This window comes from Gossypium raimondii, chromosome 13 (assembly GCF_025698545.1).
Source record: "Gossypium raimondii isolate GPD5lz chromosome 13, ASM2569854v1, whole genome shotgun sequence".
In the NCBI taxonomy this organism is placed as follows: Eukaryota; Viridiplantae; Streptophyta; class Magnoliopsida; order Malvales; family Malvaceae; genus Gossypium; species Gossypium raimondii.
The window spans coordinates 42067974-42140062 of record NC_068577.1 but is presented as its reverse complement, the minus strand read 5'-3'; the positions used below and the strand labels follow the sequence as shown (position 1 = coordinate 42140062).

The window sequence follows — 72089 nt, the reverse complement described above, 5'->3', positions numbered from 1 at the left end:
CTAAAATTTGTTATTTTACTCATTAATCTCATGTTTTCATGTTTTATTATAAAACCTTAAACGTTTATGCTCTTAATGAAAGATTTGTTGAATGTCTTTATTATCCTTAAACCAACTTAAAACCTTTAATATCAAATCAGTTTACATTTTAAATACCCTTTGACTTTCTTTTCACTTTTATTGAAATTCAACATATTTTAACAATCTTGCTTTTTAAGTGTTGCAATATTTTACAAGGAATGTGGATGTTTTGAAATGTTTAAATGCCTTTAAACATGTTTTTAAAATATAAAATTCTCTTAAATTATTGATGTATCAAGCTTTTGTAAGATAAATTTTTCATATTTATTTCTAAATCATTTTGTAGGAATCTTGTTGAAAATCTCACAAAATATTCTCAAGATTCTAAATACTCAATTACACTTTAATAAATTGAATTTTTTGAGTTAGTCCTAAATGAGTTCAATGTATTTTTAAGCATTTTTCAAGCTTTTAAGTGATAAAGGATCAATCCTTTCACAAGTCAATATCTATTGATCTCCTCTCGAAAAGATCAACCATTTTTTATGTCTAACGTCTAGTTTTCTTAAGGGATCACTACCCCCTCAATGTGTTGTAGCATTTTTAATGCTTCCAATGACGGTAAGAGTTTAGGAATACACCAAAAACAGATATTATATATACACCAAACTCTCTAAATATTATCTTTTACATGATTGTATGGGTTAAACTAAAATATTACTTACTATAGATTTTATTATAAATAAGTTACAAATAGTCAAAGGAGGACAATATACTCTAAAATCTAAAGTAGGGAAACATCCATACCGCATGCTGAATAGCTCTTAACCACCAAACCAATCAAAAAACTATCATACACTTGACATTTAACTTTTCTATTTTAAGAAAATTAGTTCTAATTTTTAAATTAAAAGCCAAAAAAACAATAAGCATGACACCTAAATCTAACTTCACTGAAAAATTTAATAAAAGAATTTTAACAATATTAATTATTAAATCTGAATTTTAAATTAGCAATACTTATAATCATGTCATGATTATATGTAATTATGTTATGTGCCTTGCGCAGGTATAAAACTAGTAATATATTATAAAACAAACCTTAAAACATTTGAAATATTCATAAATGATTCTTTCAAATTTCTATTAGATGCACATTAGAATAAGTAACAAATATAAATGAGGTTAAAAGGAAAAGAAAATGAATAGATGTATCGACCACCTATGAAGATGTTCCAATTCTAACACCCCTCCTGATTTGCCATGGAGGGGAGGGGAGGGGAGGGGGTCATAAATTTGCTAATACGATACCATCCTACCCGATTGCCGAAACCAAAAATCCAGACAACAAAAACCATCTCAAATTCAGATGAAAATAAAAGCCATGAGATCTTTCTTTCAGCAAGTCTTTTAACCAAATCAAGAAAAAATACAACATTCTAATATGCATCTAAGAGATATCATACGTTCCAGCACACATCATCGCATATTCTAGGAAAGGTAAAGCATCGTCAAATCCACTAGAAATTCACAATATTAGAAAACAGTAAGTTCTTTTACTTGATTCGCTAACTGCTAGGGTATCCAAGCGAATTACTTCATGTATTTCAGCAGGAATTTCCTGTGGAAGTCATTCCTTATGGTATCATTAATGAAGCGCTTTTGAGGCTTGGTTTCACCGCGAGCCTGGTTCTTGAACACCACATCATCATCCCACCTATACAAATTAGGAAACAACTTAGCTCATTTACAATGTCAGGCTTTAGTTAAACGATGCAAGGGGGGACGTTTTGATCTTTCATGCAACTTTTACCTTCTTTTTACACCAAAAGATGTTGGATTATTGAGTAGTGGATTTCCTCGAAGAAGCTCAGCTTCTTTGGCTTTTAGCTGTTCCTCTTGCTCTAGTTTTTCCTGCATCGCCATAAGTCATATATCTTTTGTTATTAATGAGAAATTTCAAACCATACACTCTATAGCTGTAAAATCAAGAAGATATCTAACAACACTGAAGCTCTAGAGTAATTAGCAACGAAACTATGGTGTAGACATTACCTGGCGGAGCTTCTCCTCAGCCTTCTCTTTCTTTATCCGTTCGAGCTCAGCCAAGAGAGCTTCTTCATCATCCTCATCATCGTCGTCGTCGTCGTCGTCATCACTAGGACAAAAATAAAATTCTTTAACAAAAAGAGAGTGTGGAACACAGCAATATCCAGAAGTTATCAACAATAACAGGAATTATTCTTTTATTGATTTTGCAAACCGTGAAATTATAAGTTTTTGCAATTTACTGCTTCATTGACTTCACAGACTATGAATTTATGTGCCATATATTAAGACCATGCATTCTAATAAACCATCCAAAAAAACCTAAAAAGACTTCAACCATCACAGAGATGAATTATGCTAGCATAAACAACAGAGATAAAGGCAACAAGTAGAACCTTTCATTGTCACTGTTGACTTCCACGTCAGAATCATCAGCATCAACACTGCGCGGAACAATTCGGTCTTCAGCCTCCCTTTTCGCCCCTATAAGTGACTTATGCAGTTAGTAAGCTGCTTTGAGAGCACATTAAGTTGAAAAAAAGATACTCAAGGTGGTAATTTACCTTCCAAAAGAAGATGGTTTCCCTTCCTATGATCTCTGTCATCTACAAAAAAAATATACTCACATATTAAGAACAAAAACATAGAAAATTTAAGATGAAGAGAATTAATGCAACATACAAAGAACAGTTGCTAAAATGTTTTTCTCTTTACCATTATAGGACTTGTCCCTCGACGAGAAATGCCTCCTTTCACGCTCTTCAAGCTCATCACGGAGGTTTCTCTTCTGCAACTCATCCTGGGTGTCCTGCCCATCCTTTCTGCATTTCACATGTGCAAAACAAACCCATAAATAAGCTCATGTATAATACAAGTAGCGCTACAATTCATCTCTAAATGCCTAGAAGTATGGTTTTGGTTAAGGAAACTCTCTAAAATAAACCCTTGTGAACTCAATACTTCAACAACATAAAGGAGAACGAGAAGCAAACCAGAGTACCAAAACATATTCAATGAACAAACACAATTTATTTTCAGTCCATATAAATATGTATCTCAGTAGCAAAGCTCACAATATTACTGTCACATGTTTTGATACCTTTTCTTTTTCCCTCTTTTTGGCCGTTGATACCCTAATACTTAGGCATATGAAAACAAATATATGCATTATAAAGATGTTACAAACGACTCACCTAGGCTTTAGAGTAGTATGAGCAGCAAGGTCTCTCGACGAATACTTCTGAGATGGGCCGAAAATGCGAGTACCACCTTGTTCATTCCCACCTTTGGCAGGTTGCCATGTCGGTCTAGCAGCAGTTGTCATGTTTTCTTCAAAATATTATCAGCAAATAACCTAAACCTGCCTAATTCAACATATATTCTTATAACAATCAAAACAAAATAATCGGAAAAAACATGATCTTCTGGGTATCAAAGAAAGAGGCTAAAAGTTCCAAAATTTACAATTAGGAATACGAAAAGAGAGTCAAATACTTGAAGAATTGGTTGCATTTAAAAATCAAAACTTAATCGTATGAAAAACGAAAAAGCGCAAAATCCCTAACTCATTGGACAATCGATGCATACCCAAAAACGAGAAAACAAACTTTTAAATTCAAAGAACCGACTTCCTTTTGTTTTCAACTCTGGTTTTCTCAGCAAACAAACAGAAAAAATAACGAGAAAAAAAATCCAACAATCAAATCAAACCCTAAAACACAAAATTAATTAAAATCAAAGGAAAACTCAGAGTTTTTACCTTTTTCTGATTCCTCAACAAATTGGATTGGACGAGAAAAATCGAGACACCCAAATACAGGATGAAAAGGAAAACCTGACCTTCGGAATAGTAATATAAATAATGCAATGGTATTCGGTTTTCTGATCTGGGTCAGAAAGTTATCGTTTCCTAAACCGGTTGTTTGCCCCGGGTCTAAAATCTGAAGCCCAGCCCAATCGAACTTCTTTAATTCATGGACTAAAGCCTTGTTCGGGCCTTCAACATATATTTAAGCCCAATTATTTTTAACATCTATACTAATTATAATATTTTTATGGGTTAAATATAAAATTGGTATCCAAACTTGTCCATTTCTTCCAAATTGGTACCCGAACTTTTTCTCCGTCAACTAATTTAGTATTTTCTTAAAACTGTTAAGTTTGGGATAGGTTACATAATAGAATTATGACACATGGCATAATGATAATCTGAAAATATATTAAAAATCAATAAAAATATTTTTAAAAATTATTTCCATTTTCTTTCTATTTTTTTTCTTATTTCCTTCATTTTCCGTTAAGTTCGACCAGTCTTGGTCTCAATTTTGGGCTCTCGGGCCCAATTTATGATATTAGGCCCAATTTTCAAATTCAATTACCCATTGGGCCAATTGTCTAACTTAAAAATTAACTTCTAAAAATATCATATTAATTTTAATTAATTTGATTAATTTAATTTTACTTGATCAAAATAATTTTTCCAAAAATCACTTAGATTTTCCAAATTAATTTTTTAAGAAAATTCTTTAATCAAATTATCTAGTTAAACAATTCTTATTACCACCTAATTTAATTCCATATCGAATAAATTGACTCAATTAAACTATTCCCAAAGTCGTAGAATTTTTTTCTGATTCAAATGCAGTTCAATCAAGCTTTTGTTGAGCTAGCGGAGGTACTAATTGGACATATACAATTAGGCTCTAGTGATTGCAATTATGTCCAGAAGCATTGTTTCGATAATTCGTAATTACTTAATCATTGAGTTAGTCCACAAGAAGTACCATGATTGAAAACTCATTATTTTATACTCTTTACGAAAGTAATTCATCCAACTACTTTGTCCAATGACCTCGTCATGTGTGTGTTACCCTCATATGATATCCTTGATTCCTTTGAGTTAAATCTATTCACTCAATACAATTTTATTTTATCTCATCGTCACCATTGTGTATTATTAATGATTAATATGATCACTGTCAACAAATGATTGTGATAAATTGCTCGTTCAAGAATAAGCAACCTGTGGCTACGTTCCATATTTATCAATCCACATAATGTCAATGAGAGGATATCATTAACTCTTTAATTGAGCTATGAATTCCACTGTTGCTAGTAAAGCCATCCCATACACAAGTCATGTACCCAACATATCAGCTATGGGCTCGATCATCTTTAGAGCATAAGCCTCCACTTATATCAAAGCACATAAGTTGCATACACATGACCAGTGACTAACTCTAGATTTAGGTAAATCATACCATAAACGTCACAGTGAATTAGTTCACAAACGGATTCAGAATTAATTAATCTCGGGTCCAGTCCAATGTATCATTCTACCAATGAATACATCTATGTCTCTACTTGTGGAGTCAACTATTCTGATAGCCAAGACTAGTCATCTCCCCAATTGGAATTGTAAACGACATAATAATCTTTCTCAGTATTTGAATCAAATGCTCATTTTGATTCTTTTACGGGATTATGAACTCATTTAGATTATCTACTGAAGTAAGTTATCTTTCTCACAATGTAAACATTCTTTACAATGCCACTTATTTTTAATATAAACTTTAGACAATCAATGAACTAATATTTGCTTGTCACAATTTCACTATGCATGCAAAATATGAAAGACATAAATACAAAAGACATAATAGTGAAATGTGAAATTAACTTTATTTATTTATTCATCGTTCAAATAAATAGAAAATAGTTACATGTTTACTACAATATAGGTACATTTCCCAATAGTTTCATGGAAAGATAAGTTATTAGGAAGGGAAAGTATTGAATCCTTAGCTCCCCCCACGATCTCGACTGATACTCCTGATGTAGATCTAGAGTTTGAAGATGGGGACATTTTTAGATCCACCGTGAATGGAATCCCCACCATCAACTTCTCGAAATGAATCAAAATATTACTGGTCAAAGATATGGAGACTACTATTGTCGTCAAACTATTGGGGCATAGTATAGGATATAGCGTCCTTTGTAATCAAATCTCCAGTCTCTGGAAAACCCTTCCAATCTTTTCGGGTAATGGACATGGAAAATGACTATTACTTAGTCGGTTTCCAAAACAAGGTCGACTACGAGATGGCTCTGACTCAAGGTCCGTAAATAGTGTTTGGACACTATCTTATAGTCCTACCGTGAATGGTGGATTTTAACACGTTGAAACCTTTTCCAAGCATGATTCTGGCCTGGATCCGTTTCTCGGGTTTACCGAGATTTCTATACAAGAATTGGGTTCTAGAGGAGATCGGGAGTTTGGTCAGAAAAGTGGCAAAGTTAGATATCAAAACAAATAGTGGAGCAAGGGATCAGTTTGCCATGATGGCAGTGTTTGTCGATCTGAAAAAACCACTTACCTCGCAAGTTTTGATCAATGAGAGGGTACAAAGGGTGAAGTTTGAGGCTTTACCCGTGGTATGCTTTACCTGTGGCAAATATGGGCATCTAAAAAATCTTTGATCTTTTTCTTTGGAAGGTTGGAGCAATGATGATGGCAAAGGAGATGATTCAAACCCGGTGGTCAAGGAAGTAACTCCAGCGACGATGGGGGAAGCTTTCGGCCCATGGATGGCCATTGAGTGCAAATCTAGGCGTAACCAGGAAAACAACTGAAATCAAAAAGTAAAAAACACGAAAAAATTTTTGGTCAATTCTATATTTACAGCATTAAATCCGTTGGGTAAAGATCTTATGAGATTGGAGGAAGAAAAAGTTGATATTATGGGGGTTAGGTTTCAAAAGGGAGATTTTTTTGAAACTTTTAAAGGATAAAAAGATACAGTCAAAATCTAGGCCAACGAGTGAAGAAATATTGGATAAGAGGACACTGGGCTAGGACAGTGGATCTGGGTTTAGAAAACATAACCCAATAATGTTTAAAAAAACTAGGCGGGGTTCTATTGCTAACAAAAAGACTTATTAAAGCCTGGAAAACACATAGGGGTGACCATTAGGTCAAAACAAATAGAGGCCCAAACCAAAAATGTTGAAGTTGGTAAACGGGCTTTAAGAAATTTGGTGACTTTGGACCTGACCGAAATTGCTATAGAGGATGCTAATTCGTTTGTCAAGCCTTCATCTCTTCATTTCAATCATACATTTGAAGGGCCCATTGAAACATTAGTGAATTTAAATTCAAATTTTCTCAATCCTAAAATTAGTGAATTTAAATTCAAACATTTAAGAAAATTTAGGCCCAAATTCCACTTCAAATTCGATATCAAAAAGAACAGTAAATAGTGAAAATTCTTTTGGTTCTTTTAAAGGGCATGACTTCGATAGTTAAAAAGGGACTGGTCATTCTGAAAGGGTTCTAAATAAAATAATTCATAGATGTAGGGGATGCTTCAAATTAACTGGCAACTCACGTGTCTCACTTCTAGAAGCTATGAATTTTATGGCTAAGCTCATTAGTGCACAAGGAGAGAATTCTACAATTAAGGCAGACGACCAAGATGGTGTTGTTTAAGCATCTGCTACTTTTTAGCGGTTGGTCCTTCTATCCCCTTTTTTATTTTATTTATGAATTTTACTATTTTGTCTTGGAATTTTAAGGGTTGTGCTAGTTCAAAGTTTCTCCGATTTTTTCGGGAATATAATCAGGAACATAAATCAGATTTGATTGGACTTTTAGAAACAATAGTCAATGGGGAGAAAACAGATTCGATTATCGCGAAGCTTGGTTTTCAATGCTTGCATCGTGTGGAGGTTGTCGGGTTTTTGGCTGGTAAATAGGTTGGATGGAGGGAGTCAGTTTATGTGGAGATTCTTAAAAGTCATCATCAATTTGTTTTAGTTAAAGTCTCTGGTAATAATTTCAGACAACCCTTTTTGGTCACTTTTGTCTATGGAAGCCCTGATAGTCATAAACAAAGGCAACTCTAGGGGGCCTTGCAAAGAACTATTCCATTAGATGGGTCTCCGTGGATGCGATTAGTGATTTCAACGCTATTCTTTCCCCATCGAAAAGAGAGGAGGGCAGACATTAGGAAAAAGATACCTACTCTTTGGAGACTTTATGAATTCAACCCAGTTACATAATTTGGGTTTCCAAGGTTCGCAGTTTACATGTTAGAGAGAAGGGATTGTTGAGCGATTGGATAAGGCTATTTGTAATAATGTTTGGAACTTTATTTTTTCAAATTCCATAGTAACGCATTTGCCGTAACTTAAATCCGACCACAAACCATTAAGCTTGTCTCTTATGCCCAAATATCACTCCTTAAGAGGGAGTCCGTTCAGATTCTTTGCTAGTTGGATTGAACATCCAACCTTCTCAGATTTCGTCAAATAAAATTGGAGAGTTTCTAACAACATGTCGACAATCCACTTTGATTTTACTGGGTAGGTTAAACGGTGGAACCAAGAGGTGTATGGTCATATTAACACCCGTAAGAAACATTTGACTCAAAAATTAAAAAAATATTGAGATTGCATGGGATAGAGAGAACTCTAACTACCTTAATCAGGTTGAAATAGAGATGAAAGAGGAATTAGAAAATGTTCTACACCATGAGGAGGTGTTATGGCGTCAAAAGGCAAGTTGCGAATGGTTGTTGCTAAGGGATCAGAACACCAAATTTTTTCATATACGCACTTTGAGGAGAAGGAAACAAAACATAATTATCGCCTTGAAGAATTATTTAGGTGAGTGGATTTTGGACGAGGATCTGTTAAAGCTTGAAGTGATTAACTTTTATACGACATTGTATGATGAAAACCTCGACCCAATGAGAGAATTACCTCCTAATTCCTTCTTATGTCTCAATAATGAAGACACTACCTTCTTAAATACATCAATCTCTGATGAAGAAATCAAAGTTGCCCTTTTTGATATGGCCCCTTTGAAGGCTCTAAGAAGTGATAGTTTCTATGCCTTATTTTATCATAGTCAGTAGGAACATGCAGGTGCTTCCATTTGTAGTTGGGTCAAAGGTGTTTTTGATGGAGAAAGTATTGACTCAGATTTGAATAATTCACTTATTGTGCTCCATAAAGTTCAAAATCTGAAAGGTTTCTCTCAGTTTCGACCAATTAGTTTTTATTCTATTCTCTACAAGCAAGTTATGAAGGTCATCACCAATCGGTTTAAAGTGGTCTTCCCGAGACTCATTGGCCCTAAATAGACTGGTAGCAGGACGGAACATCATTGATAACATTACCATTGCTCAAGAAGTTATACACTCTATGTGAAATAAGCAGAAAAATAGGAGATGGATGGTAATCACAATCAATTTAGAGAAAACATATGATCGCGTGCATTAGGACTTCATCGGTACTTTGCTTCAGGTTGCAGGTATTCCTAATTTTTTACGAAATGTTATTATGTATGCAATTTCTAGTTCTACCATGTAAGTTTTATGAAACGGGGTTCCAACTTAAAAATTTCAGCTTGTTAGAAGTGTTCGTTAAAGTTGTCCTTATCCCTTTATCTGTTTATTCTCTGTATGGAATGGTTGGGGCAAAGTATCCATACGACCACAAACTCCGGTAATTGGTCCCCCATATATCTGGCTCGTACCGGGCCACCGTTATAACATATTTTTTTTGCGAATGATTTGATCTTATTTGGGCATGCTGAAGAACATCAAGCTTGGGTTATCAAAGACATTCTTGATAAGTTTTGTGATTATTCGGGACATCGAATTAACACGAGAAAAATAAATATTTTCTTGTATAAAGGTGTAGATGGCAGTTTAGGGAGATGCATAAGCATCTATTTTGGTTTTCAAGAAGTGAATAACTTAGGACCTTATTTTGGGTTGCCACTCTTTCATGAGAAGGTCACTAATAACACACTACGTTTCCTGGTCGATAAGGTGCGTAGCAAACTCTCTAGCTGGGACGCTCGACAACTCTCTTTAGCTGATAGGGTGACCTTGGCTAAATCGGTTCTACTTTCGATTCCAAGTTACTTCATGTAGACAATGATGATTCCCAAAAGCCTGTATGACAAAATTGAGCGCATAGTTAGAAAGTTCGTGTGGAGGTCCTATAATGGTAGTACCAAGATAACATTAGTAAGTTGAGATACTGTGTGTCAAACTAAATCACACGGAGGGTTTGGTTTGAGGTTCTTAAAATGCCATAACACTTCGTTCATGATGAAGGTTGAATTTAGCATGGTCTCAAATACCAATGCTCTTTGGGTTCAGGTTCTCCGGTCAAAGTACAGGGTTACAATTGGTTTGCTCAAAAATTTATCACGAGGACGCTATTTTTTTCTATGGAGATCCATTTCTAAGGTTGGCCTCTAATTCGTGAAAACTTATTATGGTCTATCGGGGATGGGAACTATATAAATTGTTAGTGTGACCTCTGGATTCCGAACTGTGAACCCTTGTTCCAACTAATTCTTTCTACTCCCAATCTTAATATGGATTGTCCTCTTAACAATATGGTTACAGATGATGGATCGTAGAATTTGGGTCTTTTTAGGTTTTGGGTTTCAGATAAGGTCATCAATAAGATTGTAGGTGTTCCATCGCCCCATCCATCTTCCAATCTAGATAGAATTATATGGGGGCTACTCCGACTGGCTCTTTGTCTCTGGAAAATGCTTATAGGAGGGTTCGAGAAGGTACTTGAAATTCAAAAAGGACGATTTGGGAGCTAACTTAGAAGTTTCAAGATCCTCAACAAATCCTCTTTTTTATCTGGCTTGCTCTCAAACAACGGTTTCTTATGAATGCTGAAAGGGTAAGGCATGAAATTAGGAATAACAATGCTTGTGGTTTTTGTGGGCATGAATATGATGAGGTTTTGCATGTTTACAGAGATTTTCCTGTAGCTAGGAGTATATGAGGCAAGCTCATTCCAAAAGAAAGGCTTTGTAGATTCTACTCCGGATACCTCATTGACTGGATATTTGTAAATCTCCAAAAGCATCAAATTACCTCATTTGGAGAAGTGGATTGGCCGTGTCTGTTTGGGATCGTCTCTTGGCACATTTGGAAGAATCGCAACTTGCTTATCTTTCAAGGCATTTCCTGGAGTATTGATGAAGTCCTCAAAATCGCATATAGTTGGGCAAGATAATATTCTTCAGTTTTGAAGCCATCTCCCTGTAAGATAAGATGTTCTTTCAATGGCTCCTCCATAGACAACAGTTGGGTGTGTTTGAACATGGATGGTTCAATTAGGATCGAAGAGGGTTTTGCTGCAACTGGAGGTTTAGTGCATGATCATAATGGTGGGTGGATCATTGGGTTTTACAGATACTTGGGGAATTGTACAGTGACAAAATTCGAGCTTTGAGGCATCTTGGATGGGTTGAAGCTTATTTTGGATAGGTGATTTGAAAAGATTTCAATTCAAATAGACAGTCTTAAGGCTGTGAATGCCATCCAAGAGGGTTTTTCGGGAAACTCTAATTCTGCGCTCATCAGAAGAATTCATCAAATCTTGAAAATGGTTAAGCAGTGGAAAATTCAACGTATTCTTCGAGAAGAAAACACAGCCGCAAACAGTCTTATTAAGATGGTTCGTAACATAAGACTAGGATTAAGATTGTTTGAGGATCCCCTTTGGAGAACTAGTTTAATTATTTTGTATTCTCTATCTTTTCACAAAAAAAAATATTTTTTTATTATAATATTGTAATTTCTTTAATATGTTTAAATGAAACTTACTTTTGAGAATGAGTGTGAAGTTCCTCTTATCTAGTTATTTACTATGGCTATAAATACTTCACATCCTCATATTTTTGTTTCACCCAACCAAAACTCTACTCTAGATATCGATTTTTCAAGCTTTAAACTTTTTAAATTCTTACTTTTTACTCTATATTTGAAAATTCAAATCTTACTACCACTCTATTTAGGAACATGATCATATGACTTTATATGCCATAAACACTTATTATTAAATTTAGCATCTATTTTTGTTACTATTAAATTTTAGTATTAATTTTTATATTATAAAAATAATTATTGTTTTTTTATTTTCGTTTTATTTACTAATATGTGAAACTTATTTTTCAGATTCAACAAAATGTAAAATTTGTGTCACAGAAGGAGGAGCGTAAATATAAATAGTTATTTATTTTTAAAAATTTGTGATACAAAAGGAGGAGCATGGCTATAACTAGTTATTTTTAAAAAAGTAGTTGAAATACTTAATTTTTCAATGCACTTGCTGCTGCTTGTAGCCGTAATGGAAAAGCGGATATCAAAGACTCTTACCTTTCACTTTTCATACGATGAAACCACAATCACGTTAGAATAAATAAACCTAATCATGAACCTTTCAATTCAAGAAGTTATTGTAATGGTTTGGTTTTCAATTGATCTTAAAGACGAAATGATAAGGTTGCTCATGAATTATTCGGTAAATGAGGATTATACTAAAGGGTCGAGTGAAGTTCATTTAGAAGTGAGTTTAGTTCGGTTTGATTGAGTTTTTTTTTTTTTTGGTTCCTGATTTTCCATACTACTCTTGAGTTTTGGGTTTATAGACTTATTTTTGACAAAATGAGCTTTGTTTTGTATCTTTTGAACATATAAGGTTTTAAACTTTTTAATATGTTTTTCTTTAAAAAATTAATTATTCAAAATAATAAATAATGACTCTTATATAGATTTTCAAGTATTTTTATATATAAAATTTAAGTTATTCTCACTATTTTAAATATAAATTGTTTATTTTTAAATCATTAAAATTTAAAACTAATTATAAATTAAATAAAAATAGAATTTGATTCAAATGTGATAAGCATGGCTTTTAACTTGTATTCTAAAAATTGTTCAAACACCTTGGTTTAAATCAATTTTCAATTTCTCAAGCCTTGAGTTCACCTGGGTAAAGGCATTGATCAATCATCTCCCAACAGACAACGTGACTCATGAAGAGTTCCATAAGGATGTTACAGCATACATAATGTACATCATCGGGGAGATGCTGATGTCAAATAAGTTTGGCAATCTTTGCCACTGCATGTATTTGCGCCTGGTTGAAGACCTCGGTCTTGTTCCCTTCTACAAGTATGAGCATGGATGAGGATATCGTTTATGGTGTCAATTTGTTTCCATCCATTCTCTTTTCCACTAGAGAAAAAGTGAGAAGATGCTTATATTTAATATTTAGAATATATTTCAGGTTATACATGCACATATTTAACTAGAGTTTACATAAATCAAAATTGATATCTATAAATATGCAAGTGAATAGATAAGTTTTTAGCCTATTTCTATTTAATGATTATTACTGTAAAATTATATATCTGTTTACTATAGTTTTTTATAATTTGTGTGGACGATATATCGGGTAGAGGAGATTCAAGCTGTAGCTGAAGAGACAGGCATCCTAGGAAGGGCATACACCGGTTATTTTCTTCCATATTGTTGAGGGGAAATATAATGACCAGATGTTGCACTAGTTGGATACGTGGAAACCAATTTCACGGCAGTCGATCAGATGTATGTTATTGATTGGGGCAAGGGTCATCAATGTCTTCGTTTGGCTGTTGATGCAAGGGAATGATCTCCAAACTTATTCAAGATACATGGATTGGATTAGGGTGAACTTATTCAAGCTCATTTCATCATTAACAAATCATTGGACAATAGATTCGATAGTTACTGTATAATAAACCTTGACACCTATACTGAGGTCTTCCATCCAAGAAAAATCTATTTAAAAAAATTATTTTAAGAATATTTTTTATAATATTATAATAAAAAACCATTAATATCTCAAATTTCCTTTTTTTTTTCTTTTCATTCAACATTCATCACTTTTCTCTCAAAATTTTTTTAATTATGTCATACATTCTCTCTTTAATTTTTTTTACAATTGATCAATTTTTCAAGGCTTTCAAGTTTTTTTTTATCTAATTTGGCAATATAGTAACATTTATTGAGGGTGTTCATAGTTCAGTTAAAATTGAATTAACGATCGAACCGATCTAATTCGGTTAATCGATCAATGGTCAAATTTAGTTCTGTCGGGGTCGGTTAATGATTTTTCTTAAATTTCAGTTATCGATTAATTCGGTTCGAAATCGAGTAATTAATTGAAATACATAATATATGTTATGACTATCTTATTAAGTGGATATTCATCAATATCAAGATAAGTTTTGATGTACTTTAAATTCTTATAGTCATTAGAAGTAGATCTCTACTTCATTTATACTTCTTATGCCTATAAATAGAGACTTTGAAGAAGTTTTTTAAATATTCCGATTGATCAATAAAATACGCTCTCTCTTTACTTTCTCATTCTCTTTGTTCTTTACTTTCTGTCATTTATTTTATAACACGTTATCAGCACGATTCTCTTTTAATTATTTTTCTACATAAGTCACAAATTTTTTTCCCTTTCACCAAGCCTTACCCCTTTCAAGCAACAACCAATGCAATAGTCGGTCACTAAAATTTGCTACTCAAGCTGTTGTCCATTGCCTTTTAGAGCTACTGTTATTTCAGTGTTCAATTGGGGCCTGCGCATTATGGGTAATCATTATGCAAAGAAATTTATATAATCCTTACATAGTATGTTTTTTCTCCTTTGCCGATTGATTTTTGGTAAAATTATTTATGAAAAATATTATTACTTTAAGGTTTCTTTTAAACTAAGATTCTTTTATTAAATTATAGTATGTATGATATTTGGATGATTAATTTTTATGATTAAATTATTATTAAATATGCTTGAAATTATTGTATAGCATCATAAGATTTGTTAACATATATGTGGTATTAAAATTTTGTACAATGTGTATCGGATAACTTTCAAACATCGATACGATTTTGATTTTGTTTATTAAATGATTTTTTTACTATTAGATTATAAATGTTATTATGAAAACAAAGTTATTTTACTACTTGTAATAGTGCTCGTGATAATAGCCAATGTGATAGCAATGATGTTAAAGATCTCGTATATTTTATTATGATTTATTTATTATATTTATTATAATTGGAGACTAATCATGACAATATGAATAGATAGATTTTGATTTGAAATCCAAGCATATTTTGCGATGGTGATTATGAAATAAAGAATTAATGGAGGCGTTTAGAAGTCTATCCTACCTGATTTGTTGCATTCCCTGAAGTGAATACAAATATAAAGAAAATAAAAGATATAATCATGGATCACTAAAAGTGGAAAAATAGTAATAAATAAGAAAACAATAAGAGTTTTCAAGATAACACTTCAAAGGGTAAAGATAACCTATGTTATCAGTGTGATATGAAAGATTATTGGCTACATATGTGGCGTATGCCCAAATATATTTTTTCCTGTCAATGTTCTTTGAGGAAGGATATGAGAATGTAGTAATAAATTATATCATTACAGATAGAAAATATTTATATTATTTGATACTGAAACAAACAAATATTATTCCAATTTGGATAGTACAAAATTAGTTGAAAGCTTTAGAAGAGCTAATATATCAATATCTAAAAGAACAAAATTTGTGATGGTTAATGCATTGATTTTAAAATATATTCATCGTAATGGATCTCATATTGAGATTGTGAATGAGTAAAAGATTATATTTCATATAAATCAATAAATAAATTAAAAGAGGATTGAGTTATTGATTTATATTTATTACTCTTGTTATAAATTGAATTGATCGTGACTATATTTGTGATCTTATTTGGTCATCATCTCCAAGAAGGAGTTGAAATCAAAATATTTGATTGTGAAATATCTACTCATGAGTAATAGAATATGGTAAATCTATCTAAAGCTCGTTATGGTTGGATGTACTTGAAGTTGCACGTTTTTTAAATTTGTGAGTATAACTCTACAGTATTCAGAATAAGTTCTCAATTAAAATTACATAGAAAAATATTACTGATGGGAACATTGCAAGAGAGAAATTATTCAACTTTTCATTATTCAAATGTGCTCCTACGGTAACAATATCATGAAAAAATTTTTACTTATGATTGAACAAAAGTTTTTAACCACGAAACCTAACCATTCCCCGAAGAGAATGTAACAATATGTAATAAATTTGAAAGACATAATCTTTGGCATGGATATAGTAAATTGGACTATAATAATGTATGTGTTATCAACTTGCAACCTGTCGTTTGCAAGATGACTTGTTTAAATAATTAATTTCAGATCATGCAATTAAGACAATTCATCTTGCTAATACTGATGAGTTTATACCTCAGTCTTTTATTGATTGAGTTTGAAATTTTTTAGTAAAATTTTGTTATTTATGCGCATTATGGTTTAGAGAAATTATTGATTGAGTGCCTCTGATTAATGTCTAAACCATTACTTATGAGAACTAAACTTCCTATTTCAACATGAGATTATGTTGATTTACGTGTTGTACGCATCAAGCTGATAAGTTATAAATACTCCCCATTACAATTGGTTTTTGATAAAGAACTAAATATTTCTCATCTTTGAATTTTTATATGTGCGTATATGTTCCAATTGCTCCACCACAACTCACAAGGATAAGTGAATCCTCAAAAAAATTGGGAATATATATTAATTACAAGTCTCTTTATATTATTAGATGTTTTGAATGTATTGGAGATTCAATTATTACATGATTTGTGATTACCATTTTGATTGGAGAGTTTTCCCGACATTAGGGGGAGTGAAATAATAACTTGTAATGAGTTAAAGGAAGAGTAATTTAAACTGGAAGTTCGACAAAGATAACTCATTACAAGTTAACTGTCTGATGTATTTACAAACTTAATGAGAATAACCAAGTGTTATATACCATCTAATATTTTAATTTGAATCAAAGTCCCAGTAGGACAATCAATTAGAATAAATAATAGATTAATCGGTTCCAAAGATGAAAATTCTTATCGATGGTCATATAGTAGAGGCAGGTGCTCCAAAAGAGACCCAATACATAACTAATAAGTAAAACTCCAGAAGAGATTCAGGTACCTGAAATTGAAGATTAAAATAATAAAAATAAGATATCTCGATAAGTTATGTCAATTCGAGAAAATGTGGAACTGAGTAATAAAAGTGGTCGACAACGATTTTGTATGCAATATTATTATTGAAATAATAAAATAAAAGGAGGATCTTGAATAAATCTATTGAGAAATATATATATATATATATATATATAGAATAAATTGATCAAAATAGAAAAAAGCAACTTAAGTACAATTAAATTCGTGGAGTTTTTGGACCAGTAGTCCAAATATCTAAAGGTATAAAGCCAGTGAGGGTGCAAATGAAGTAGTTTTGCAAAAGCGGAATAAAAATACGAAGTTTTTCGCTAAGTCCTGGCATTGATTGTGAAATGATATAATATTATTTTATGGTAGATGCAATAACCTTTAGATATATTATTTTGACAATTCATAAAAGATTTAACTTGCGTCTAATGGTTGTTGTTACAACCTTTATGAATCACTCTATAGTAAAGTTTATATTAAAATCCTTGAAGGATTTATGATGCTAGAAGCATATTGAAATTCTCGAAATTATTAATTTATATTAATTGAAATAATTTGAACATATATGGTAAATAATAGTTGAAGGAGGATTATAAAATTATCCAAAATACCTATTTGTGTTTTATATAAGAATCAAGATTAAAGTTTGCTATGATTATTGTTGAAACTCCTGAAGAGATCAAAATATATTTCCCCCAAAATTTCCCTCACTTATGACTTTCAAAAGAATGGTGATATAAATGCTTAGCAAATACATTGAAATAGTCATTTGAAAAACTATTATTCAAGATTGAATACATAGAATATGAGAAAGTATGTGATGTTTTCATGAGGGGGAGTAAATATGCGTTTTATTATTTTTCCCTTAACTAAGGTTTTGTCCCATTGGGTTTTCCTGTAAGGTTTTTAATTAGGCAGCATATTATGCTTATTATAGATATGTGTAATCTTTTTTCTTCACTAGGATTTTTTTCTCACAGGGTTTTTATCTTAGTAAGGTTTTAACGAGGCACATTATCTACCAATGGACATCCAAGGATGAGTGTTATGAATATCTTATTAAGTGGATGTCCATCAAGATCAAGATAAGTTTTGATATACTTTAAATTCTTATAGTCATTAGAAGTAGATCTCTACTTCATTTAGACTTCTTATGCCTATAAATAGAGACTTTGAATAAGCTTTATAAATATTCCGATTGATCAATAAAATACACCTTCTCTTTACTTTCTTATTCTCTTTGTTTTTACTTTCGCTCTTTATTTTATAACAATATATATTATATAATATATTTTTTATATTAGGAATGTATTTTTTAACTATTATTTTTATATTAATTGAAAAATTATATATATTATATAATATATATTTTGAACTATTAAAAAAAAGAAAATGATAACACTCTAGAATAACGTATTTTTATGTATTAATTATATATTTATTCTGAGTATGATCCTGCTAATTTGAGCTATTTATGATCTTTTATCTCATAAGGACTAAATTTGAGGCAAAAGCAAAATTAAGGGCCAAAAGCGTGAATTTAGAGATAAAATGGGCCAATGTGCGACACAAGGAAAAGTTTGTGCCAAAAGTGCAAGTATGGAGGAAGCAATGGTTGAAATGCAAAAAGAAGAGATTTTATTCTATCAGACTCTATTTTAATTATATTAGGATAATTAATATTAAGTTAATTATTAAGGATTATTTAATTTTAGGATTTTATTTTATTTATCTTTATTTATCTTCAATTAAATGTATTTATCTTTTGAGAGTTTAAGTAGGAATAGACTATCTCCCCTAGCACTATAAATAGGGGTGAAGTGACTCAAAAGGCATCCATCTTTTTCTGTAAACACCCTCTCCCCAAAAGTTTAGGCTTTTGTTTTTCTCATATTTCCTTTCAATAAAATCTCCATTTTTATTTTATTTATTTTCTTTTCCACCACAATAATGAACCACTAAACCCATCTAGCCGAAGGTTGTCGATATTCCTCAAAAAAGATTCTTGAGGCTTAGAGTCCGTACTTAGCCTGCTCGCCGAGTATTCATCATTTCTCCGCACTACGGGGCTGACGCTTCTATCTATGTCCCTTAAGAAGTAAGCTTTTCAACGTATGCAAAGGCGGCCGCTTTGCATGTTTTGGGAAGGTTGCACAGTCGATTCGTTAGCTTACTGCGTCAGAGGTTGGCGAGCCCAAAAGACAAAATGGCGTGGGATTCGCCATTGAGAAGCGTTGATCTAGCATAAGACGATCCCACAGAAGCGATTATTGGCTTGAGTTAGGTTCCACTAAATTGTAAGTCTAAATCCTTAGAACTGGTGGTCGTAGGTGTCCTCTTCCACTATAACTGGCTTATTCGGTTTGGGAAGGATCATCTAAAGCCGAGGATTGAACCCAAGGTGGAATGAGATAACTGGAGGCTGGAACCTCCCATAAGAATTTCCTTTCTCTCAACTCTATTTTTAATTTCTCAAATTTTCGATTCAATATTCTTAATTCTGTTTTTATTTTATTTTTTGTTTTCAGATCCAAACCCTTTTTATTATTTTCTTATTTTTTTTCCAGGAACGCAGGTTTTCTTGGGCAAGATTCTGCCTGAAATTTCACGGAATAAGATATTCTGCAAATACAGTCCCTGAGGATTTGACCTTACTTCCCTTTTACTATTCTTTTTCATTATTTATTAGGGATAGGATATTTTTGGTGCTTTCAACGACTGCATCAAATTTTGGAGCCGTTGTCGAGGACTAGCAACGTACTAATCTTATTTTTTATTTCTTATGACCAGATCTGCTCTAGGTACTCTTGCATTCGATTCAGAAATTGAAAAGATCGCTAGAGCCAATCGCAGAGAGACAAAGTTACGGAAAAAATAGTCAGCGATGGTTGGAACTTAAAGTAACCCACCGCCAGAAATTAAAGTCGATGACGAAGCAGAGTCTAGGGTTAACGAAAACCCTACTCGAAAACTTGAAAGCGAAAAAGTAGAAGTCGTCTCACCAGAAGAAGTGTTTAACGCTAGGGTAACGAAAACCCGAATCTAGTACACCATTCAATGGCTCAAACGATTCGGCAACTGGCTGAAGCTCCGACAGAACAACCGCTATTGTGTATCGCGTATCCTACTGTGGATACCAATTTTGAGTTGAAGTCAGGTCTAATCCAGTTACTGCCAACTTTTCGTGGGTTGTAAAATGAAAATCCCTACAAGCATCTGAAAGAGTTTCATATGGTTTGTCTTAGCATGAAACCTCAGGGGGTAACTGAGGATCAGATTAAATTGCGTGCTTTCCCTTTCTCCCTAGCAGATTCCGCTAAGGAATGATTATTTTATTTACCCTCTGGAACTATTACAACTTGGGCTGATCTATCTCGTTTGTTTCTGAATAGGTTTTTTCCAGCGTCTCGAGCAGCTGAGCTAAGAAGAGAGATTGTTGAAATAAGGCAAAAAGAAGCTGAGTCCCTTTACGATTATTAGGAGCGATTTAAGAAGTTGTGTGCAAGCTGCCCACAACATGGTATAATGGAGCAATCTCTCCTCCAATACTTTTACGAAAGTTTGAAGCCCATGGAGATAAATATGGTAGACGCCGCTAGTGGATGAACATTGGTCAACATGACTCCCCAACAAGCGAGAGACTTGATCTCCACGATGGCTGCAAATTCTTAGCAGTTCCGAGCCATTACTGAACCTACTAGAAGGGTTCACCAGCTAAGTAATTCAACTTTAGAGGATAAAGTTGACAGAATTACTAATATGATGAACTCTCTTATTGCAAAAAAAGAGAAAACAGCCTAGTTATGCGGAATATGTACTACACCTGATCATGCAACTGATGTATGTCCCAATTTGTATGATGATACCATAACCCATCTGGATACTGTTGAAAATTTCTCTAGGCCGCCACAAAGGTGATACGACCCCTACGCTAATACCTATAACCCAGGGTGTAGGGACCATCCTAACTTAAGTTATGGGGCCAATCCACGAAATAACCAGCCATACCAAAATCAGTTTCCGCTACAGCCACAATGTTTAGGTAATTCTCTAGAAACCATGGTCAATAAGTTAGTAACTAATGTTCTTGATTTACAACAGCGAATCCAATAACAAACTCTTAATTTCCAAAAAGAGACGAAGGATTTCCAACAAAAAATTGAGACGTCCATCAGAAAGTTGACCATGTCGATCAAGAAATTGACCTCTCAAGGGAAGCTGCCGTCACAAACAGAACCAAACCCTAGAAAAAATGCGAATGCAGTGACGTTGGAAAGTGGAAAGGTACTGAAACCGATTCCTGACAGGAATCTTGGCCAAGAAATCACCTAGGAAAAACCCGAAAAAGACGAATAGGTCTGACCGAAGCCTCCATTGCCTAAAATTCAACCTCTATTTCCAGAACGATTCAGCCAGTGTCGAAGGGGTAATGAGGACAAGGAAATCCTCGAAACATTTAGGAATGTCAAGATCAACATTTTGCTGTTGGACGCCATCAAGCAAATACCGCGGTATACTAAATTTCTTAAAGATTTTTACACCAACAAGCGGAAATTAATTGGTAATGAAAGGGTGAATGTTGGTGAGAATGTATCCGCAGTGTTACAACGAAAAATGCCAGCAAAATGCAAGGATAGGGGCATGTTTGTAATACTATACAAAATAGGCCATCTGGGAATTAAGAAGGCTATGTGTGATCTAGGGGCTTCTATAAATTTAATTTCATATTCTATTTATGAATCACTTAACGCGGGTTTTTTGACAAAAATAGGTGTTATCATTCAATTGGCGGACAGGTCTGTTGTGCATCTAGAATGAGTTCTTGAGGATGTCTGGTAAAAGTTAACGAGCTTATTTTCCCTGCAGATTTTTATGTGATCAAAATGGAGGAGGATAGCACTTTTGGATCTTTAGACCTCCTGTTGGGTCGACCATTCCTTAGTACAGCTAGTACTAAAATCGATGTTTGAAGTGAAACTCTCACGATGGAGCTTGATGGGGAGGTTATAAAGTTTAATATCTACGACGCCATTAGCCATCCAAGCGAAATCTTGAGCGTAAATCGTATCGACATAATTGAGTCTTTAGTGGAAGAGAATTTTGAGTCAATTTATGGAGATAATTATGAACTAGATAAATTTGAATTTGTTAATGAGTTATTATCTCCAAATACTAAATTGTTAGCTTCTGTTATACAGGCACCATAGTTAAAGTTGAAACTGTTTCCTAAGCATCTGAAATATGCATTTTTGGGGAAGGGTAATACCCTACCAGTCATAGTCTCTAATAAACTCTCCACACATGAAGAGGAAAGTCTGGTTCATGTACTAAAAAGTCATAAGGAGGCGATTGGCTGGACCATTGTAGACTTAAAAGGGATAAACTCTTTGACATGCACGCACAGGATCTACTTAGAGGAAGGTACGAAACCGAGGTGAGATGAGCAAAGACGGCTAAATCTGAATATGATGGAGTTAGTAAAAAAGGAAATAATCAAGCTTCTAGACGCTGACGTAATTTACCCTACTTCTGACAGTAGGTGGGTAAGTCTGGTACAAGTCGTACCCAAGAAAACAGACGTGACAGTAAAGAAAAATACTGAAGGTGACTTGGTACCTACTCGAGTACAAAATGGATGGCGCGTCTACATTGATTACAGGAAGTTGAACTCATACACTAGAAAAGATCATTTCCCTCTTCCTTTTATAGATCAAATGCTCAAAAGATTAGCCGAAAAAACTCACTTTTGTTGTCTTGATGGATACTCAGGTTTCTTTCAAATTCCAATCGCACTGGAGGACCAGAAAAGACCACTTTTACATACCCATTCGGTACATTTGCGTACAGAAGGATGTCATTCGGTCTTTGCAATGCGCCGACCACCTTCTAGAGATGCATGATGAGTATATTTTCTGAATATGTGGAAAAAATTATCGAAGTTTTTATGGATGATTTTACTGTATATGGGAATTGTTTTGATGAATATCTTAAAAACCTAACGATAATTTTGAGTAGGTGCGTAGAATTTAATCTTGTCTTGAATTATGAAAAGTGTCATTTTATGGTAGATAAGGGTTTAATTCTGGGTCATGTTGTTTCATCTAAAGGAATTGAGGTCGATAAGGCCAAAATTGATATTATAAATTCTTTGCCTTATCCCTCCACTGTGAGGGAAATTCGTTCTTTCTTTGGCCATGCAGGGTTCTACAAGCGCTTCATAAAGAACTTCTCAAAGGTAGCTGAACCACTGTGTGAGTTGTTGCAGAAGGATAAGAAATTTGAGTTTGGCCTAAAATGTAAGGAGGCATCTGATACACTCAAGCAAAAGTTAGTCTCTGCTCCTATAGTGCAACCACCAGATTTGAAATACCCATTTGAAATTATGTGTGATGCCAGCAAGTGCGGTGTAGGAGCAGTGTTGGGGCAAAGGATAGACAAAGAACCACATATCATATGTTATGCCTCGAAAACCCTAGATGTTGCGTAGAGCAACTACACCACTATAGAAAAAGAACTCTTAGCCGTTGTATTTGCTTTAGATAAATTTTGACCTTATTTATTGGGATCTAAAGTAATTATTTTTTCTGATCATGCAGCCCTCAGGTACTTGATCACGAAGAATGAAGCAAAATCAAGGCTCATTAGGTGGATTTTGCTGCTCCAAGAATTTGACATTGAGATTCGAGACAAAAGGGGATGCGAGAATTTAGTGGCTGACCACTTAAGCAGAATAAAAGTACCTTTTGACGACATCCCTATTAAAGAAGAATTCCCTGATGAGAGCCTATTCTCGACTGATGCACGTCTCCCATGGTATGCAGATATAGTAAACTTTCTAGCCACAGGATCGTTACTCACTGAGTTAGCACGTACCGTAAGGGACAAGCTTAGACGCGACGTTCGATATTACATTTGGGATGACCCATACTTGTGGAAACACTGTTCAGACCAGATAATATGAAGATGTGTTCCAGAAACCGAAGTAACTTCTATCCTTAATTTTTGTTACGCTGAAGCTTGCGGAGGTCACTTTGGCCCTAAGCGGACTGCTCATAAGGTTTTAGAATGTGGGCTATATTGGCTCACAATTTTTCGAGACGCATATAACTTCTATAAGTCTTGCGATAGGTGCCAACATATAGGTAACATCACTAAACGAAATCAAATGCCCTTTTCCCCGATTCATGTATGCGAAATCTTTGATGTATGGGGCATCGATTTCATGGGCCCATTTATTTCTTCATTTAGTAATGTATATATAATTCTTGCAATAGACTATGTTTCTAAGTGGATAGAAGCAAAGCCTACTCACAATGATAATGCCAAAACTGCTATGGAGTTTCTAAAACGAACTATTTTTTCCAGGTTTGGCACACATCGAGCCCTAATCAGTGATTGTGGCACCCACTTTTGCAATAAGGTCATGGAGGCACTGTTGGCAAAATACGGAGTCCACCACCGTATAGCTACGACTTACCATCCCCAAACGAACGATCAAGTCGAGGTCTCGAACAGGGAAATCAAGACTATTTTGGAGAAAACAGTTCGTCCCAACCGAAAGTATTGGAGCCTTCGGCTAAATGACGCACTTTGGGCCTATCGGACTGTGTATAAGGAACTGATTGGCATGACCCCGTATCGACTTGTTTTGGCAAAGCTTGCCACCTTCTGGTCAAATTGGAACATAAAGCCTATTGGGTCGTTCGACAATGTAACATGGAGTTAGAACCCGTAGGAAAGGTAAGGAAATTAGACATCCAAGAGTTAGAAGAAATTCGTAATGATGCCTACGAGAATGCTCGCATTTATAAAGACAAGACAAAGTTGTTTCACGATAAGAGAATAGCTCAGAAGCATTTTTTGGTAGGATAAAAAGTTTTACTTTATAACTCTGTGTTAAAGTTATTCCCAGGTAAGCTTCAATCATGATGACAATGACCTTTTTATTGTTACCGAAGTGTTCACACATGGAGCGATTGAAATAGAGAGTGAAGAATCTGGAAAGCGGTTCGTAGTTAATGGCCAGTGGTTGAAGCCATTTTATGAGAATTTTTAAGCCCACATGGTTGAGAAAATCCATTTGGAACCACCATAGAACCAATAACGGCGTTGAGCTAACGACGTTAAATAAGCGCTTGTTGGGAGGCAACCCAATTTTTATTATTTATTTTTTATTTTATTTTATTTTCTTTAATTTATTTATTACTTTAATTTATTTTATTATTTATTACTTATTTGGATATTAATAAATTTCTCTTCTTTTGCTTAGATAAAACAGAGCGAAAATACCAAAAAAAGGAAAAAGCTAGAAAAATAGAACCAAACAGCCCTATCCATGGTACCAAACAGCCTCTATTCCAGATACCATTCCAGCTCAGAATGCCTGCAGCCAAACTACCCTATTCCTGCAGCCAACCACCCTTATCCCTGCATCCAAGCACCACCCCTCAGCACAAATTAACCCCCCAACCCTAAAATTTTAAAACATTTTTTTCCTTTTTCCACAAAACCACCATAGCCGTTCTTCCCTCCACCATTCTCCCTCACCATTGATCGCCACCACCATGGTTCGGACCCGTAGCCGCACCGCCGCCGAGCCCTCCTTCATCATGAACCCACGACAGCGCCATTTCTCCACACTCCAGCCATCATATGCGAACGACAGTAACAACACGGGGAGTTTTTCTAAACTTTTCTACCTATTTATTTCTTTTCGTCCACATTGAGGACAATGTGCTTTCAGTAGGGGGAGCTACTCTTTGTTATTATTGTCATTTTCTGCTGTGATTTTGGTTGTTGTTGTTGTTGCTGTGATTATTTTTGGCTGGTGTTGCTGCTTGAGGCTCCATTTTGTCCATATTTATTTATTTTTTTTAGAATCTCCTGCCTCTTTTCATGCCCAAGATTTTTACCAAGAATTGCCTACTGTTTGATCTACAAGCATGATTCTTGTTTTTTGAGAAAATTACAAATTTTTCATAATTGATGCCATCTCCACTGTTTTATTCTTATCAGGCTAAAAGTAATTGTGATTCATAGAGTTAACTTTATCTTGCTTTTCGTAAAATTAATCAAGTTTAATACAAAGTGGACACTTAATATGTTTGCAAGCTAAAATATGTTCATGACTATTAAGATAATTATTGAAACTTGTTTCTGACACTTGATTGTTTTTTTCTCTAAAGTCCTCATAAAAAAAAGTTATTATTAAAATGTCGTTTAATGTTTCCGTGGTTATGAGTGCAGCTTAAAAACGTGACTTACTGAGTAACCGGGGTAGGATGCTTGGGTTGTCATCCTATTTCGCTTCAAAAGGTTCTGTGACGTGTTAGGTAAAACTCCGCTAACCGGAATTAATTTTTAAGAGCATGTTAGGCTAAGTAACTGGGGTGAGGTGCTTGGCTGTCATCTCTCTTCGTGTCAAAAGGTTCGATGTGTTCTTAAGAAAAAAATTATAATAAATTAGGAGTCTGCTGGGCTGAGTAACCGGGGTGGGGTGCTTGGCTGTCATCTCTCTTCGCGTAAAAAGATTCAGTATATTCCTAAAGCATAAAAAATATAATAATAAATAAATCAAAATCAAAATAAATAAAAAAAGAAAAATAAAAAAATATAATTTGGGGACTAAATGAGGAAACAAATAGGGTTTCTTGGTAGGTTTGGTAATTTACCTAATTTTCATTAAATAATTCAAGTCGATTCTAATTTTTGTGTGTATTAATTGGAAAACTTTTTCTGTTTTACTTAAAGCAAGCTTAGGGTTCTCTTTATTTTTCATATGCATTTTTGACTGATTTTTATAAAACTTTGGAGTGGTATTTCTTTTATGGCAGAATCTAACTTTCATAGTAGATAGGAACCATACTTGAGGGCAAGCATGGGCTAAGTAGGGGGAATTTGATAACACTCTAGAATAATGTATTTTTATGTATTAATTATGTATTTATTCTTATTATGATCCTGCTAATTTGAGCTATTTATGATCTTTTATCTCATAGGGACTAAATTTGAGGCAAAAGCAAAATTAAGGGCCAAAAGTGTGAATTTAGAGATAAATGGGCCAATGTGCAACACAAGGAAAAGTTGGTGCCAAAAGTGCAAGCATGGAGGAAACAAGGGTTGAAATACAAAAAGAAGAGATTTTATTCTATCAGACTCTATTTTAATTATATTAGGATAATTAATATTAAGATAATTATTAATGATTATTTAAGTTTAGGATTTTATTTTATTTATCTTTATTTATCTTCAAGTAAATGTATTTATCTTTTGAGAGTTTAAGTAGGAATAGACTATCTCCCCTAGCACTATAAATAGGGGGTGAAGTGATTCAAAAGGCATCCATCTTTTTCTGTAAACACTCTCTCCCCAAAAGTCTAGGCTTTTGTTTTTCTCATATTTTCTTTCAATAAAATCTCCATTTTTATTTTATTTATTTTCTTTTTCACCACAACCATGAGCCACTAAACTCATCTAGCCGAAGGTTGTCGATATTCCCCAAAAAGGGTTTTTAAGGCTTAGAGTCCGTACTTAGCCTCCTCGCCGAGTATTCATCATTTTTCCGCACTACGGGGCTGACACTTCCTTCTATGTCACTTAAGAAGTAAGCTTTTCAATGTACGCAAAGGTGACCGCTTTGTATGTTTTGGGAAGGTTGCACAGCCGATTCGTTAGCTTACTGCGTCAGAGATTGGCGAGCCCAAGAGACGAAATAGCGTAGGATTCACCATTGAGAAGCGTTGATCTAGCATAAGACAATCCCACAGAAGCGATTATAGGCTAGAGTCAGGTTCCACTAAATCGTAAGTCTAAATCATTGGAGCTGGTGGTTGTAGGCGTCCTCTTCCACTATAATTGGCTTATTTGGTTTGGGAAGGATCATCTAAAGCCGAGAATTGAACCCAAGGCGGAACGAGACAACTGAAGGCTGGAACCTCCCATAAGAATTTTCTCTCAACTCTATTTTTAATTTCTCGAATTTTTGATTCAATATTCTTAATTCTATTTTTATTTTATTTTTTGTTTCCAGATCCAAACCTTTAATTCTGTTATTTTCTTATTTTCTTCCAGGAACGTAGGTTTTCTTGGGTAAGATTCTACCTGGGATTTCACGAAACAAGATATTGTGCAAATCCAGTCCCTGAGGATTTAACCTTACTTCCCTTTTACTATTCTTTTTCATTATTTATTAGGGATAGGATATTTTTGGTGCTTTCAATGACCGCATAAAAAAAAGAACATTAAAAATGTATTTTTTATATGTTTTATACTTATTTTAACCAAAAGACAAAAATATATAAATTTTAAGTTCAGTTAATGTATTTGGAAAAAAAATTTCGGTTCGATTAGTCATTAAATATTTTTACATTTCGAGTAATTTGGTTAATAGTAATTCAATTCGGTTATTAACCGAACCAACCGCTTGAACACCCCTAACATTTATTCTTTTCTTTTAAGTGGGTGTATTTTTATTTTGAAGCTTGTGATAAATTAATATTTTTATGAATTGAGAAATATTAATTTTATATGAGATTTCTAACCTCTTGAATTATGATTTGTAAGAAATAAAATATTAAATAATAATTTGTTTTTTATTTTATATTAAATTGAAAATTTTATATAACTAATAATATAGATAGAGATTATTTATTAAATTGAAAATTGAAAATAGAAAATATAGATAGAGAACTAATAATATTTGTTTTTTTAATTGAATTACCATCACAAACTATATAAAATATAAAATGAAATGATGAAACATAACAAAAACAGGGTACGAATACCTAAATTATTTACTAAATTGAGTGACTGTATGCAAAATTTAGGATAAAATTAAAACAACGTGATAAAAAACAACACAAGCACAATTTAAAAAAAAATTATAGAAAATATTGTATGGAATAAAATAATATTAAGTTTAGATAAAATTAAACACAAGAAGATCAAAATTAAATTAAGGGAGAAGCAATTCTCCTCATTTGCTAATGTCATGAAGAGGGACTACATCTAAGATGTTGTATTAATTTTGAAAGTGACCATTCTCTAACCCTCGAACACATGGCCATAATAAAAACCTCTAACGTCTACATGTTGCTATTGATTGGTGAAATTGATGTCACAATAAAGAGGAACACAAATTTTTTAATCCATCAACTTGCTTGTATACCGTAAAATGGAAATGTTGAATTCATGAATTATTTATAGGAAATTGAAGTGTGTTGGTATAGAAGTTAGATTGGAGTTTGAGTGAGAAGGATGAAGTATAGCTAGAATTGGAGACTGTTGTCCAACACAAAGGAAGGATTTGGGGTTAGGAAAATAAAGTTTTCATGATCATCCAAAGCCCATGCAAATTGCATGACTTAACCAATCCCCACAAATTTAATTTCAGTTTGGGTGTTTGAAAAACATAATATTGTGTGGGACCAACTTGGTTGGATTTGCTGATTTGGTGGCCAGCAGCGCACAACAGCTGCAAAATTATAACTAACTGTTGTACCCGCCATGATTCAAATATTTATATTATGTAAAAGTAAAATGGAAATTATACAACCAAAATCTCTTTACTACTTTGATAATTAAAGCTGTTAATTGAGATTAACTCAAAGTTAAAATATATGAACAGCATATCTTTTGCTTTTATAAGCGAAAACAAAATATAAAAAATAAAAAGGAGAAAGAAGAAGATTTGCAGTTGAAGGAGGAGTGCTTTGCTTTGCTTACCCAAGACACAAAAACCTCAGGGAAGTTAGGCCAAAGGTTAGCTTTCCTCCAGGTTCGCCTCTTTCTTTTCACTTGGAATCAAAGCAAAGGTTCTTCTTTTCAGTTGATTCTTGGTCGCCATCTCCATCTTCTCTTCTTTCTCTCTCCTTCTATATATCTACTTTCAGCTTTGTTGTAAATTTCTTCATTCTAAGGCCTCTATCCTTAAATACCCACCTCAGTTTTTGTTTATGTTTGTTGCTTTTTTGGGGGTGAATTCTTTGTTAATTTCGAGGGGTGCTTTGCAATCTGGAGATGGGTTTTCTTTTTAATGGTCTTAATTTGGTGGGTTAAGAGTTTGGCGCAAGCTTTTCAATTCAACAGTTTGGTTTACTGCCTAAGCCTTCCTGGTATTTGTGTTACTACTTCAATATGATATCTAAAGAACTACAACTCCTTCTTAGTACCATATAAATCTGATTGAGAGTTTGCAAATGTTATTTGGAAATCAAGTGTGCTATATTGGTGCTATATTTGTTCATTACTTTTGAGAGTTGGAAACTGGGAACCATGAATACCAGATACTCTTTTCAACCAGATTCATTGTGTACTTCAAGCACTGCAGTTCCATTTTCATCAAATCCTCACGGAGTGGAAGAAAGAATTGTTGTTGGTATGCGGAATAGGCCACCTCGTGCCCCGCCTTCTTCGATCTTGATAAGAACGGCGATGAGGATATCTAGAGCAAGGTGGTTTAACTTCTTAAGAAGAGTTTTTCATTACCAAAATGGCTCAAGGTCTGATCTTGGGTCCAACCCTTTCAATTCTAGCACTTGGATGATGCTGGAGTTCTTAGCTTTGGTCATTCAAATAAGCATCATAGCATTCACTTTGGCTATTTCAAAGGAGGAAAGGCCAATTTGGCCTATGAGAATTTGGATTGTTGGCTATGATATTGGTTGTGTCCTTAGCTTGTTACTTCTTTATGGGAATTATCATCTTCACATAACTCAAGGAGATCGTTTTGGCCTTTCCGATATCGAACAACAGAGAACCAATGAAGAATCAAGGTAAGCTTCTTATCATTGATTACAATCTTGCTGTTATCCATGGTTTCATAACAGAATTTTGAGGTCTAATTTTGGCATATTATATTAGCTTTTGATGAATGTGTGTGTATAGACAACTTGAAGACCTTTTTACATAAAAGTTTGGAAGTTGGTTGTATGTGTATTAATGGAGATTATAGAATGTTCAGGAGCTCACATTTGATGAACAAATGCCGGACTTCACTAGAGCTGTTCTTTGCAATATGGTTTGTAATGGGAAATGTTTGGGTGTTTGATTCTCGATTTCGATCCTTCCATCGAGCTCCGAATCTCCACGTACTTTGTATCTCATTGCTAGCTTGGAATGCTCTGAGCTACTCTTTCCCATTTCTGTTATTCCTACTTCTGTGCTGTTGTGTGCCACTTACTAGCAGCCTCCTAGGTTACAACATGAACATGGGTTCCATTGACAGAGGAGCATCTGATGATCAGATCTCCAGGCTGCCTAGTTGGAGATACAAAGAAATCAACACCAACTTAGACCTCGATCATGATTTGAACTGCGGCACAAGCCAGGCAAATGAAGATCCAGTAAGTCATATATATATATATATATATATATATATATATATATATATATATATACACCATAATTCATGCTCATTTCTAGCTTTTCTTTGATCACATCAGTGTTTTTGTTTTAAAGATATAATTAAGTTAATGTTCCAGGCTAATGGGTCTTTTTCTTTGTAAAGGAATGCTGCATTTGCCTAGCCAATTATAAAGACAAAGAAGAGGTGCGGCAGTTGCCTTGTTCCCACATATTTCACCTCAAGTGTGTGGATCAATGGCTCCGAATCATATCTTGCTGTCCTCTTTGCAAACAAGCACTGGACAGATAGAAAACAAGAACGAGCACTGGATGTGAGTATCAAGTTCGAGTATGTATCGAACATGGTGACGTTCAATTTTATTTTTAAAAGTCTTTCCATTAATTTGGAGCATCCTTATTCTCATACTCATGTTCGAAAATCTGTCGAACATGAATATTTTAAGAAACATGAAGAGGCGAAGCGACATATATGATCACAGCTCTTTTTTTTTTTTGGCAATATTTCTTTTTTCCCACAAAGTTCCTCCTTGATTCACTATTGTGTGAGATTGATCTGTATATTTACAAAGGTTACTTGAGTGAGTTGTTTGTACAGTGTTCCTCACCAGTAACCAAAAACCTTACTGAAGTATATAAACAGGGCCCAGGGGCTTCCTCCTGTTTAAGAACTTAACAGGATGGACGTGGATATTACATTGAAGTTTGAAATCAACTGTAATCTGTAAAATATTCCGCCTTTGTTATTTGGCTATGCTCTGCTCTTACTCCTCTAGAAATCATTTTTTTTTCTGCTAATTCATGGAAGGATTGTTACATTGCACCAAGTTATGTGGCATTATACTTTCTCGAGGTTGGAGGATCATTTCCCAAATTTTGTCCTTTGAGGAAAAGGAGATGAACTTTGTGTCTAATCTTTGGTTTGCTGACAGGATCGTTTTATCCTCAGCACTAGCTGGCTCTTTATTACAAGACCAATCAATTACCCCAACCTCGATATTAAGACATGATAACCGTCACTACAAATATTAAAATTTGAATTTATTACAACTGCTCGAGTGTTTTCAAAGTAATTAAATTCAAACCTACATTCATAAGCATAGAAAATATTAAAATATTTAGTCACGTGTATTTAAATTATTCATCAAAATGTCGAGTCTAACGCTCTGTAACTCTAATGATAGAACATACCTCAATCTTTGAACACAAAGAATCTTTGAAATTGCAAATGATTATAATTACTCAATCTTTTCTAACCATTCCTGTGATTTCATCACAAATATTCCAAAACCATACTTTATCATTCAACAAATATTCATAACTAAAGTCCCAATATTTTGCTTAATTTTTTGTTTTTAATACTTAACGTGATTTCATATTAAATTCACAATAATATATATGGGTATGACTCATTCTTGTCATCACATACGTATTCTTTACATAACATATATCCATGATTTTACTTTAAGGGTAAAATTTTTAAAAGTGTCAATTTTTCAGATATTTTTCTATCAAACAAATCAATTTAATGTTTTTTTAAAAAAGCATGAATGATTTAATTGTAAAAAATTACACTATATAAAATTAAATATTTCTTTTCAACATGCACAAAATAATAACTAATACAATACTAAAACTTCATAAATATAAATATATATTTCCGAAAATTAAGTTTAAACTTACATCCATGCTTACATGTGATCATATGCAAATTCATAACACGTTCAAATTCAAATTCTATGGGCTATGCTTAAAGAGATTAATGGCGTGTTTACCGAGGAAGTTGAAAATGCACACTTTTAAATTCAAATCATGATTTTAAATAAAAATTGATAAATAAATAGCTTTTCAAATCAAACCTTTATTTTAAATTAGGATTTTAAACTAAGTCAAAAAGCTAAAATTTTAGCTTTTAACATTTGAAATGTATTTTTCAATCAAATTGCATTTTTCCCTCATTAAATCTTTTATTTTACAACATCATTTCTATAGAAAACATTTTATCTTCCAAAAAACACACTTATGGAAAACAATGATAAACATTATCAAAATTTTCAAAGTAATTTTCAACTTCAATAGAAACTGGCCCTAAGTAAATGTATAAATATAAAATATTAATATATTTTTATTAATGTAAATCTATATTAATATGATTTTAGCATGTAAATCTGATCATGATTCTAGCATGCAAATTAGGCTATAACCTAGGGTTTTTGTCTAGTTAGTTTTCATGTATAGTTCCTAGGGACTAGTATAAATACCTAGAACTTGTACAACAATAAGACATACAAAAATTCATTCATATTTCTTTTTCTTAAGTTTATAACATAGTATCAAAAGCTTATGTTCCCCTTCTTCTTCTTCTTTTTCTTGTGTTCTGGTCCTGTTTCTAGTTTTGTCTTCTGTTTCTTGTGCTTTGCCTTTCTTTGCCCAAGCCGAGCCATCATACTCAAGGTGGAATGTCGTTACTATCATAAACATGACCACCTTATTCACAACTGTCCCGTCCAGCCCCTTCGGACTGGTGAAACTACTAAGGCTGGTGGATCTCCCAACTTCAAAGGAGTTTTTCCTGTTACTAGTTCATCAATTGCTGCTGCTTCTATGTAATTTATTTCCCTCTCATTAAGTGATTTAATACCTCTTCTGAAATAGGTTTTATCTTCTAGTTCCTTTTCACATTCCGTCCTGTCTATTACTCTGGGTAATTCTACTTGGCTTTTCGATTCAGCTTGTTCTAATCATATGACACCTAATTTACAAAATTTCTCCACACGTCTCGACCTCCTCTCTTCCACCTGTTCATACACTAATAATACACAAATGCCTATTGCACATGTAGGTCATTCATCCACCTCTACCTTTAGTCTCCTGGACATTTACTGTTTTCCGACCTTAGCTTTTAATCTCATTTCTATCAGACAACTTTATGATCTTGGTGTTACAGTTATTTTTCTTCCTCTAGTTGTCAGATTCAGGATCCGACTATGGGAAAGATTCTTGGAACAGGCCGAAAAGTAGAGAGATTATTTGACCTCGTTACACTGCATCTATTTAAGAAAACTATCTCTCCTGTCTCCATCTTGCAGCCTTTTTTACTTCAGTGGCATCTTCGACTTAGTCATGCCTTTGAAAGTAAACTTCATCAATTAGTGTTTCGTGGATTATTATGATTCCTCAAATTTGAGTCGTTTAAGTGTCTTGAGTGCCAACTTGCTAAACAACCAACTTTGTCTTTTATCAATATCACTTACTACATCTCCTTTCGAACTTATTCACTCTAACATTTAAGGTCCTTCTCATATTTCTACTGTTAGTGGTTATCAGTATTTCGTTATTTTTATTGATAATTACTCTCGTTTCACTTAGATTTACTTTATGAAAAATCGTTTCGAATTACCTTTTATTTTCATTAAATTTTTAATATGATCAAAACTCCATTTTCTTCTACTATAAAAACTTTTTGTATTGATAATGTTACAGAATACAAAGAATCATCTATTTTTCAATTCTTTGCTCAACAAGGCACTTAGGTTCAACATTCTTCTCCCTATAGTTCTCAATAAAATGGTAGAGTTGAGTGTAAATATAAACACATCCTGGACTCCACTAGGGCCCTCCTTCTTTCAGCCAAATGTCTTGAAAATTTTTGGGGGGAATTTGCTTTAACTGTTGTCCATACAATCAACCGTACACCTACTAAAGTTCTTAATAATCTCTCTCTGCATAAACGCATTTTTCACAACCCTCCAGATTATTCGATTCTTAAAACCTTTGGATGTGCTTATTTTGTACTCCTCTAACCTCATAAACATACTAAACTTGAACCTCGTGCTCGTCTTTGTTGTTTTCTTGGGTATGACATTGAGCATAAAGGCTATCTCTATTGGGATCCAATATCTAATAAATTACGTATCTCCCGGTATGTTACCTTCTAGGAGGATGTTAAGTTTTCTTCTTTGCCCACATGTCATTCTTCATTGTCCTCTCTTCCATCTTTTTTCACAGATACTTTTGTTGAGTTGTTCCCCTGTTCTGATACATCTGATGAGCTCAGTTCTCTTCTATTTTCCACTTCTATATACATTGAATTTGAACCAGTCGAAGATCTTACTCTTACTTCTGTTTTTCATCGGTCTAACCAAGTAAGAGAACCTCATTCTTACTTAAAATACTATCATTATTTTTTTTGCCCTTGTCACTCTCCAAGAGCCTTAATCTTGTCTTGAGGCTAGTACTAATCCTTCTTGGCAGCAAGTAATATCTGACAAACTTCAAGCACTAGAGAAAACTCATACTTGAGATCTGGTTGATCTTCCTCCTGGCAAGATACCGATTGGTTGTAAATAGGTGTACAAGATCAATACCCATTTTGATGGATTTGTTGAGAGATATAAATCTTAACTTGTAGCCAATGGATACACCTAGGAGTATGGCATTGACTATGATGAAACGTTTTCTCTTGTGGCTCATCTTACTTTTGTTCGTAGTTTGTTGGTCATATCTACAGCTAAACGTTGTAAATTGCATCAGATGGATGTCAATAATACCTTTCTTAATTGTGATTTACAGTAGGAAATCTACATGCATCCTCACCAAGGTATTATCATTCTCCCAATCAAGAGTGCAAATTTCGACGTGCTTTGTATGGTTTGAAATAGGCCTCTTGAGCTTGGTTTGCCAAATTCAGCTCTATTGTATCTGCATTTGGCTTTATATCAAGTCCTCATGATTCTGCATTACTTATTCAACATTCTGATCAGGGTATAATATTAATTATTCTCTATGTGGATGATATGATTATCATAGGGGATTACACAAATGACCTTATTGAACTACAACGGTACATTAGTTAACATTTTGAGATGAATAATCTTGGGTCTCTTAATTATTTTTTGGGTCTTGAGGTTTTCTCTAATGATGGTGGCTACTATCTTTCTCAAGTAAAATGTGCTTCCAATTTGCTTTCTCGTCCTAATATTACTAACAGTAAGACCGTTGCTACTCCATTGGAATAAAATGTCAAACTTACTCCGTTAGATGACACTCATCTTTTTGACCTTACTTTGTACCGACAGATTGTCGGCATCCTAGTCTACCTTACAGTGACTCGACCTGATATTGCTCATGCAATTCATATAGTTTGTCAGTTCTTGACATCTCCCAGATCATCTCAATTTTCAACAGTTCTTCGTATTCTTCGATATGTCAAGGGTACAATTTTTTGTGGTATTCTATATGATTCCCTCTAGATATTCTGATACAAACTGGGTAGGAGATCCTAAAGACCGACGTTCCATCAATGGTTATTGTTTCTTTCTAGGTGATTCCCTCATTTCTTGACGAAGTAAGAAACATATTATTATTTCTCGCTCTAGCATCGAATCGAATATCATGCTCTTGCTGATGCCACTTCGGAGTTACTTTAGCTACGCCGACTACTTCAAGATATGAGACTCTCGTCTCCTACTGCTACTTTCCTACATTGTGATAATCGTAGTGCAATTTATTTCGCTCATAATGATGTGTTTCATGAATGTACAAAACACATAGAGATTGACTGTCATTTTTTACAACATCATGTTACTTAGGGCACTCTACACCTTGCTTCTATCTCCTCATCAGCTTAGATCGTAGACATTTTCACAAAGGCGCATCTTCCGACCAAATTTCAAGAGTTAGTTTCCAAACTCAAGCTACGATCCACAAAACCACCTTGATTTTGAAGGGGGATGTTAATGTAAATCTGTATTAATCTGATTCTAGTATGCAAATTTGGCTTGACTTGTACAACAATTGACACGCATAAATTCATTCATCTTTCTTTTTCTTAAGTTTATAAAAATTTTAAATATCTTTTTTAAATTTAAAAAGGAGCTATTCAAGTTTGTTTGAGCTTTACTCGAATGGTCTTGGGTAAGAGATTTCAAAATTTTCAAATTACGACCTAACCCAACCATGCCAATGAACCCATCAAAATGACAAGATTCATAATAGAGTCAGATCAAAGAAACATTGAACTGAAATAACTTGTTATTGTCATGCTATAATCACCGATTTTAACCGAAGTGGCTTGACTTGTGCAAGCCCAACCTTGCCAGTGAACCCATCAAAATAGTAGGATTCACAATAGAGCCAGTTAAAAGGAACATTGGACTAAAATAACTTGGTATCGCCATGCTCATAGATTTAGCCAAAGTGACTGCCTGTCATATTTGCGTGTGTAGTGAGATTGAGAAATAGGTACATAGATTTATTTAGGGATAATCAAATGGGAACCAAAAGCCTTCATTGATTAGGCAGTGTCATGTTTTCAACACACAAAACAAAGGGTACTAGATTGAGGAGGCTTGAAATTTGAATTACAGAACAAATCTTTTTTTTACTGAAGTTAGGCTTTAAACTCTTAAATGAAAGTAGATGCCTTATGGATTCAAATAATGCGCTGCAAATACAAGATTATTTATGGTTACTGACCGTCTATAAACATGTTATTGTTTATAGTTAAATATCACACCAAAAACATATTAAATTAAATCAGAGGTGTCCACAAGCGTACAAGTCAAATTGTAATATAATAAAGTTTACAACGACATACTGATAAGTATTTCGAGGATCGTACCTAAGGGATTGCAAAATGGAGAAATTATTATTAAGTTAATTACAGAAAATAATTACTAATCTAATCGATTCATGAATTAGTAGTATGAATCCAAATTAATACTTTAATTAAACTAATTAAATTAATTAACCTAAAATTAACCTAATAGACTTTCCTATTCCTAGTGTCGACAATGCAAGCCTCTAGCCTATGATCGACTAAATCCATACTTATTTAATTAAATAATTAATTATTCTAGACTGAGTTATTTATAACCCTTAGCTAGGACTATCCTTCCAATTCATCTTCACTAAGTATCACCACCTAAATCACCCTTCCTGTCTCTTCCTAGGCATACAGATACCCTTCTGGTCTCACCGCTTAGCACAAATTATACATGACAGGATACCCTTCAGGTCTCATATGTCTAAATATTCTATCAGGGGCGTCACTCCCTAATATACTAAGTACTTTTGAATAAACAACCAATTTTGGATAAATAACTATTTAATAAATACATTAGTTTAATAATTGAAACATGTGAGATATAAAATAAGCACAATAATTTATTCTAATATTTTTGCAACAATTGAAAAATAAATAAACGAATAGAAGAATAAGAGATAGTAGAAAGCTCATGAATATATTTGAAGCGCAGCGTCAAAGCAATCTTCACTCGCGATTGTCTTCAAATCAAAATAGAAAACTTCCGACTACACAAACATAAAAAGAAAATAAAACTGAATAGTAAACTATCTGTCTAGGTCTGGTTACAATTTCGGTGACTCTAAGGTTACTTATATAGGCAAGGTGACTACTTAACTCAAGATACACTTAGATACTAATAAATAAAATATTTTGTTAAAAGCTAAGGTCCAAACATAGAAATATCCCAAAAGTGTTGTCCAAGGAAATCAACTTCATTTTGGCCTGTCATTGTCGCGTCGTCGGGATGTGGGAGAGCTCCTTGTCACGACATCGCCACCATGAATTGCCTCCCCTAATTGTCGTGTCATCATGATGAGAGGAAACTCCTCGTCACGATGTCAAGTGTGTTCTGAGCCTTTGGCAACTTTGTTGGCTTATTGGATTCCTTGTCTCATAGCCCAATCATCATTTCTTGTATTATTGGACCCAAATTAGCATCCTACACATTTAAATAGCTCATTAGTCACTCACGAGGCCTGATTCGGCCTTACATGTCATCGAAATAGCAGAAAATGTATAAAAACACATATTTTATTAACTTTTAGTTCCTAACCTACTAGCACCGAAAATATAATAATCAATATTAAAATACCAAGGAAAAAAGTTCGTTAAATGGGCAAATGACCTAAAATAAATACTACATTTGAAGTCAGGTCAGTTACCCAGAGTCCATTAAATGGGCACAATACTTGTACATTTGGCGATCTTTGGATAGTATTTAGCCAACACTTAAGGAAAACATCTATTGGTCCATTGGGGATGGAAGCAAAACACAATTTTGGAATAATACATGGCTCCCTTAGTGTAACGCCACGATTTTTGAAAAGTTTCGTTTTAGGTTAGCTTTCTTAAATTTAATAATTTCAAGAAGTTAAATCGAGAGATTTTTAGGAATGGGCACAATTTCACATTAGTGATTTATTAATTAGTTAATGTTCATTAATTAGAGGTGTAAATTAGTTAGAATTAAGAACTTAAAATTTAAGGCTTATATGCTAAATTGTAAAGATAGTAAAATTATTGAGGTCAATGTGTGAAAACCAAAAATAGGATTTAAGTAAGGAGAGATACTTAACTTGTTATTATCCCAAGCATATATTAACAAATTATCCATTTTGAAAAATTGGTTGGAAAGGATTCAAACTTGAGTCTCAAAGCCAATTACATTGTCTCCCTACTTCTTCTTAACCATTAAGTCAATGGCTCATTCTTGTCATAATTTTATGAATTTAAAATTAAGAATTTGAGATGTTACATTCACACATATTAATAATCATATCACGTTAGGTCTAATTTAAGTAGAACTTTGTGAGAAGTTACTTAACTAGTATATTAATATTGAGTGTGTAATCACTGACTCAACATCCATCATAAATATTTACTCTTTTATCAGTCATCCTAGGACAATCTCAATGAGTAACATATAAGACTAGTTGTCCTCTTAAAGGAAGCGTGGCCATTATACTAACTTAAGTTGACAACTTTGATGACAAAATTGAAAATTTTTGGAGTTAGATGGTCAACAATATAGTTTACCCTACTTTTTATCCTCAATTCCATTTTCTCAACTCTTTTACATTTTTTCACTAATTTTTGAAGGGTTGGATATAATATTTGGTAGAACAAATTCTTTTTAGGGTTCACAAAGATTAGTACTTTCGGAATTTATAGTTGCACATTATAATAAAGATTTGGCTCTAGTTTATTTTTTTCATACACCAATGCAAATTGATTTTTACATTTAACAGAGAGATGTTGCATACATCTTACACATTTAAATGATGATAATTATTGAATTAAATATTAATAATGAAAATAATAATAATAAAATGCATCTTAACCCCGTATAATAGTATCATCTTCAATAATTCATTTGCTTAAAAACAGCCAACAAAAAACATGGGTTTGAATAAAACAGCTAGCTAGGATGTAATAATTAGTTGGCAAAATTAATGGACTGTAATTTTTATTGAGAAAAGGAAAATTAAATAAAGATGGAGGAGTTGTTAAAACAAAAAATATATTGATGACCGGGAGTTAACCACATGCTCTCAACAAACGGAAACCGCAAACCTAATTTGTAGCAAAAAATTTACTACTTTTTTTCGTTTTCTTTCCTTTCCCGTATTTGATCTTCGTCCTCCATTTCTATTTCATTTCCAGGGTTCTTGATTTCCTTACAAATCCTTCTTCTTCACGGGATCAAGAAAACTTGGCAGTTCTTCATTTTCCATTTTCCAATTTCCGGGTGGTTTTTTAAGCTTTTCGTATTTACTATATCATTTTTAAATAAATAATGATTATTTTGATTTTTTTTGCATTCAGTCTCTCGCATCTACACGATGAATTTTGTTAAAAAAAATATTTGTATGATTCTGTTACCATAAATGGTTTCGAATGAATTGATCTAATTAATATATTCATAATTAAATATTAATTACAAAAGATAAGTTCATTAACAAATAACCATGCAATTAGAAATAGGTTAATTGTATGGATAGTTTGATTTGGTTAATGGTAGGGGTTTACTGACAAGTTGTTGGCATTAAATGAAGAGAAGGCATGGGTGAAAACACAGCAGAGGACGTAACGAAAAGTAGGAAGACGAAGCAGGTTTACAAGGGCAGGCTCTCATATAAGTTAACAATGGGAGAAGTGAACTCAGTGGCAATGGACAGGCATCCAACGACGACATTGTATGGGACGCCAGGAGAAGCGGCGGCCAAGTCATCGGGGTCAAATTCCAACTGCCTTTGCTCACCTACAACTCATGCCGGATCTTTCCGGTGTCGTTACCATAGAGCTGGCTTCCCAAGGGCTGCTTCCGTTGGATCAAAACTTTCCATGCTCGGCGACACCAAATCCCACCATATCAGTGATTCTCTTCAAGCCCAATAGGAGCTTCAAGGATTTTTGGATTTCCTGTGTGTGATGCATGCATGCATGCCATCCTTTGTATTCTAAACTATCATGATTTTTAATGTATCAAAGTTGTGGAAAGTTTGGATATTTTATGCCCCTAATTAAAACTCATTTCTATGACAAGAAAAAGTTGTTCTTAGTTCAATCATATATATTATATATATTATCATTTTATATATTAAAACTAAAACCTATAATAAAAAGGAAAATAACTAATAGGTGCCTAGTCTTTTTTTTTACAGGTGTATAGCCTTAAAGTCACCATAGGTAAATTAATTAATATTATTGTGTATATATATAATAATTTTATAATATAATTTGAAGCTAAATAGAGAATCAATATTTTTATATGAAAAAACATTTTAATAGGAATCATGAACGATAAAATAGAAAGATATGGCATATAGTATAGATAATAAATAAGACCCTATAAATTAATGCACAAATAGCATGTTTGCAGAACAATTTCAAAAGAGAAGACAAATTGACAGTAACCACAACACTAAAAGAATTCAAAAATAAATTAGAGATGCATCATGCTAGTTAAATCACTAAAAATTACATCTTAGTCCTGCCATTGTCAAACCAACCTGATAATGAACCTTAGTCAACTAAGAAACCATGATAAAAGCATTAATGATGCATAAAAGGTCAAGTCTCAAACAATCTATCCTCCTCATCATCTCGGTTTTCAATTTTACAAACATTATCATTATGCTCTATTATGATAAAACCCACCGAGAATGATTCTCAAAATAAAAACTAAAAATTAAAACCACCATTACTTTTGGAGAAAACAAAGTGTACAAAATAAAAACCGGACAAAGATCGAGATAATATGGACTGAAGTTAAAAACAAAAGAAAATTTAGAGAATCTTATCGAAAAAGCCACAACCAACCAAAGGATAACATCAGACAAACTAAAGATTTGATTTAAAAAAATTAAGCAACTATCTAGCTTTTTCTATGAAAAAATTAAAAAACATATTCTTCAATCAACATAAATTATCTTCAAATAGGGAATCAGGGTTTATTTTATCATTTATTTTGGTTTAATTTATGGTTTGATGTTTAAAATATACATTTTTCTTATTTTAATATCTAATTTTTTTATCTCAATTAAGTATTTAAAATTTAAAAGGTTATATTTTTGGTACAAAAGTAAACGGACGTCTAAAAAAAATTGGCCCAATAAGGGGAAGCCGTGTTTGTGGCTTTTATATGTTTGTATATTTTCTTAAAAGACCAGGTTAAGAAAATAATATTTGAAATGTATTGTTATTTTTTTTAAAAATTACCACTGTTGCCTCTCTCTGTCGTTCAGTACCCTTTTCCCTTTAGGGTTTGAAATTCAATCTAAGCCCTTATTGTCTCATTCAAATCTTCATTTTGGAACAATTCAAGGCCGATGTACTGTCATTGTGGAAAGAAAGCACCAATATGTAGTTCTGATAGACCTTGGGGCTTGGAGTAAAGGGAAGAAGTTCTTGGGATGTTCAAACTACAAAGGTATCATTTCAATCCCAATTTTTATTTTTAAACAAATTTTGAAAACATTAATAGTTTAAGGTTTTATGGTTTCTATTAGTAACAAAGTCATGTCAATGATTGGTTGAGGTTTAGAGAAAGTAGAAGTCTGTATTTTTTATTTTAATTATGGGTGAAATATTTAGTTATAGGTAAAAGCCAGAAAATATATATAAATAGTTAGTCTTAGTTTAGTTGAATGTATAGAATACCAAATGGAATAGTTCTTTGTAGGGTGGACGTGACGTAATGATTTCTATTAGCAAAGTAATGTGGAGGGAAGTAGAAGTCTGAATTTGTTTTTAAATTTTGGGTGAAATGTTTAGTGTTTTTTTGAACGAATAAATATTTAGTTTTTGATGAAATAAAATAGTAGGAAGGTGATCAAACACAAACAGAATAGAAAGACAAATTTGGAATGGGAACTTCATTAAGTTGAATATTTATAATCAAATGCAAATTTTGGTGTTGAAAAGAGACATTAAGTAGGAAATGGCCGTAGTTCTAATGAAACATAACCTGAAGGTGGTAGGAAGTTCCACAATCAATTGACTTTCTTGAAACAAAATAACTTCTAAACACAGTTTCCCAGACACAAAAATGAACAAACAGTTCTGACATTGAAAGATAACATTTAGGATTTGCTTTCCTGTTTTCTCAATCCAACTCCAAAAATGTTATGCATGCTTCTTTCTCTACCTCTTCATCTACCCGACGACGTATTCCTTGCAAGTGATAGTCGTCTTGTAGGTGCTGGCCGTGATGGATGAGCTTGGGGGGTGGGTTGACTGGTTGAGATGAAGCTGTGTTTCTTGGTAGACAGTAAATATTCCAAGATCCAGTAATGAAACAATATAAAAACATTACATGATATAAGGGTAAGTAAATCACCTAAGTTACTGAAGCATGGGTGGCTGAACAATATCTTCCATGGCAGCCTAAAAGAGGCTTAGATATTGTCATTTTATATAATGTTTGAAAGTCAACATATTAAATAATTCAAATGTTGAGCTTCTTCTTATTGGGCCATTCTTTTTTTAGACATCCATTTACATTTGGACAAAAAAAATAACGTTTTTAAAGTTTTAGTACCTAGTTGAGATAAAAAAGAATTTTAATACCAAAATGAGAAAAAAGATATACTTGAGAGGCCAAATTATGAATTAAACTTTTATTTTCTGTTGCTATCTTTGTCAAGATATACAAATCCCAAACATGGTATTGGAGGGTTTAGTTTTTGCCTCTATCTTCATTATTAGTTATACAAATCTCAAACATGGTAATGGAGGGCTTGGAACCATTGGCATTGATGACAAATTTTCTAGCAGACTACAATTGCTAATTGTTTATTTGACCTTATGTAAGTAGCCTTTAGTGTGTTTGGTTGTATGGAAAAATGTAAGGATAGAAAGATAGAATGGAAAAGTGGAAAGAAAATAAAATTTGAGTATGTTTGATAAGGAAGAAACATGAGAGGAAAAAAAAGAAAGAGAAATGACTTGCTTTCATCTTAATGCATAAAAATAAATCATCCTATTTTGGAATGATGAGAGAAAATAAAATAGGGTTGTATTACTACAAGAAATCTGACCTTTTGTGACAATTTTTTTGTGACTATTTACGAAAATGTCATGAAAGGTTCGATTTTTCGATGTTTCCTATTAAACATTAGGGAAAGCCATATTATTCATGAAATTTTCAATGAAAAGGTAGAATGAGAAAAATGTCACAAAAGAGTAAACTTTTAGCAAGGCTTGTGGGTAATGGTCAACTTTTTCGTGACACTTTTGAAGGTCTGTTGTGACATTTTTAAACCTCACCAAATTAAAACAATTTTTGTGATGTTTTCAAATATTTCCGTGACATTTTGAACATCACCCATTTAAAATTTTTTTATAATGTTTTCGTGACGTTTCGAAACCTTCCAATTTAAATGAAAATGTAGTCTTATACTTGAGAAAATACTTGAAAACAATTTAATTAGTAGACTTTGAATATGTATCATATAATCCAGACTTCATTTTCATGAACAACAATCAAATTAAACATAAAATTAATATAAATAATCATAAAACTGAATATGTACATGCATGCCGAGGTGAATTTTAGTTTTACTCAATTTAATAATTTTCTTGAATAAGGTTGAGTTTATGATTTTAAGTTTCCAGAAACACACAAAAGGGTTTTTTTTTTAAAGTTTCTTTTTATTAAAAAATCCAGCTCTTTCTTTTGACGTTTTAGTTCATTTTTTGTAACGTTTTGGTTAATTTTATTGTGACATTTTCTAAAACTCACAAAATAAACAAACATTTTGGGACTTTTTTTGTCTAATTTTTGAGACATTTTAAACATCAAACATTTCATAACATTTTGTCTAATTTTTGTGACATTTTTAGATATCACAAAATAGACAAACATTTTGTGATGTTTTCCATTGGTCAACATGATGCTTCTAAAGGAATATAATATTTTGTTGTGACGTGTTTGACTTCTCATGATGTTTGGAAGTGTCATAAAAAGATCACTTTTATGATACTTTTAAAGTGTCGACAAAGACTTTTAGTTACAGTGAATGTTTTCTCGTGATGTTTCTGTGTTGTTTTTGGGACATTTTTAAAAGTGTCACGAAAGTTCATTTTTAAAATTATACGTTTTTCAAAATGTTCATTTTCTTTCCTCACATTTTACAATTCTATCAAGCAATGAATGGAAAGAAAATTAGGTTCTATTTGGTTTCAAGAAACATAGGTTATTTTCATTTTCATTTTCATTTTCGCTTTCGCTTTTATTTTTATGGAAAATCAAAACATAGAAGAAAACGTGTTTGGTTCAAAAATTTTAAAAATATTTTAAAAATGAAAATGAATATATGTGGAAATTAGAAAACAATAAAACTTTGTTTTCATTAAAATGCTTTGTAAAAGTTAAAAGGATGAAAACCATGATTTTTAATTTTAAATGAATTTGTCCTAGTTCAAAATCATATAAACATAAAAATATTCTTCTTTTAACAAAATTTCAAATATTATATCTAGTACCCTAGTTTCAAATATTATATCTAGTACCCTAGTTTCAAATATTATATAGGAAAAATAGTTACTAAACATGTTTTTGTTATTGAAAATGTAACACTTCACACCCGACTCAATCATCGGATTTGAATGTATGATGGTACACAATGTAGTTTCACGAACAAGATCCAAGAATAAGATTAGTTGATGGAAGGGGAGGGGTAGATCTGGGGATCAACCAGTAGCGAGAGAAGGGATCGCTTCTTCCTTGAATGGAAGAGTTTGTTCAAAAAATTCATCTATCTGATTGATGAGCCATAAGACAATTCATGGTTCAGACGAATAGTAAAAATAGAAAAGAATAAACGAATTGAGTTCATGGATTTATCTAAGTCAGGTTATGGACCAATATAAGAAAATATTTTTTTATATTCGAAACCAATTAATTATAAGGGGGCAGTGCATGAGAAATCAAATCATACATAAAAAATAAAATCCCCCAGTGCCCCCATAACATAAGGTGCTCGGAAATGGTTGAAGTAGTTGAATAGGAGGATTGCTATGACTATAGCCCTTGGTAAATTTACCAAAGATGAAAATGATTTATTTGATATTATGGATGACTAGTTACGTAGGGACTGTTTCGTTTTTGTAGGTTGGTCAGGCCTATTGCTCTTTCATTGTGCCTATTTTGCTGTAGGGGGTTGGTTTACAAGTATAACCTTTGTAACTTCGTGGTATACTCATGGATTAGCCAGCTCCTATTTGGAAGGCTGCAATTTCTTAACCGCCGTAGTTTCCACCCCTGTTAATAGTTTAGCACATTCTTTGTTATTACTATGGGGTTTTGAAGCACAAGGAGATTTTACTCGTTGGTGTCAATTAGGTGGTTTGTGGACATTTGTTGCTCTCCACGACACTTTTGGGCTAATAGGTTTTATGTTATGTCAATTTGAACTTGCGTGATCTGTTCAATTGCGACCTTATAACGCAATCGCATTCTCTGGTCCAATTGCTGTTTTTGTTTCTGTATTCTTGATTTATCCACTAGGTCAGTCTGGTTGGTTCTTTGCGCCTAGTTTTGGTGTAGCAGCTATATTTCGATTCATCCTCTTTTTCCAAGGATTTCATAATTGGACATTGAACCCATTTCATATGATGGGAGTTTCCGGTTGAAGAAACTCAAGCTATCTCATTACATAATCATAAACTTTAAATCACAATTATCATCCAAACCAATTTAATCAATCAATTATATACATAATTATACATTCATAATGTGTAAGTTACAAATTCATCAATGTACAGAGTCATGAAAGGTCAAAATTAGAGTTAGGACTCGAATCCAAACTCAACTATCAAGTTTCAATGTTGTGTCTCGAGAAAAGGAACTCTTTGTCTCGAGACGAGGAACTCTTTGTCTTGAGATGGACCTTATTTCATTTTAAGTATTTTTGTTCAGAAGTTAATTTGTCTCGAGACGTTAGAAACCGTGTCTCCAAGCATGGTCTTTTTTGTCTCAAGATTGGGTCTCAAGACTAACTTCGTCTGTTTTCTTATTTTAGCTTCAATGAGAAAAACTAATTTAGTCTCGATGTTTCCTTGTCTCGAGACATATGCCAATTGTCCCGAGACTAGCTTGACAAGTCTCGAGGCACTAAGCATATGGGTTAAAAATATAAGGGAAATTTGTTTTATAGTCTCAAAACATGTTCATGTTGTCTCGAGACTTATTGGTCAAATGAGCCTAAATGCACTTATTCAAGTGTTTAAAACCTATCAAAATTTACCTTAAACATATTTAAACTTTACCTCAACATAAGATCATCAATTTAACACATACAAACACAAATAAACTTCGTCAAATCATAACCATCAATGCAACATTGCCTAACCAACTAATCCACATATTCAAACACATATAATCTAGCATAAGTATCTACTAATTTAAATATGAAATTCACCTTTATAAAGCTAGTATGCCAAGTAGTAAATATACCAAAATGTTAACATAACATCATGCCCAAAACAACCTAGGTACATACCATTTTAACATTAATACATATATACATACAAAAGAGGTAGCAAAAATTATTCTTGCGTCGAGTTGTTGAGAATGGATGCTTGAACACTTCCAATCTACAAAAATCTTTGTCGGAGACTTGTACATGGAAATAAACATAAATGTACACTAAATATTGAATACTCAATCGTGCTAATATAATTCAAATATATCAAAACAAAATTAAAGCATATATATATAAATATAACATTAACTAATTTATTTTACTTTATTACCAAATCAAGAATCATATTATTCCCAAACTTTGTCATTCAATACTTATCTCAATAAATCATAATTTCATGTCATCACATACTCAATGTCTTTTTTATTACTTACTCATTTCGACCCTTATTACTCGACGACAGACATTAGAACGGATACTCAGATTTGTACAACTAATGAGTCCACGACTCTTTAGAAATTTGGGACTATTTTATTCGGCCACCCCAGGTTGCCCAACTACGGTGGCTTAGTATTTATCCAAACTATTTTATTCTACCATCCTGAATTGCCCGACAATGATGATTTTAGTAATTGTATGCGTTGTATATTCTGCCATCTCGAATTGCTCGGCAATGGTGGCTAGTAATTCACTATATGAGTGACCCTATGGCATGCCAATTATACTCAAACTACGTCTACCATCATTTAATGGGGCATTATCAATATTATCACCATTATAACACAATTCAACATAACATCAATATCTCAATTGATATATTTTAAGCATATTTATACACTTATATTTATATATGTATATATATCACAATTCAAACATTCAAAGTTGCTTTCAAAAATCACAACATCAAATTCATTATTTCATAATTTGGGAAAAGATACGATTACCTCAATAGCACTTTATATTTGAATATAACAATTTATTATACTTCTAATAAGTTATTGAAATTGAATTATAAAAGCACAAATCGCAATAGGTATTCGACGTTCACCTTTTCTTTTCCCTTCGCCTTTGATGTTTCGGCATCGTCTTTCAAAACAATATCAGTTTCGCAATCAAGTACACATATTAACAATAATTAAATATAAATACATTTTATTCATTTTAGTCCCTATAAACCCTAATATTTGAAATGCTCGTATCATTTGATTTATCCGATCGAATTGAAATCTTCATAAATATAGTAAAGGGACCTCACAAAATCATTAGTCATTATTAATCCATAAAATTTTTACCTTTTACAATTAGGTCCTTAATGACATATATTTCCTCAAGTCTAATTCAAGCTTAATTCAATACTTTATACCACTTTTCTAACATGGTTTTCCCATTTGCCAATTAAAACACTCATGCATAAGCTTAAGGGTCTATTTGTTTACGTGTAAAAGGTTTTACTGAAAATGTTTTATGCATTTTCCTGCGTTTGTTTCACAAAAAATAGCTTGGTCAACGAAAAATGACTTACAGGTCAACATAAAATAAGCTATTTTTCCTGTAAAATGACTTACCTTTTTTAAAAGTATAAGTCATTTTCTAAAAAAGAGCTCATCTATAGGTAATTTTATTTTTATATAAAAATTAACTTAAATCAAGCTTAATGTTATTATATTGATAATAAATTTTATTTTTATTTTTAAAAATAATTAAATTATTTAAAATTAAAATCCATATTTAATTATTTATATTTAGTCATATAATAAATTATTAATACAATTAATATAATTTATTATTTTAATAAATTATTTAATTTTTCAATTTTATTTTAATAATGAATTTTAAAATAGTAAATTTAAATAATATTCTTCACATATTATTGAAAATTTTCAATATTAATATTTTAAAATAAATATTTATTAAAATTATAAATATATTAATAATACATGTTTTGTTATATAAAGGTTAAAAATGTCATAAGTATATATACTCTTCACAAATTTACAATTTAATCTCTGTACTTTTATTTTAAGAATTTAGTTCATCTACTTTTCAAATTTGAAAATCAAGTCCAATTGTTGACATTGTTAAATTTTTTGTCAATTTTGTTAATGTCACATTTTAAATAAAAATATTCACTTGATAGTCATATAAATAAAAATGACATTGTAATGAACCTGAATTTAACAAAATATTTTTAATATATACAAAAACAATGTAAAACACAAATTTATATATATATAATAAACTCAATTAAACAATGAAAAGATTAGAAAATCTCAAATGTATGTTTGCTTCATCGAAAACAATTTTTATGAAATATTTTAATAAATTTATCAAAGAATAGAAAATATTTTATACAACTTCATCTAAACATTAGAAAATATTAACTTGTAAAGTAAATTATTTTCCAAAATTATTTCTTGAAAGCTATTTTGAATGAAATTCATAATCTCAAGGTTTCTAACCATGGAAATTAGATCAAAACTTATTAATTTCATAATTTACTATTGGGTTCTTAATAACTGCTACTCATCAACAAGATTCTAATAAAGAGAGAAAACTTACAAATTCTATGATGTTAGTTGCAACAACGAAGATGAAACACAATCAATGGTTATCATGCTTCCTAATTCACGTTAATGGAAATCAACGGCTTGGATCACTCTTAGCCACTAGTACTTTACTTAATGTGGAGTAATTACTGTTAAGGACATGTTAATTTATTTAATAAGGACCTACATCCATGCTTCAATTAATTCTCATTCTCTCACTTTACAATATGTATTTAATTATTAGTTAATTTCAAGTTTCAAACTATGTACTCATTTTAACTTTATGAACATCTCTACTTATCAAACCCAATCTTTTCGACATCCACGAAAATCGTATCATTGCAGAAAACAAATTTTTTTTATCAAATATGTTTTTTAATTTTAAAAATAGAAAATAAAATTATTATCTAAAAATAAAAATAGAAAATATTTTGAGACACCATGCTTTTTACCTCATTTTTATTAAACACGTCTATGGGAAGGAAAAAGATTATATTTTTTATCCTTTTATTTCAATTTTCTTTTTACAAAATGAAATAAAGCTTCATTGTGTGTGTGGAATTGCTATCAGATTCATACACATGTATTTCATGGATATATATATATATATATGAAAGAAACGTGAGGATGATGCAGTCCTTGACTTGAATCTCGAAGTTTTGGTTTTAGCAGGCTCAGGTTTGAGCTTCTGACCGGTGTTCCCGGTTGCAGTACATGCTCCATTGCCTTCGCATGTGGCGTGAGTTAACACAATCCTTGCAGTAGGCATTGAAAGTGAGAATTTAGATGATCATTTGCTTAGGCGCTTATTTCATATTTTGGGACATTTTGTTTTTGTATAATTCAACTTCATACCCTTGGATTCCTTTTGAATTTTTTTAAAAACTTACTCAATCCGTTTTAGATCTGAAGATTTTTTAAAAATTTGATACATAAATCTAAGTCTACCCAAATTTTAGAAATAAATCTAACTCTATCCTAAGACCTTTTAATTAAAAATAGTTTACAATTACAAATATCTTATTTATACTCTTAGTTATAATATTTAGAAGAGCAAAAAATAAAAAGCTATTAAAAACTATAAAATAATAAGAATTTCGAAAAGTAATAAAAAATTATAAAAATATTTACAATTTTATATATAATCTCAATTGCGATTCACCCTTTCAACCCATTTCACCACCTTAATTTACCTCTCAAAATACTCCCTTCACAACCCAAACATAAATAGAAATATTAAAAGAAAATGGTGAAATTTGAGTTGAAAAAAATTCAAAGATTACCTAGCCCATATACAATTTATGCCTAATAATATATAAACATAGTTTATGATGAGATAAGTAATAATTTTGAAAGCAATAAAATGTTAGTGATGATTGAAGGGGGGAAAGTTGAGTAAAAGACTTTTTGCCTACTGGAAATTTCCTAAAACTAGAAACAGCTTCAGCTGGCTTTTTCATTTACAAGTTTCCTTTCTCTAATACTGGTTTATATTGTGATATATTCATGATTATATTTATATACATTCGTGTTTTATGAATCTAATATTATTACATTTATCAACATACCCAATCTTGTAATAACAAAGAATCTTAGGAGGCTTCCTCTAGATGCAATAGGAGCTCCTTTCACGCCTTTCCCATTTTGTCTTTTATTTTTGTGGGTCAATTACTCATTTCTGTTTTGCTCTTTTCTTTTCTTTTTTTTTTTTGGAATAATAATAAATTTACCTCTCCAATGTTTATTGGTTCTATCAATTTAGTTCTAATCTTAAAAATTTCAATAAATTTAGCCATCAACTTTAACTATTCTATCAATTTAGTCTTACTTCTTAAAATTCAAAATTCAAAATAAAAAACTAAAAAAATTAAAAGTTCATTTTTCGATAAAAATATATGCAAAATTATAAATAAATGAACACTCATTTTTCTCGAATTTTATTTATTAAAATTTTAAGAACCAAGATTAAATTGATGAATGTGTAAAGTTGAGGGCTAAATTGATAGAGTCTACAATCATTGGAGAGCTAAATTTGTTATTATGTCAGTAAAAAAAAAGAGGACACTGTTAGTAATTTAATGGAGGAGTGATTAAAATATTAAATTTCGATAACGTTGGTAATTAAAATAGAAGTTTTTAAACCTAGATGACTTAAATAGAAACACACTAATATTTGGGTGACTATTTTTAGAATTTACCCTTATTTTTTTCACTGACACAAAAACATCCTTTGGATAACTGCAGTGAGATTGCTCTATCGCACCACAAACTTCTCATTTTCATTGAAGCATTATGATCCAATGGGTAAGAACAAGATCCAGTTGAAGGGCTTTTTACTTTTTAGCCCTGAAATAATTTGTTTACAGTTTATGCGGAGACTCATCAGTCTTTTTTTAATATTTTTTTAAACTGATTATGTTTAATTTTTCATTTGATTATTTTATTTTTAAAAGGTGTTTAAGTTTTTAATTGGAAATAACAAATAGATTTATAAATTATATAATTAATTATTTGAAATATTTAAATAAATTTTTTTCAACATTAATCTCAATAGATTTTTATCATATTTGCTCTTGTTGATACAATATCTAGAACTATCCATAGCCCCTCCCCAACCCTTAAATAGAAGGATACTGCGCACTTCAGTGCATTCGAACCCACGTCTTCCTACACTAGCAACAATGTCGATGCCAATCTCAATTGACAAAAGTTATTAAAATATATATAATAGTGGAATACTACCTTTGTAAATTAATATCATTAATGGCCATTATCATGTTTATTTGTATTCAAGTACATACCTTATCGGTGATTTTAGTCTCACTACTATAATAACTAATTTCACCATCCTTATTATTTTTAATCTTATTGGAATTAATCTTAGTGTCCCACCAACTGGTGCCTAAAATTTGAGCACTATACTTATTAATATTAATCAAGACCAAAGGGCGAAACCAATCATCTTATAACAGATCAAAATTAAATTATAAAATTTTATTATTTTATTAATTATAACATTATAAATTTGAAGAGCTTAGAAAGTAATGTCGCCAAATTAAAGGAACCAACGCTGCTTGTGAATCCTAGAATTATTAATGTTAATTAAGGCTTGAAATCAACGTACATCTTTTCACAATTACACTAAATTTTTAATAAATAAATATTAATTCTTAGTATTTTTTTTATAAAAATAGAAATCTGTGTAATGATTGGATTTGAAATTAGTGTCAACTAAAAATTTAAATATACATATTATCATCTATCACTCCATCGAGAATAAATTGGACAATACATTGATATGGAGAAAGTTGAATTAATTGATCTGTAAATTGATATAAACTAATTAAATTAGATAAAAACAGATTGAACCATATTTTTTAATTTATTTAATCAATCAACTCAATAAATCAATCCAATCACTTGTCTATTATAAAAACATTGCGAATGATTCAGTCGAAATAATTTTCGTCATTATTAGATACAATGCTTTTCAAATACTTTTCTAAAAATTTAATTATTGTTAAAATTATATTTGGAGTGATAAATTATATTACTAAATATAAAATGTTAAAACACTATAAAAGAAATAAATATTATATCGAGAATAAAAAGAATTGAAAGTTCATGCTTCAATTTCAAAGAAAATTAAGAAAATAAATTAAAAGTAAACGTAAAGTGTTTAAAAACAAAATAAAAAGAGATTGAGATTTTTACGAGTTGTAGATCACTGGATGAATAGTTGGTTGACACCTAAACATTATTTATAATATAGAGTAGCTTTAATTGATGTTATATGAATTTAATATATTTATAACAACTAATATATATTGCATTTCAAAAAACAAAAAACAAAAATCAAAAAAATCTTGGTGGCGTTAAAAACCTAGTCTGTTATAATTGCAAGTCTTGTCTTTCTTTCTTTCAACTTTCTTTTAATTTTTTGCTTTTCTTTTGATCTTGACTATTGTCCGCCACAATCTCAATTGATGACGACGAAGAGGTTGCAGCCCGTTTTGCAGAAGAAGACGAAGATGTAATTGAAAATTACAGTTGGTGTTTGGTGGGACCAGTTTTTACTGAAAGCCTGGTGCACTTCCCATCTTTGAGGAATACGATGGTAAACTTGTGGCACTCATTAGGGGGATCACAATTACAGACATTGGAGAAAAGAGGATTTTATTTAGGTTTTACAATCAGATTGATTTTAAAAGGGTGGTGGAAGGAATGCCTTGGTTTTTCAATAGGCACCTAATTATTTTTAATAAGATGGAGAGGGAGGAGGATCCATTACGAATTCCATTTAACCATGCTATCTTTTGGGTGCAAGTTCATAACCTACCATTAGGGTTCTTGACTGAAGGAATGGCAAATCAATTCGGGAACTTCATCGGTCAATTTTTAGAATATGATACGAATCTGATTACCAGAGGGGGGAGAACATTCATGTGTATTAGAGTGAAACTTGATGTTCTTGTTCCCTTAAAATGAAAGAAAAAAGTTATTATGAGAAAATTACAATGTTTTGTTTCATTTGCGGAAGATTAGGGCACGTGAAAGGCTTCTACCCGGGTTGATTAACAATAGAAGAACAAGATGTGGATTTCGGGTGGGATAGTTTGCTAAGGGCGCAATCAAAGAGAGTGATACAAATGATGAGCCCATGGCTACGAGAGGAACCAAGAGAGGGGGTCAAAGTAGAGGAAAAAAGCGAACAACACATGGGAAATCAATCAAATGAATCTCTAAGGGAAAATAGGGGTAGCAAGCTGGGAAATCATGAAATGACTGGAAAGGGGAATGTTCAATCTAGGGAAAAATTCTTTAATTCATAAATTAATGAAAGAGTATCTATTAAAGGCAAAAAAGTAGTGCAAGAAGAAGAAGATAGACCGCTTACGATAAGGGAACGCAAAAAAAGACAAAGATTACATTGTGAAGGTCAAGAAGAAGTCAACTCATATGAATTGGTGAGTACCAACAAAGATAATGAAATAGTACCGGCTGCTAGTAAGCAGACTGGCCAGTCGCAACAAAAATCCTAAGTTGGAATGTTCACGGGTTGGGGCAACTGCGAGCAGTCCATCGTCTCAGATATAGTTTGAGACAAAGTAGGCCCCAAATTTTATTTTTTATTGAAACAAAAGTAAACACAAGAAAAATGGAGAGAATAAGGAAAATCTGTGGTTTTGGGAATGGAATTGATATAAGAGCAGATGATTCAAAAGGAGGCTTATCGTTAGGTTGGAAGGAGGAGGTGAACATAACTTTAAGGAGTTTTTCTAATTCACATATTGATGTGGAGATAAAGGAAGAATTGGAAGAGAAAATATAGAGATTTATTGGATTTTATGGAGCACCTGTGGAAGGATTAGGAAAAGATTCATGGAATTTAATAAGACATCTTGAAAAGGAATGTGATTTGCCATAGGTAATGATGGGAGATTTCAATGAGATAATGTTTTCATTTGAAAAGAAAGGGGGACGTATACGAGAGAAGAGACAAATGAGCGCTTTTCGAGAGGTTTTACGAGAATGTGATTTAAGCGATTTAGGTTTTTAAGGATAATGGTTTACGTGGGAGAAAGGAAGGTTGCCGAGTAATACCATTAAAGAGAGACTCGACAGGGGCGTGGCAAAAATCGGATGGTGGGACCTTTTTCCAAGATAATCGATCGAGCATAGGCCACATAGTTTTTCTGATCATTGTCCAATTATTCTTAATACAACAAGAAAAGTTGAAGGACGAAATCTTGCTAGACTATTTTATTTCAGATTCAATTTTGATTGGGTATTAGATGAAAATTTTGAAGAACAAGTGATTGAGGGTTGGAGGGCCTGTATGGGAGACGTTCTTGAGAAATTATCTATGCTTGAGACTAATTTAAGTAGATGGGCTAGCAAGAACAAGGCATGGAGTGAAGAAAGAAAACAGAGGTTATTCTCTGAATTGAAGGAGATGATCCCACCGATGAAGTCTTAGCACAAATCACAGATTTAAAAATTGGGCTAAATTTAGAAGTTGATAAAGAAGAAATGTTTTGGGAACAAAGGGCAAGAGTTAATTGGCTTAAATTGGGAGATCGGAATACTTCTTTTTTTCATAAGACTGTAAATGGGAGAAAGAAGAAAAACACAATTAGAGGCCTCAATGACGTTAATGGAAGATGGGTAGATGAAGAATCTGAACTTATTAACACTACTTCTCATTTTTTTTCAAGATCTTTTCACATTTAAGGCAGTAGGCGAAAATGAGATATCGAGACCTCGTTTCTATAAAATGAGCCGTAAATATTTTTATAAATATTTATGAAGTGTTATTAAGGTTTTTTTTAAGTTTCGTTAAGAAATTTTAACGTTTCAATAGTTAATTATGCAAAAGGACTAAATTATAAAAGTTGAAAAAGTCAATCACTATTAGTTTAAAGATGTTAAATTGATTAAAGGATTATAATTGGATGGCCTTAACGGGTAAATTACCCCTTCTTAAGTTGGTGGACGGTTAAAACTTTATTTCTTTTAATTTTGTATGTGTTTTATATGTTATAATATTATTATTAAAGATAAAGTTAAAGATCAAATAAAGAATAATAAAGTTAATAAAATAAGAAAACATCATGTTTTCTTCTTCAATTGTTTGGTTCATCACTGAACTTCCATGGAAGCGTATTCAAGCTTTATCCATGCTTCAATTCATGCATGGTAAGCCATTTTTCACCCATTTCTAATATTTTTTATGTTTTTGAGATTATTGCAACTAGGTCCAGCTAATTCGTGTCTTCATTTTTGAAATTGTTAAAGATTTTGAATGTTTTTATTGATGAATATTTATGATTTTAAACGTTAAATGATAAATTTGAAGTGTTGGTTGGTATTTAAAAGTATTTTGTTAAGTGATTTTTGATGAATTTGCCGATTATAGACTAAATTGGTGAAATAGTAATAGTTCAAGGACTTGATGTGAAATTATTGCAAAAATGGGCTGAAATGGATGCTATTATCATTCTTTTGGCATGGGTTTGCAATAAAAATGGTTAATTTGCATGTTTTAGCCTTAGGGACTAAATTGAATAAAAGTAAAATATTAGGGCAATTTTGTAAAAATTAAAATGACTATATTGCATAAAATAAATTGTTTTACTATCTAAATTAATGAATTGAATGGAATTATTAATTTAGATCAAGATTGACTAGAAAATCGAGGAGAATAGAAAATTACTTAATAGCCCCTGTACTTTGACATTTCTGCAAATTTAGCCAGATAAGTTCGTATGAACTATAATCACTTAAATTTTGATTAAATTGAATGTTTAATGTGTTGTTATAATGTAAAAGAATCAACATATAAATGTTATTATGAAATTTATCATGTAAAGAAATGATGAAAATCCAACGATGTTCGACAACTATCGAGTCTCGTTTAAACCTTAGGAATGTATAGGATACAAATAACATGTCATTAGGGTTTTCATGTTTTGGGTGCTGGTCCTAAATGTTCTACCGATGGCTGAGGTTTGACATTTTTTGTGGATACTTATTAGCTTGTGTGAGCAACATCGTGTAGCTTACATTCCGACCGTCAGCTTGTGTGAGTAGACCGAGGTTACCATGTTTAGGGTGCTGGTCCTGAATGTCCTACCGATAGCTGAGTTTCAACATTTGTTGCGGATACTCATCAACTTGTGTGAGCAGCATCGTGTAGCTACATTCCGACCGTCAACTTGTGTGAACATACCCATTTATGGCTCGAGTGAGCAATGATGAAAAGGAATGGTTTCGATCATATGTTTTGCACACTTTGTGTGAGCTTTCCCACATATCTGATATTATTCTAAGTGGTTCAACGGGCATGAAAATGGAAGGAATAGTAAGTATTCAAATGACTCATGTCATGAAAAGGAATGAAATGGAAATGTTAAATGAAAGTATGTATACGTTCATGAAACTGATGATTTTAAGTGAGATTATTCATGTTTAATGACTTATCTTATGTTAATTCAAGTGAATTATGAATTGATGCACTAACATGTGTTGTTGATGATGTTTAGGCTTATGCCAAGCTATTGGTGGATTGTATTATGTTAATTTTAAAATTATACATTGAAATGGTAAGTGTCCAAATGGAAATATGCTTATGTTCATGAAAGGGTGGTAAGGATCAAAGTATGTAATTTCTTATGAAATGGTTTATCATGTAGTTGATTCCAAAATAATTATGTTTAAATACACTAGCTTATGGCCATGGATGACGTTATGCTTATATCTTGTGTGTTATGCATACGAAACGGGTGAAGAAAGGTAATAAAATGGTAAGTTCATAGTTGAAATGTAATATGATGAAAAGGGAATGATGAGTTGAATGATGTACTTATATGTGAGAAATTTACGTATGATATGGATGAATATACCTAGTTCATGAACAAATATACTAATTAGTGAATTGATGTTGTTATTTAAGCTAAAGTAAATAAATGCAATGGAAAGTAAGTAAATGGAAGGGTTCAAAGTCTTGTAAAATCCTATTATGTTAGGAATGAAAAATATATATGATATTGATGAACTTACTCATTTATGAGTTGATGGTTATAAAGTTTGATAAACTTGTGAAATTGGTATAAATTTATAATTACCCCCACAAAGTTCATTATTAAAGTGAAATGTTATGTTTAAAGTTTATATGAGCTTACTAAGCATTCATTACTTATGTAGGTATTTTTCCTTTACTTTACAGATTATCGGAAGCTCGTCGGAGATCTATCACACTATCTAGCGATTATATCGGTAGTTTTTGATGTCTTGATCAAGGTTATAATGGCATGTATAAGTGGACTTGTGGTTTATATTAGTTGATGAGTTTGGCATGTATATGTTATTTTGGTTGATGTAATCTTAGTACTTTCGATACCTTATTGATGTGAGTCGTGTTTGAATGCCCAAAATGGTAGGTGATGAATTGGCCTCAACATGGTCAAGTTATGGTATGCTTTGGAAAGGTTTTGAATAGATGTGCATGATTGAAATATGGTTTGTATATATGTTGGTTGTTGGAACCATTTTGGAAATGGCTAGATTTATGTCATTTAAATGGTTTTGATGTATGTGAGAAATGGTTCAAATGGTAAAGTTATTTTGATATGGCATGAATCTAATATGGTTTGGTTGATATGTGTCAATTGTGATATGTTTTAGTATGGAAATAAGTTAGTTGATGAATGTTTAAATATGCACATGTTTAGGTATGTTTGATGTATGTACTTGAGGTGTCTATGTGGCATATTGGTTGTATGGATTATTAGCCTATTGTATGGACCCTTTTATGCAGGTTTTGAACATGTTTAGAAGCCTTGATTAGGTGTGTAAGAGTACTTAGGCTTATGATTGAGAAGGGTGAAAGAAATGGCTTGATTTTAGCCATTCTTGTCCACATGGCCTAAGACACGGACGTGTGTCTCAGCCATGTGTCCCCTGTAGGTTTCAAAGGGTTGCAAATCAGACAATTACACGGCCTAGCATACGGCCTAGCACACGGGCTTGTGAGGCCATTTCGAGAGTTGTTTGCTTGGCGCACGAGAGTATGGCTTGGCCGTGTGACCCAATTCAGAGAGTTACACGGGCTGGGAGACGACCGTGTGTCCCTATTTCGAATGTTACACGAGCTGGGACACGGCCGTGTGTCCCTATTTCGAATGTTACATGGCCTAAGACATGGGCGTGTGTCTCAGCCATGCGAGTCACACGGCCGTATGACCCATGCAGTATCAAATTTTGTATCTTTTCCCATAAAGTTCTAAATGTTTCCGATTTAGTCCCGAATAATTTCTAAAGTATTTCTAAGGCCTCGAGGGCTCGAATAAGGGACGATATGCATGTGTATGAATGGATTATGCTATGATTAATTTAATGTTTGGAAATGAATGTTTTTAAGTTACATTTTTACAGTAATGCTCTGAAACCCTATTCCAACGACAGATACTGTAATGGCCCAAATTCAAAATTATCAGAATAGTGGTTTCGTAACCACAAATTCGATTTAAAGAGAAATTTATTTTAATATTTTTTTCATGAATATTGATATGATAGGAAAAATCGTATGAAAATATCGATAGAAAAATTTTCTTGATTAAGCGGTTAGTTAGAAAAAGAAATTATTGAAGAAATTAGGTAAAATAAGATATCGAGACTTGATCTCGTAAAACTGAGTCAAAAATATTTTATAAATATTTATGAAGTGTTAGTAATATGGTATTAAAATTTCGTTAGAAAATTTTAATGTTTGGGTAGTCAATTAAGTAAAAAGGACTAAATTGAAAAAGGTGTAAAAGTTACTAGAGGGATTAAATAGCTCAATTGTGAAATGAGGAGGGACATAAATTGAAAATAACCCCAAAAGGAGATATTTTGGGCGGCATACGCTGAGAAAAATCAGGAGAATTGAAGAATTAAGGGTAAAATTGGAATATTGCAAAATTTGATTTAAAAGTTAGGACTAAAGTGGAATATCTAGAATTCTCTTTATTTTTCTGCATTCCCATTAGCCAAAAATGTCCTAAGGGTTTCTTCAAGCTGGTTTTTCATAATTTTTGCACCAAGTGAGTTAATCCTTTCATTTTTCTTGTAATTTTTGTGTTTCTAAGACTTTTACAACTAGGTCCTATTACTAAATTCATTAGTTTTTGATTTTATGAATGAATTTGAAAGTTTATATGAATATGTGCTGGAATTTTATGATGAAATAGGATGAAATTGAAGCTTTAATTTGTTTGTGAGATGATTTTATTAGGTAATTCCAATAGAAATTGATTTGTAGGACCTAATTGTGAAAAAGTTTGGAATTAAAGTTTAGTGCTGAAATTCTGATTTCCAAAGGTTATAAGGTAGTTTAAAGTGATGGGATAAAGTGTTAATTGAGAAGAATCAGCTCAATTGAGAGGTTAATTGAGCAGGGATGAAATTATCATTTATTGAAAGTTTACGGAAAAATGGTAATTAACATCATACACTAAAACAGTTTTGTACAGCAGCAGTACTCTAACTTTAAAAAATCACCATAAATTGTAGAGATCGAATTAGAGGATGAATAAAATATGGAATTAAAGCTTATTGAGTCTAGTTTCTCATAGAAGAAATGGTTTAATTAATGGAAGTGTAAATCATGAGATATAATAGCTTTTGTGAGACAAGGTCAGAATGAATTTGGGTTCCCCTGTTCTGACTTTGGAAAATCATTAAAAATTGTACAAAAATGATTATGAGTTATAATTTATATGGTTAGAATCCTTAATGAGCCTATTTTCTGAAGAAATAAAGGGAAGCATCATCCTAATTCTGTAAAGTGAGATAATTAATTTTTAGTGAAGAGGGGTCAGAACTGTCATACAGTGAAACAGGGGAACTTTAAAGAATAAACTGTACTTATTGGCTAAATAAAAAATTCTGAAATTTTTATGGTAAGAAGATATGTGAGTCTAGTTTCAGCAAAAATTAATGGATCTTAATTTGGAGTTCCGTAGCTCAAGATATAAATAATTTAGTGACTGTGACTCAGTGAGGCAGCTTTGAATGCACTATAAATAATAATGGAATTGTAGAGAAAGTTACATATGAACATGAAATGTATTAGATTAATGATTAAATTTATTTATTTAGATCCGGAAAATTAAAATACGAAGCAAGATCGAGGGAAAGAAAAAGTTTGGGATTAGTAGATTTTTGGTTAAGAACAAGTATCGAGGTAAGTTCGTGTAACTTGAATTATATTCATAAATGCTTGAAATGTTTGTTATTGATGTGAATATGATTTGGATGTTTATTGTATGATAACTGATGAAGTATTGATATTCTGGATGAAAAGAGGAAATAAATCCCAGTTGAATGAAAGGAAAATTCGATGGATCTCTGAAAAAGGAATTGACGGTAAAAAGGATCTAGCCCGGACGGGTGATCCTATCCTGATATAGCCCTCCCGAAGAATATGTGGAAAATGGATTTAGCCCGGACGGGTAATCCGAATTAGGGTCTGAATTTAGCCTGGACTGGTAATTCATATCCAAGCTCATTAGAGTAATTGTCGTTGTAGGGGATTTAGCCTGGACTGGTAATCCCGACAATACTTTATGAGTTTATATTACGAGGATTTAGCTCGACCGGTAATCCATTTATAAGGATGAGGTTCAGGAGTGTGCTCTCTGAAATGGAAATGTCGCACATGAATATGAATTGATGGACCCGGATTTGTACACTTAGGTGTACCCCTGAATATCCATCGAAATTCCAAGTAGTTCAACGGGATAAATATGGAAAAATAACAAGGAAATGGAAATCATGGAATTGATGAGCTCATCAATCATTTATCTTTGTAATGAATTTGTATGAGGTTGAGTTTGTATGTGATAGGTATATGTTTATGTGAATTGGATGTGTGCTTGTGTTATTAAATGATGGATGTATAAGTATGGTAAGTATAATTCCTGTTGCATGAACTTACTAAGCACAAAGTGCTTACCCTGTTTCTTTTTCCCCTATTTGTAGAGTTAAGAGCTCGGGGGTCGGATTTGGTCGAAGACACATCGCACTATCAATCTCGAGATCTCGGTACATAAAGGAACTTTATTTTGGAAATCAATGGCATGTATAAGCTAGTAAATTAGATGTTAATGTGAAATGAATGTATGGTTAGCCATTGGTATGGCTAACAAATTTTGGTTTTGGTATGTGATGAAATTATCTTATGAATATGATAAATCTATCTTGAAAAAAAAAATTCGGTAAAATCTGGTAATGCCTCATACTCTATTTCGGCGACGAATACGGGTAGGGGGTATTACAGATACGGGTTAAAGGTGTTACCAACACCATTTGACACCTTCCTTCCACCCCCATCCACAATGGGATCATCAGAGTCAGTCGGCAAATCCGATCATCATCTAACTTTTTTAGTGACATCAAGATTGGCCCCAACCACATAGTCTGCTATGGTCAACGCTACACTCATCAGAAAGAAAATTAATGCCCTATGGCTCGTGTTAACTTTCACCTTTTTTATTTTTATTTCTTTTCTTTTTCATGATATTCTTTCTTATTACTTGATAACAAAGTTAAGGTATTCTATATATATATTTTCATAGTTTGCACATCTACCTTTCATTTCATTATATGTTATAATATACTTCTAATTACCTGTTATAATATAATATAATTCCAACATTTTGTATTAAGTCATAATTTTTTTGCGAAAAATTGTCCAAAGATGAAGCTTGAAAGAAAAGAGAAATTATCGATTCTGATTCAAAAGTGAAGATTTTTTATATGTTTAATAATTAAATTCTAATGTCCTCTATAAACATTTTATTATATAATAACTAATACATTGTTTTACTCATTTAAAATCATCACCCATGTACTTATATGTAATTTCATTGAAAGAAAATTTCCTATTACTATTCCAAGCCCAATAATTATACATATTGAATTTTTTTAAACAAATTTTAGTTGACCCTATAAGTTAACGCAAATACCATCATATATAACTTGAATTAATATTACTTAAATTGTCGATTGAGTTTTAATTCAATTGGTATCAATATTATTGTCAGTGTAAGAGGACGTGAGTTCAAGTGTGTTGAAGCATATTATCTTCCTATTTAAGGGTTAAGAAAGGGCTATAGATAATTCAATGTATTGTAGCAAAAAGAGCAGATATGATAAGGATTAAAACAAAAGGGAATGACTGAGGTAATGAAAGAAATAATAACAAGAAAAGCTCAAAGTATTGAAGAACGTTTTTGATTACTAAAAAAAACACAAAGTTACATTAGATAAAATGACATATAAATAGCTTAACTGCATGCAACGTTAAAGCTAAAAAACCTGCAACTAATAGCCCACTAAAACATCAACTAACAAAACATAATCTGATCATATCCCTATAAAATAGGAACCAACTTATTTGATAAAGAAAACAAGTAAATTAAAAATCCAAGAAGATGCACTAATTTTTAACAAGGATCAGAATGAAATTAATGTTAAAAAATATTACTTAAATTTACTAGATTAAATGATGAGTTGTTTTAATAATTTTAAAATCAAAATCAATTATAGTAACTACATCAAGCAAAATCAAAATATTAATTTTAACTTAACCACATTCCTTACTATCAGCATTTTTATTGGTGTTTTGAAGGATAATGAATTTTTTGGGGGACATTAATTGCATTTTATGTTGAAAGCTAAACATGATAATGTGCAGATTTTGTGTATGTAATTTTAATTTTCAAAATTTTATTTAAATCATATGTATGGATTGTTAAAAAATCAATAAAGAAAACATTATGCTTTAATTTTTGGTCAAATTTTACATTGACTTGAGTAGATTGAATAAATCTAAATTAAATAATTTTAACTAAATCTTACATATAAATAGATATTTTAATAGAAATCGTTAGTATTTTTATTCATATTAATAATTAATTTAAGTTTATTTTAAATATTAAATTTTCATCTTCTTAATTTGTATCAAGCATAATATAATTTCAAAATTTAAAAATAAAAATACTAAATCTATTACGTATAAGTACATCCATGTCTTCTTCTCATTTTTCATGAAAAGAAATTATCAAATAATTTTTATTAAGGATTATCAAATATATTTTAAAAATAAAACTACTGAAAATATTAATTTTTCAAGAATCTATCAAACTGGGTTTAAATTAAAAATTATAAGGCTAAGATTGTGTTTTGTAAATCATTGAAAATTTTCAAAATTTAATATTTTAAATGTGTTTGATAATCATTTTAATTTTTCACTTAATATAAAATTTTCAACAAAATAGTGTTAAATAAGATAAGTAGGTAAATAGGTAGCTCCATTTAACTTAAGTTGATCTAGGCCAGAAACAGGCTTACTCAAGATAACCCTTCCTCTCTTTGAAACACTTTGGAAGTGCTCCTGTATCAGTAATGAATCAGAGCACACGGAACCGTCTTCTTTTTTTTTTCTGTTAGAAATATATATATATATACGGTAGACTAACTGATATTTCTATCAGTTAATGAAAGATCCCAATGCAAAAAAAAAAAAATGCATGTTGGGTCTTTGAAATAGGCCGAATCATTTTGATAATAATCAGTTCGATCTGTTTTACCGAGAAGGTCTACGGCCCTATATTTTCGAATTTTCTATTTTGTTAATTTTAAATATTCATTAAATTTATTAAATTAAGAAAATGAAATGAAAATAATATTCTTAAAACTAAAGCAAACTAACTTATCTAAAAATATTAAGTTGATTTTATTTTATTAAAAATTAAAAATATTTTAAAAATGAGATATTTAAATTATCATACTTATCTTTTATCTAAACTATATAAAATAATATAACATATTATATTAATAAAATTGAAATTAAAATAAATAATTTTAAAAAATAAATATTTATTTTTATCAAACAATATTCAATAGTTATATTTATTAATTTACCAAAAGAATTTTTAATATAAATTCAATATTTAATTTTTGAGGATTTAAAATTTTAATTTATCAAATATTCTAATTTATCGATTAAACATCATCAAAAACAAAATACGGCGCCGTATGGAACTCCATTGCCTTTGTGAAGCTCCTTGTCAAACCTAAAGCAACCTCCCTATCAAAGTATCAGCATCAGATGCCACGTACTGTCAAAATTTGGTAATTATCTAATTACTATTTAATTTAATTTATATTTACCATTTTTTATATTTCAATTAATCAATTAAAAATATTATGAACTATATAACTTTTTCATGTCTTCATATAAATTATTGAAATCTCCAGCTCTCTCCATCTTTATCACCATTTTTTTTTTAAAACTCACCGCTGGTTTTACAGATTTTCCATAATACACCCATTCAATCTCCCCCAAAATAGGCAATAACATGTTTTTGCTTCCATAAATTCATTATTCTTCTCTGTTTTCCGAGAAAATTGAGAAGGAACGGTTTTTGAAATCTCTGTGAGCTTAAGGTAAGTAGTTTTATTTAATTTTTTTTATGGTCCGATAGATCTTGATCAGGTTTGATTAGTTTGGATCCTGATCAGGTTCTATTTGTTATAAAGGTATAGTTTTTAGGTTTGAGTTGGGCCTTTTCTTATGTTCTATTTTATGGATATTTGATTTTTTTAACTTTTCTTTTTGAAATTTTCTGTTTTATATATATCCAACTACTGCAATTTCTCAAGAAAATTAAAGCTTGGTGATTTTGCGATCAACCTGGATGTAATGGGATATTATCTGATTCTAGGATTACTCTTTTTTATTTTTCCTTCTCCGTCTGCCTTGAATTGATTGATTCATGAATACGCTATATGCATTTGCCTGATTGTATTTCGAGTATATCCAACGTTTGAAAAGCGAACATTAAGTACTTCTTCTCAAAAACATATACATATGGAATGCATTTAAGATTGACAAAAACGTAAACAAGCATTGGTTAAGATCTTGTTTTCATTTGTGAAACAGATATTGTTTTGGAGTTGAGGTCACCAAGTATACGACTCCTCACAATTCTGGCTCCGACATTTCAGCTTCAGTCTGCAGAATCAGGAAATGGTTAACAGGTTTGTTCTGTCATTCCCCTTGTGTGATTTTGATTACGTGTAAAGAAAGAATGAAACGAATGGGGTTTTATATCTCTTTTCCTGTTGGCATTAGGTATGGAGTGTTTTGATGCGCGGAGAATATCATGTTGCAGTGCTTAGACGGATTGAAGCATTTATTTGCTTCTGTATTGCACTGTTGTGATATTGATTTGTGCAAGCAATCCAGAGGTCTCGAGGATCCTGAACTTCTTGCAAGAGAGACAGTTTGTATGTCATCAATTTCCTTTCCTTCTCTTTTTTAAGTAATACTGTTAAGCATTTACTGTATTGGTAGAAAGATAGTGGCAACGCATTTGCATAATTTAACTTCTTGTTTGGACTTTGCCTATGTTATTTTTGTTATTGAGTCGTTCTATGGGAATTTGTTGTTTTGCTTACCTTGATGCAGTTAGTGTAAGTGAAATAGAAGCACTCTATGAACTCTTCAAGAAGATAAGCAGTGCAGTGATAGATGATGGGCTGATTAACAAGGTCTTTTTTATTTTTACATTTTGTTGTGAATTAATACATTTTATGTTTGTCGAGTTTTTGAACTTGATTGTTGCTCCGATTGAATTGGATTCTTCCACCCATCTTATCCTTTTAGTATTTGACTTTTGTTTACATACTATTGGCAGGAGGAGTTTCAATTGGCGTTATTCAAGACAAACAAAAAGGAGAGCTTGTTTGCAGATCGGGTAATTTTATCTAATGTTAAATTATATTGTTTTCATCCTTGATAAAAGAATACTTGTCAATTTCATCTTGCCAACTCGTTGTAGTATTTTAGCTCAAATCATTAGCTTCTTGCCTGAGCTGCTATCAATGTATTTCTGATTTCACTGTAGGTGTTTGACTTGTTTGATACAAAGCATAATGGAATTCTAGGTTTCGAAGAGTTCGCTCGTGCTCTTTCTGTCTTCCATCCAAATGCTCCTATTGACGATAAGATTGACTGTATGTACCCACTATTTAAGTTGCTTGCATCTATTCTTTTATTAGCCTGCAGATATAATCACGTTAACTTGGTGGTTATATGTACATAATAAAAAAGCATGTACTGAATGTTTTATCTTTCATGTTTAAGTCATTTTTGTTCAGCTTCTAGTAGCTAAGTACTTTCTCTTCTCCCAATTCTTTTTTATTATTTTTTTAATTTTTCGTTTGCAGTCTCTTTCCAACTATATGATCTCAAGCAGCAAGGTTTCATTGAGAGGCAGGAGGTAAGTGTTGAGTTTCTATTTGATTGTTTGTGCTTTTTTCTATTTTTCTTTTCTTTATTCATATTCCGTACACAGGTTAAGCAAATGGTAGTGGCTACGCTTGCTGAATCTGGCATGAACCTTTCAGATGATGTTATAGAAAGTATAATTGACAAGGTGATCATTCAATTTGATTTAATTGAAGTCGTATTGCTTCTAAAATTTTATGGGGTTTAGCTTCTACATGTTAAGTTTTGGAGCTTTTCGACAGACTTTTGAGGAAGCTGATACAAAACATGATGGGAGGATTGACAAGGAAGAGTGGCGAAGCCTTGTTTTGCGACATCCCTCCCTTCTGAAAAATATGACCCTGCAATACCTTAAGTAAGTAGCCAATATATTCTACTATGGAACACTAATTGCTGTTGAATATCACCGGAAAGGACATATCGATTATGATGTGTGCTCAACTTGCAAATGTTGTTTGTTTTGTTGAGCAGAGATATCACGACGACATTCCCAAGCTTTGTTTTCCACTCGCAAGTCGATGATACCTGAAATCAGCAAATGGATGAAAGCTTTCATATGGCCTACTTCATTCTAGGCAATGGTGGCAGATTCAAATATAAATGGGCGGCCAAAGAGTGAGTCTCTGTGATGTTATGGTTTATTGGTTAAAATTATTTTTCTTGTGTGCGTCAATATTCAACCGTTGAACATTCTTCTTCTTGTTCTCAGTGTTCTTTTGTTTATTGGTTAATTTCAGATGGTGTTACAATTTAAAAAAAAAAAAAAGAAAAATTCTGGGTCCATTTGAAATTCTTTTTCTATTATAACCTAGAAATTTGGATGTAAAGTTGAATATGGGTGGCAAATAAACGAATCAGTAGCAGTTCCAGTGAGACTCCCATCTTTCTATTCAATTGTAAAATGGGTTGTTCTGATGGGGATTTCTGGGTTCTATTTTCTGTTGAATTGCAAAATGGGTTTCCCCGATGTAATTTTGGGTTTTATTGTATTTTTGTTTTAGGTATTAAAATAAGCATCTTGAAAAAAGGGGCTGATGCCAAAATAGTAGATCTTGTCATTCATGATATTATTATTATAATTATAATCTTGTTTAGGATATTTTACTTTGATAAAATTTGATGCGTTTTATGTAGTTAGAGATATTCATGCGCTTATGTTGGGCTTTATAAAATAGAAGTGAATCTGAGTTGCAGTTTTGGACGTGTCATTTGAGGTGTAATCATATTTTTCAAAAATAATAAAATAAAAGTTAATTGTCAGATCTTTATCCAAATCTAATGTTTTAGTTATTTATCCATCGATTTGGTTTTAATTTTATTCAACAAATTTAACTTTCAACATCTTTTATTTACTATTGATTCTTAAAATTTAAAAATTAAAAACTATCAAAAGTAAATATATATATATATATTTAATTTTTTTAATCTATAGGAATTAAGATTAAATTTTATAAAATCTGTAAAGTTGGTAGTTAAATAATTTGTTGAATTTTTAGAATTAGGTCGGGTTAAATTTATTAGTATACTAAAAGAAAAAAGGGCTCTCATTAATGGTTTAATAGATGATTGATCAAAATATTAAATTTTGATAATGTCAATAACTAAAATAAAATTTTATATTTAGGTGACTTGAATAGAAACATGTTAATAGTTTAGTGACTATTTTTATAATTTATCTTAAAATAAAATATGTTTGATATTAAGAAAATGGATTGAAACATATGATATCTTAAAATGAAGTCTGCAAATAGTAAAATTTTTATTTGCTTTTATGACTCGAGGTTTTGAAATTTTGCTGGGAAGCAAACAGAAAATAACATGTTTTCTCTGGGGTTCCTTTTTTGGGAAAATATTTGATGCAGATGCATAAGTTTTATGTATCATCACTGAATAATAACACGATATATTATCATTGAATACAAAAAAAATAATTGAGGAATTATAAATAAATATTAATAAATCTATTTAAATAAAATTATTAGCATTTACTTATAAGTCCTCTCTATATATTTTTTAAATTTAATGATAGCGTGTCATGTTAATATTGGTTAATATAGATAAGATTTATGCACCAACGATACATCAATATTGTTCTTTCCTTTTAAAAAAATTAAAGTAGATATCATATACTCGGAAGTGAAATTCTAAGAATTATAAAATTATAAGTATTTATAAAATAATTAATTTAATAATATAAGATTTTGATTATTTATTTAAAAATAAGGAAATTATTTGAAGTGGGATGGTTTTTTTTTATAAATAAGGTAGTTAACATATGTTACTTTTGTTTAAAAGTAAATTTCATTAAAAAAGTTTATTCATATATATTATTAAATTGGTTAAACGTGTTTTAAGTCCCTTTACTCTTATTATATTTGGAATTTAGTCTTTTACTTTTCATATTTAAAAATGCAAGTCTAATTGTTAACATTGCTAAAAATTATTTTATTAAATTTAAGTTCATCACAATGTTAATTTTTAGTTAGATGGTTATCAAGTGAGTATTTTATTATTTCAAAATGTCACACCAACAAATTTAACAAAAAAAACAGTGTTAATAGTTGAATTTGAATTTTAAAATTTGAAAAGTAGAGGACTAAATTCCTAGAAATAAAAGTATAGACACTAAATTCCAATTTGCAATGAGTACAAGGACTTATAGTATATTTTAACCTATTAAATTTGGTGTTTGATTTTTTTCTAATTGAGTTGTGATCTGATTAATTCAAACTAATATATAGATATAGATGATGTATATTAACCCATCAACTAATTTAGAATTTAAATCCAACTTTGCCTAGGAAAAAATGAAATAAATATATAAGAGATCCTTATAAAGTTATAAGTGTAATGATTCGAAGATCAGTGATGTCAGAAAATCTGGTTCCATGACTTCGTTTTCGTAAACCGAAACCGTAAATATTTTTATTAAATATTTATGAAGTTATATTAGAAGTGAATTGAATTTTGAATAAGTAATTTTATCGAATTAGTGTTTAATTAAGGTATAAGGATTAAATCGTAAAACCAATAAAAGTTTAATTGTCGGAGAATTTATTAATTAGAAGCAAAGAGCAGGGATTAAGAAAGTAATTATACCTTCTTAAAGGTATAGTGGTCGGTAAGTGGAAAAAAAGATTTCTTTCTTTCTTTCTTCTAAAACCATAACTGAATGTGGAGAAGAAGCACCAAGAACTTTGGTTTCAATTTCAATTCCAAAATTGGTTAGTTCAATTTAGTCTTTTTCTTGTAATTTTTTTGTTTTTGAAATCAAGGGAGCTTAATCTAGCCGGCTCGTGTGTTAATTTTCAAAATTGTTAAAGATTTGGAAAGATGCCATTGATGGATTCTTGAAGTGTATAAAGGAAAACGAACTAAATTGTGAAGTCAATTGGTAGTTTTGTTCAATAGGGACTAAAATGCACAAATTTCAAAATTTGTGATAGAAATGAGAAATGGGAGGTCCTAAAAGGACTATAGTGAAAATTGATTGAAAATATGAGTTCTAGATTGAAAGTCATGTTAGTCTCGATTTTAGGGACTAAATTGAATAAATTGAATAAATTGAATAAATTGTAAATTTTGTTTAAATTTACAATTGAGTATGAG

At 31.8% G+C, this 72089-nt stretch overlaps 3 protein-coding genes across 5 annotated transcripts; 2 read left to right on the top strand and 1 right to left on the bottom strand.

Annotated features, from left to right (window-relative positions):
* Positions 1-1391: 1391 nt before the first annotated feature.
* LOC105783669 (uncharacterized) lies at positions 1392-3974 on the bottom strand. 2 transcript variants are annotated; one of them, XM_012609251.2, is made up of 8 exons: positions 3830-3974; positions 3264-3430; positions 2785-2891; positions 2634-2675; positions 2466-2553; positions 2077-2179; positions 1835-1935; positions 1392-1738 (listed from the first exon to the last, which is right to left on the bottom strand). In XM_012609251.2, the coding sequence occupies exons 2-8, from the start codon at positions 3392-3394 to the stop codon at positions 1615-1617; spliced, it is 696 nt and encodes a 231-aa protein (XP_012464705.1). In that variant the 5' UTR covers positions 3395-3430; positions 3830-3974; the 3' UTR covers positions 1392-1614. The 2 variants fall into 2 exon arrangements, with proteins under 2 accessions (XP_012464705.1, XP_012464706.1); XM_012609252.2 differs by having other exon boundaries at positions 3264-3434; positions 3830-3957.
* A 25674-nt stretch (positions 3975-29648) lies between these two features.
* LOC105784268 (E3 ubiquitin-protein ligase At4g11680) lies at positions 29649-32109 on the top strand. 2 transcript variants are annotated; one of them, XM_012610103.2, is made up of 3 exons: positions 29649-30766; positions 30955-31336; positions 31501-32109. In XM_012610103.2, the coding sequence occupies exons 1-3, from the start codon at positions 30267-30269 to the stop codon at positions 31645-31647; spliced, it is 1029 nt and encodes a 342-aa protein (XP_012465557.1). In that variant the 5' UTR covers positions 29649-30266; the 3' UTR covers positions 31648-32109. The 2 variants fall into 2 exon arrangements, with proteins under 2 accessions (XP_012465557.1, XP_012465556.1); XM_012610102.2 differs by having other exon boundaries at positions 30946-31336.
* Positions 32110-66437: 34328 nt separating this feature from the next.
* Positions 66438-69595, top strand: LOC105783830 (calcineurin B-like protein 3). Its single transcript, XM_012609502.2, has 10 exons — positions 66438-66634; positions 67131-67228; positions 67323-67477; positions 67659-67741; positions 67888-67947; positions 68098-68206; positions 68420-68472; positions 68548-68628; positions 68723-68835; positions 68952-69595. Exons 3-10 carry the CDS (start codon positions 67354-67356, stop codon positions 69007-69009), a joined length of 681 nt encoding a protein of 226 aa, XP_012464956.1. The 5' UTR covers positions 66438-66634; positions 67131-67228; positions 67323-67353; the 3' UTR covers positions 69010-69595.
* The last annotated feature ends 2494 nt before the right edge of the window (positions 69596-72089 follow it).

What these genes read in the sequence shown, in the direction of transcription:
- LOC105783830 (XM_012609502.2), top strand. Translation starts at nt 67,354, where the DNA reads ATGTTGCAGTGCTTAGACGGATTGAAGCATTTATTTGCTTCTGTATTG. An exon ending in TCTTGCAAGAGAGACAGTTT is followed by an intron (nt 67,478 to 67,658) that starts GTATGTCATCAA and finishes ACCTTGATGCAG; the next exon opens with TTAGTGTAAGTGAAATAGAA. An exon ending in TATTGACGATAAGATTGACT is followed by an intron (nt 68,207 to 68,419) that starts GTATGTACCCAC and finishes TTTCGTTTGCAG; the next exon opens with TCTCTTTCCAACTATATGAT.
- LOC105783669 (XM_012609251.2), bottom strand. Translation starts at nt 3,394, where the DNA reads ATGACAACTGCTGCTAGACCGACATGGCAACCTGCCAAAGGTGGGAAT. An exon ending in AAACCATCTTCTTTTGGAAG is followed by an intron (nt 2,554 to 2,633) that starts GTAAATTACCAC and finishes AGTCACTTATAG; the next exon opens with GGGCGAAAAGGGAGGCTGAA. An exon ending in TCTTTTGGTGTAAAAAGAAG is followed by an intron (nt 1,739 to 1,834) that starts GTAAAAGTTGCA and finishes TAATTTGTATAG; the next exon opens with GTGGGATGATGATGTGGTGT.
- LOC105784268 (XM_012610102.2), top strand. Translation starts at nt 30,267, where the DNA reads ATGAATACCAGATACTCTTTTCAACCAGATTCATTGTGTACTTCAAGC. An exon ending in AGAACCAATGAAGAATCAAG is followed by an intron (nt 30,767 to 30,945) that starts GTAAGCTTCTTA and finishes TGGAGATTATAG; the next exon opens with AATGTTCAGGAGCTCACATT. An exon ending in GCCAGGCAAATGAAGATCCA is followed by an intron (nt 31,337 to 31,500) that starts GTAAGTCATATA and finishes TTCTTTGTAAAG; the next exon opens with GAATGCTGCATTTGCCTAGC.